Here is a 72,089-nt window from a genome sequence, read left to right as displayed (position 1 = left end):
ACTCGATGATTTGATTACTCGATGTGATTTGAAATGAAAATGAATGGCACGCGATTTGTAGTAAAGAAATACTCAAACTAATGAGAAAGATAAGGGAAGAAGAAAGAGACACAGTGTTTACGTGGTTCGGCAAGATTGCCTACGTCCGTAGGAACATCTGAATTCTTTTACTTGATGAAGATTGCGTAAAGATTTTGATGTTTATATAAAAATAAGAAAATGATGATAACTTTATAATTTGAATTTGAAATTAGTGGTATTTATAAGAATATACTAGCTGACCGTTATAATCGTTAGTTATAAACAAATAAAATCTAAGGTATTTGAGTCAAAGCTTCTTCAAATTCTCCACCTTGACTCCAATGCCTTTCAATCTTCATGATCTTCCTGATTCTGACCAGTTTGTCTTTCCTGTGTCTGAAAGCTCAAAACCAATCTTTTCTAAACATTTAAACAATTTAAGCTTTGAAACAGGTTTTGTTAACATATCAGCTGCATTGTTAGAAGTATGGACCTTTAAAATTTCTATCACCCCTTTTTCAATTTTATCTTTAATGAAATGATATTTGATATCAACGTGCTTTTTTCTAGTGTGGAATTTTGGATTTCGGGACAAATGGATAGCACTTTGGTTATCACAGTAGAGTTTCACTCCTGTTTTATCTATTCCAAAGTCTTTCAGCAGTCCCTTGAGCCATAAAGCCTCTTTGATTGCTTTAGTAAAGCCATATATTCAGCTTCAGTTGTAGATAAGGCTACTATAGGCTGTAGTGATGCTTCTCAGCTAATTAGATTTGGACCAAAAAGGAAAAGGTAGCCTGTTAAGGACCTCTTTTTGTCCAAGTCACCAGCATAGTCAGCATCAACATATCCATAAAGCTCTAGGTTTGGTTCAGCTAATCTTTGGTAGATTAACTTTGAGTTTTTAGACCAAAACAGATACCTCAGGATCCATTTAGTAGCCTCCCAGTATCTCTTACTAGGATTAAACATATATCTACTAACTAAGCTAGCTGAATATGAGAGATTAGGTCTAGTAGAAATCATTAAATACATTAGGCTTCTGACTGCTTGACTATAGGGTATGAAAACCATTTGTTTCTGGTGTTCTTGGTCAGAATCTTTAGGAGAGTTAGCTAAAGAAAGCTTAAAGTACTGCAATAGGTAAATTCACATGTTTGCCATCACTCATGTTGACCCTTTTAAGGATCTTCTCACAATAAGAGGGATTGATGTTTAGAATAGGCTCCTCTTTGTTTCTATGGATCTCTATTCCTAGGACCTTGCTTGCTTCTTCTAAGTCCTTCATATCAAACTCTGTTTCTAAGAGGTTTTTAACATGGGTTAGATCTTTTTTGGACCTACCTGCCAGCAACATGTCATCTACATATATGAGTAGTTAAACTTTATCCTTGTAAGAACTTGTGTTTACATAAGCACATAAGTCAAATGAACTTCTTTTGAATCCAATGCTAGAAATATAGTCATTGAATCTCTTAAACCAACATCTAGGTGATTGTTTTAATCCATATATAGACTTATTGAGTAAGCAAAAGAGATTTTGTTTTCCTTTAACTTTAAATCCTTTAGGTTGCGTCATATAAATTGTCTCCTCTAGATGTCCATAAAGAAAGGTAGTTTTGACATCTGGTTGATACAATTCTAGATTATTTTGAGCAACTAAGGATAGAAAAATTCTTATGGAAGTCTGTTTTATAACAGGAGAGAAAATCTCAGCATAGTCTATTCCTTCCCTTTGAGTGAACCCCTTAACAACCAATCTAGCTTTAAACTTTGGATTTTGATCACAGGATACTCCTTTTTTAAGTTTGAAAATCCATTTAGATGCAACAGATTTGTAACCTTTTGGTAGAGGAACCAAGGACCAAGTGTCCTTCACCTTTAGTGAATGCATCTCCTCATTCATTGCTTCAATCTAATCCCTTACATTAGCACATCTTGTTGCTTCCTCAAAGATAGTTGGTTCTTGGTTAGTAGGAGCTATCACAACATTTAAAACCAGATTCATATAATTCATTTCAGTATATCTAGCTGGAGGTGTGATAGTTCTCCTTTGTCTATCCCTAGCTAAGACATATTGACTTAAATCAGGTTGCTCACATGCTGTCTTCTTATGTTCCCCTACATCTTCCTTAGTTTCTCCTGTGTCACTAGGTTGGCTAGACTCATTTGGTTGTTCAGATGGTAACTCCACCTCAAATCCAGTGTTGGATGACTCTTCTTTATCCTCTACCTTTTTCTCCTTTTGCTAAAACATCTCCTCTTCCCTAAAGGTGATGTCTCTACTCACTATGAACTTTCTCTCAATTGGATGCCATATTTTAAACCTCTTGACACCCTCTGTACAACCTACAAACATACACTTGACTGCTCTAGCCTTTAACTTTTCCTTATTTTGGTGTACAAACCCTACACACCCAAAGACCTTGAGGTTATTTACGTTAGGAGGATGATTAGTCCATTTTTCCTCAGGGGTAAGCAAATTTAAAGATGTGTGAGGGCACCTATTTAAGACAGTATAGGATGCAACTTCTGCCCAATAAATTTTTCCTAGATAGCATCAGAAAGCAAACACCTAACTCTTTCCATTATGGTTCTATTTAGCCTCTCAACAACCCCATTTTATTGAGGTGTATACCTCACTGTCCTATGCCTAGTTATACCATTCTCACTACAAAATTTACCAAAGAGTTCATTGCAAAACTCAAGCCTATTATCGGTTCTAAAGTATTTTAACCTTTTAGATTTTTGATTTTCTATCATGGCTTTTCATTCTTTAAACTTCCTAAAAACTTAGTCCTTAGTTTTAAGAAAGTATATCCAGCTCTTCCTAGAAAAATCATCTATAAAGGTTAGAAAATACCTTAAGCCACTAACGCTTGGTGTAGGAGATGGTCCCCATAGGTCAGAATGGACATAGTCCAATGCTCCTTTGGCGGTGTGCTGAGATTTTGTTAAACTTTGCCTGGTTGCTTTACCTAAAATGCAGTGTTCACAAAAGGAAAGGTGCTCATTGATACCTTTGGGTAGGATTCCTTGCTTGGACAAAGTTTGCATCCCTTTCTTACTAATATGAGATAGTCTTTTGTGCCACAAGTCATCCTCTGTTAAGCTTGTTGTTGAAGCTGTGTACGCATTTGTCATTATCTCTACTCCTCTCATAATGTAAAAGTCATTGACCTTCTCACCAACCAACACAACTTTGGAATCCTTGATCACCTCAAGAACTCCACCTTTTCCTCTGCATTCACACCCAATGGAGTCCAACATGCCCATAGATATCAAGTTTCTCTTGAGAAAAGGTACATGTTTAACATTTCTTAGAAGCTTGATTGATCCGTCCTTTAGCTTCAAGGACACTAAACCAACCCCTTTTATCTTGCAGGCTTCATCGTTTCTCATGTACACTAATTCTCCATCTATTTCCTTGTAAGTATTAAAGCAAGGTTTGAAAGGTGTCATATGATAGGTACATCTGGAGTCAAGCACCATATCATGCTTCCCATGAGGACTGATTTGGTTGGTTTGATTTCTGGTGGAGGCTAAGGCATCAGAGTAAAAGTAGGAACCTTCAACCACTGATGCTTCTGGTTGTTTCCCCTTCTGATCCTTCTATTTTTCTTGATTTTTCCTTTTTAGATTGTAGCAATCTCTCATTGGGTGACCTTTCTTCTTGTAGTAATTGCATCTCAGCTTGGTCTTAGGTTTGTGCTCTTCACCTGACTGGTTTTTATTCCCCTTAGACTGGTTCTGCTTGTTCTTCCCTTTGGCAAACAACCCCTCTGCACTAGGCTACTCTTTCTTGACTGACTAAAGCTCTAATTCTCTAGTTCTTAATGCTGAGATGATGGCATCAACGGTGATTGATTCCCTGCCATATTTCAGAGAATTCTTCACCTTCTTATAGGCTTCAGGTAGAGAGTTTAATAGCACAAAAGCCTTATTCTCGTCGCCAATTTTCTCACCAAGGCTCTTAAACTCTGAGACTATCCTCTTGAATTCATTTAAATTATCTGAAAGAGGCTCGGCAAAATCCATCTTGAACGTGAAGAACTTCTCCTTCAGATACATCTTGTTGAGGAGATCCTTGGTAGTGAAAAGACCTTCCAGCTTGACCCACATCTTATACGCTGTGTCTTGATCAATTACTTGCCTCAAAATACTGTCACTGAGATTCAGAACCAGAGTCCCATATGTTGTAAGCTCCACGTCTTCTCTTTCTTGTGCTAATATGGTGGTTGGCAGTGTTGGTGGTCTAAAAGGGCCTTGGGTGCTCTTTACTGTCCAAGAATAGCTTTGATTTTGGCCTTCCATAGGCCAAAATCGTCCTTCCCATCAAACTTCTCAATCTCATACCTTGCAACAACCATTTCTAATCCGATCGAGTATCGAGTCTTGATTTCTTGAGAATCTTAAAGCTTCAAGAAAGTTGACCTTGATGATCTTCAAACGCTATGATACCACAAATTGTTGAGCTGATCACTCTTCACAAGTCCCAAATACACAAGACCAACGTTGGAGAGATGAAGAAATGGCTCAAAATTATTCTTCCAAATCCTCGATACTTCGAACTCGACGCTCGACTGCTTCCTACTCGATCATCAATGAGAATTCCCTTCTTCTTCTGACGAGTCTCTATTAAATCCTCGATGTAACTCGATGACAGCAGAACTAATACTCGACCGTACTTGATGTTTCTTGAACGATACTCAATGTGACTCGAAGTTGAAAATAATGTACTCGAAGCTACTCGATAGTGAAGAATCGATGCACGATTGACTCGATGCAATTTGAAATGTAAATGAATGGTGCGCGATTTGTAGTAAAGAAATACTCGAATGAACAAGAAAGATAAGGGAAGAAGCAAGAGACACAGTCTTTACGTGGTTCGACAAGATTGCCTACATCCACGGGAAGATCTGAATTCTTTTACTTGATGAAGATTGTGTACAGATTTTGATGTTTACAGAAAACTAAGAAAATGATAATAACTCTATAATTTGAATTTGAAATCAGTGGTATTTATAAGAATATATCAGCTGACCGTTACAATCGTTAGTTATAAATAAACAAAATCTGAGGTATTTGAGTCAAAGCATCTTCAGTAATAATGAGAATTATTATTTATTTATTTAATTTAATATTAAATAAATCAAATCAAATCAAATTAAGTTAAATCAATATTAATTAATCTAATCAATTAATTTTATTAATTAAATATCATATATTTAATCAATATTTTATTTGAATCATATTCAAATGAATTTTCTTCTTATAAACTATAGTTTAATATGAATCTCATTCATATTAATATTTTTTTTTTTTTGAAAGATGAATTAATTATTTGAGTCTCATGGGCATTTTTTTGGGCCACTAATTGAGCCCAAGAAGGAAAACAACTGCACCACAGATTTGAGATACACGAGGATTTTGCTCTAATTTCAAATTCATTTGCTATTTTGTTTAAATCTCTTTTAACATGAAAATAGGAAGCTTCTTGGAAGTTGCTGGTGATCTCCCAAATTTCTTCAAGAAGACATTAAGGGGCTGTTTGGATTGAGGTTTTCTCAATACCCAGGAATTAAGGATGTCTGGGAATAAAATTACTGGGAATCAAGGATAACTATGTTTGGTTGTGAATGGGAAAACAATGTCTGGGAATAGTATGTGGGAATTAAAAAAAAAACATTGAGATTGTCCCTATCAAGCATTTGTTGAAATGCCTTGAATCTGTTTGTTGGCACTTCGAACAACCAAGTACGGGAGTTTCGCTACACGATCGCTGAGCTTCACTACACAATCGTTTACAAAATACTATACGATCGCTTAAATTATCTACATGATCGTTGAGTTCCGCTACATGATCGCTGAGTAATAAAACGCTATACGATTGCCTACCAAATGCTATACAATCGCCTACCAAATGCTATACGATCGCTTACCAAATGCTACACGATCGCTAAGCTTGGCTACATGATCGAGCTCTGCTACACGATTGCTGAGCAACAAAATGCTATACGATCGCCTACCCAATGCTATACGATCGCTTACCAAATGCTACACGATCGCTGAGGTTGGCTACATGATCGCTTAGCTTTACTACACGATTGCTGAGCTTTGCTAGACAATCGTTGAGTAACAAAATGCTATATGATCGCCTACCCAATTCTATACGATTGCCTACCCAATGCTATACAATCGCTTATCAAATGCTACTTGATCGCTTACCAAATGCTACATGATCGCTTAGTAACAAAATGCTATACGATCGCCTACCCAATGCTATACGATCGCTTACCAAATGCTACACGATCGATGAGTAACAAAATACTATACGATCACCCACCAAATGCTATACGATCGCCTACCAAATGCTACACGATCACTTACCAAATGCTACACGATCACTGAGTAACAAAATGCTATACGATTTCACGGTTGGAAGGAAGGAAAATCGTGGTAGGAAGTGGAAGAAGAAATGAAAACCCACACTTCTCAATGGGTATGCAATTCCTTCATTTGTGTGGGTAAAAGATATCTAGGAATTGCCTTTTCCAAGGTAAATAAACAAATCCCACCAACCAAACATGGGTTTTGTAAACCCATTCCCATTCCCACCCTCTTTTCCCTCCAACCAAACGGCCCTAAGCTTCATTTGATGTAAAATTTTCCTGGTTCACGAGCTTGATAGCAGGTAAGCAATCAGATTCAACAATGATTTTCTGGAAACTTAACTTGTGTGCTAAGATAATTTCTTCTAAAATTTCTTTTAATTCAGATGAAGAAGGATTGAAGATGTAATCCAAACTAATTTCTTCGTTGTGATCTCTGTAAACTATACCAAGACCCATTACTGGTTGATTATGATTCCAAGCAGTGTCTACATTTATTTTGATGAAACCAGGATAGGGCTTCATCAATTCCAAGTCAGCTTTCTCAATATTTTGATTTGATATAGACTGCTTGATGTTGGATATTTGCTTCCTCTTGTTATTTCATCAAAACAATTTTGAATCCAATGAACACGTCTATTAACATTTGCTATGGCCTTTCCATGAATAGAATAGTTTCGATCTGACCAACTAGGCCAACATGCAATGGCTATTTGAGATAAAGTTTCGAGGGATGAAGAAGACTGTATTTGAATCCAACGATCAATGAAGCTGGAATTGAAATTTTCAAATAAGGAAGGACAATCTGACAAAACTCTCCATATGGCTTTGGCTCTAGGACATCTAAACAGTGTATGATCAACACATTATTCTTTTGCATTACAAATTGGTCATAGAGGTGAAATATCAAGACCTTTTTTTCCCTCCTGAGTTCCGTCCTTGTTGGTAATATGTTGTGTATAGCTCTCCATAAAAAGTGTTTTATTTTGTTAGGAACTTTTAATTTTCATAACTTGTTCCATACACCAACCATTCTGTTTTCACTTGAAGATTCTTCGTCTATAAAATTCTTCACAAAAAGTCTGTAACTACTTTTCACTGAGTATGTCCCTGATTTATTATAATGCCAAATGATTCTGTCTTGGATTTTGATGTTTATTGGAATATTTTTATGCTCTTGACATTGTCTTCACATAAGAATTCATCTAGTAAATCAATATTCCATGTTCCATTTGGATTAAAAAAGTCAGAAACTCTATAGTTTATAATTAGGGGATTAAAGCAAATAGGTTTGAAAGGGTTTGGACAAGGGATCCAAGGATCATTGAAAATATTAATAGACGATCTATGACCTACTCTGTATCTTTTAATAATAATTTTTTTCCCCAACAAAGACTTTTCTAGATTGGTGAAGATTCTTTACCAACAGTAGCCTCAATTATTGAAGAGTTTGGAAAATATAGGCTTTTCAAGGATAATGAAACAAGATTGTTTGGATTCATCACAATTTTTCATACTTGTTTAGCAGTTAAGACTTGATTGAAACCTTCTAGATATTTGAAGTTAAGACACCTAATGCTTTTGGAAGACACATTCTTTTCCAGCTCATCCAATGTATCTTCTTTTTGTTAGCTTGTGAATTGCACTAGAATCTTGAAAAAGATCTTGTGATGTTTTTGCAAAATTTCTTTGGGAGTCTAAATAAACTCATGACATAAATCAGGAGAGCTTGGCCAATACTTTTAATTAGGATTTCCTTACCAGCCCTTGAAAAAACGCACTTTTCCATCCTTGAACTGTCTTCCACACTCTTTTGAATATAATTGAAATCTTTATTTCTACTTCTTGAAAACGATGAGGGAATGCCAAGATAAAAGCCCAAATCATCAACATTAGAGATTCCAATGATATCAGATAGGAATTTAGCTCTATCCTTCTTAATGTTTGCTGAAAATAATATTGCTGATTTATCAAAGTTAATCTTTTCTCCGGAAGCTAACTCAAAAGCAATCAAGATTTCTTTAACTTTTAGTAACTTTTCCTCAACCGCTTTACAAAAAAATAATACTGTCGTCCACGAAAAGAAGATGTGAAATGATGGGACAAGATTGTGAGAGTTGAAAACCAAAGAGAATATTTCTTGAGATTGCATTATTGACGAGGTATGGGAGTCCTTCGGTGATAAATAAAAATAAGTAGGGAGACATTGGATCTCATTGCTCGAGTCCTCTAGTTGGGTTGGTGTTTCCTTTGGTTCTCCATTTATCAAAATAGAGAAGGTTGGTGTGGTAATGCAATTCATGATAAGAGATATCATCTTGGATCAAAACCAAATTTGAGCATTATCTTTTGCAGGAAATTCCATTCAACTCTGTCATATGCTTTGCTTAGATCCAATTTTATTATAATAAAACCATTTGCTCCTTTCTTCATTTTCTTTAAAAGATGTAGACATTCATGTTGTCAGTTATTGCTCTTTCCGATATAAAAGCAGCCTGTGTATAAGAGATTAGAGAATTTAAAAAAGGTTTTAGTCTATTAGAAATTGTTTTTGTGATTATTTCATAGATGACATTACATGAACTGATTGGTCTATAGTCTCCAACAGAACAAGGATTAAAAATTTTTGGAATTAAAACTATATGAGTAGAATTAATTAAGTGAACTCCCTTTCTATCATTCAAGATTTCAAGACATTTAGTTATAGTGTTTTTGCCCACTATGTCCCAATAGTTATGAAAGAAAATAGCTGAATAGCCATCGGGTCCTAGAGCTTCTATGAGGAATATCTGCTTTATTGATTCGTTGATTTCAGAATCTGTAAATGGATTAAGAAGAGAAGAATTCATTTCACTAGTAATTTTAGGAGAAATTAATCTAAAATAACATCTATATTTTCATTAGGACTTATTGAAGTGAAAATATCATGAAAATATGAAGTGAAAATTTCTTCAATTTTTTTATCATCTTTAATCCAAATTCCATTCTCGTCTTTGATACCCAAAATCTCATTCTTTTTTCTTTTTTTTCTCCCTTAAGGAAGCTTTTTTTGTGAAACCATTTGGTATTTTGGTCTCCCCATTTTAGCCAATCCTCTCTTGATCTTTGTTTCCACTATATTTCTTCCTCTTCTAGTAAATGATCTAATTCAAATTCAAGGCCATGAATTTTTGGAAATAAATAGATGGATCCATTTCATATTCAGTTCTCAGCTCATTTTTGCAAATATTATATCTATTTCTCCTTTGATTTAGTACCCCAGTGAGCGATTTAGAACAGATGTTTACATTTTTGGTAAGATGGCTATATCTAGGAGTATGATCATTCGAATTACAAGAAGATTCTATGAACTTCCTGCATTCTTCATGTGCGATCTAGTACTCTTCAAATCTGAAAGGTCTTTGTTTGAAACCCATTCTTCTGGATTGACTATCCAGTATATCACATAATATGAGTTTGTGGTTTGAGTCAGCCCGATCCAAGTTATAAATCTTTGAATTTGGGAATAATTTATCAAAAGATATCTATCTAATCTCTCTCAGATTCTGGATTTTCTTCTAACACCAGTCCAAGTAAATATATTACCAGAGAAATTCATGTCTCTAAGGCAACAATTATCAATACAAGTCTTGAAGTTTTCAATCAAAGAAAAAACTCTAAGATGACCACCCTTTTTTCATGATTCTATAAGATTTCATTTAGGTCGCCACCAATTAACCAGGGTGAATTTCTATTATTATGTAGTCTTTTAATTAATTCCCAAGTGAATTTTTTCTTTTTTGTTTCTGAGAATCCATATAATCCAGCGAATCTCCAAGTTTTTCCATTCCAGCATAGATTGGATGTTGGTTATTATCTTTTGTTTCCATAGCAAACATAGTCCTCCTTTAGCTCCTTAATTGTTCATTGTGAAACATTGAGTAAAGCCATTTTGAATACGGATTTTATTGATAATATCTTTATCACATTTAGTCTAAGATAAAAATAGAATGTCATGAGCATGAAAGCGAGTGAGCTCTCGCAACCTTCGGAATGCTCTAGTTGCCTAATCCTTGAGCATTCCAACAAAGAAGTTTCATATTGAGAGTGCTGCCTTTGAATTGGGAAGGTTATTTATAGTTTGTAGATCTTCATCTCTGAGTTTGTCTTTTTACTAAAGAGATGTCTTCATTTTCTTCAATTTTCCTTTTCAACTTATCGTTTGAGGTAGCTGGATGATATTTCAAGGTTGTTGATTTGGTTCTTCTTCTCCAACCTTTCAAATTTTTAACAGGGCAAGAACTTGAAGTATCTATTGAAGGAGAGTCAGGGAAGTTACCATCCCAATCCGAATTAGATGAGATATTGAGATTGATTTGCGAACCATCTTCCAAACTGGTATTAAAATTCTTATTTCCTGTGTTTGAGGGGATATTGTTACAGTCAATATGGTTATTTTTGGAATTGTCATCAATTGATTGATTCACTTTTTGTAAATTTGTAAGTAAATCACAATCTCTTGTATTTTTGGGAGGGTGAGTAGGTTTTTCCTTGTTTCTTTCTTTATTTGATCGACTGATTGCTTCATTTTCTTTATTCTGCATTCAAGGTTCTTGAATTTTGGATGGAGATTTCTTTCTTGATTGAAAAATTCCTTGGTATTTTAGCCAGTGCCCATACTGGAAATTTTCATCGATATCATTATTGGGTCGTTCTTGCTAAATCTTGCAGGTCTTTAATCTATGGCCAATACATCCATACGAATAAAAGTTAGCAAGTCTTTCATATCTGAAATTGAACCAGAGACCATTCGGGTGAGTAGATATTTTTAATTTGATTCCACGACGGAGAGGTTTTGAAATGTCTAACAAAACTCGGATTCTCATTTTTTCTCCCCAACAAAAATTGTCTTGGTCAGCTTCTACATCAAGAAAGTCACCAGTTAAACTCCCAATTTTTTCTTCCATGAATATGTTTTGATAGCCTAGAGGTAAATCCATAATTCTTATCCAAAAAGCAACTCGATTAAACTTATATTTGGATATGCACAAATTTTCTTTTGAAGTTTCTAAAACAAGAAGATTTTTATCTAAAGTCCAAGGGCCAGATTTAAGAACATCTTCTTTATCTTTGATTGAATGAAACTTGAAAAGAAATAGGTTAGGACCCAATATTTCAACAAGAAATCCCATTTTTGTCTTCCAAGCGCTTGTCATAATATTGCGTAGCACATTTTCCATAATCTTGAAGGAAATCGGAAACGAGATTTCCATGAGCAGCTGAACAAGACTATTCCAAATTACAATCATGAATGAACATATATTTACAGTCGACTTCAAAACAAACAGTTATACAATTCATATAGAAAAATTACAGCATGAATAAACTCAAATGCATAAAGAAATCAAACTCTATGCATAATGGCAGAAGCGTCTCCATACTCTGTTGCGCACTCTGATCGCTCGAACAATAGCAACCACGAACGCTCGATCTACACGACCGTAACACAGCAACGAACACCGCACAACACTTCGCGCTCGTCCTCAACGATCTCCTCAGTCAGAGACTCCTCCTTAACACGAATGGCCTCCAGAAAATCTCGACGGTGTCGAGTTGAGTATGACACCACCAACAAGGCTACCTTGGTATTCTCGGTGTGAGAATCTAGAGGGTGGGCTCTGTTCGGACTTAGTATGAGGCAGACGAACGGGGGAAACACCAATCGCATACAAGACTGGGCAAGTGGGAGATGGCAAAGACCTATCGTATAGGTCGATGCCCAATCGTTTAGATAAAGCTAAGCGATTGTCTAGCAAAAGCTATGTGATCGTTTAGCTCATCGTCTAGCTTGGTCTGTCGCCTACAGACTCTACACGATCGTTTACCTTGGGCCAATGATCGTCTAGCAAAACTATGCAATCGTTTAGTAAATACTGCACGATCGTTTAGTTCGCCACTGCACAATCATTTAGTTTGCCCAACCGTTGTTTAGTAAATCCAAATTTACTTGACGACTTCGTGAATTTCTTTTGCATGGAGAGAAAACTCAAAACCTTTTCAATCTATTGTAAAAACTCCTTTCTAAGAAATAGGAAACCACTTTCCTTTTAAACTCATGGTTGCCATGATTCAATAATCATCCACTAATTTGGTTGTTAAAAGAAAAAGTATTAATTATCTAATAATTAATATTATTATAAATATAAATGATAATCAAATTATCATACTATATTTATAACCTATAGTTTTAATATTTCATCTCATGAAACATATAAACCATAGTTTTTTTTCTATTCCATGGTACTTAGTGTAAATCTCATTTACATCAATCCTCCATTGATGTATCTTATACATCATACCGATTATATCAAATATAATCAAAATACCTCTTGACAATTTGAACATTTCAAATCAACACCAAGAACTGATCCTCAACTTAATTCATTGAGCTACCAAGGGGACCTCAAGGACCTGTAGCTCGAAGCTCCAACGGTACGTGAATAACTGACTAAACTCTTTAGTCATGGGATCCACCATTTGTTAACTGCCAGGCACTCTACTAAAGATCGACAGCTGAACTTTCCTTACCACAGATATATTATGTGTCTATCTTAACCAATGAGCAGTGCAACAACCTTTCACAGATCGCTCGTAAGTACAGCTGGGCCAAAAATCGTTATGCCCCTGTAGTTACATCTGTTCCTTAAGTACCACTGATCCCTCTAATGAATATAAGTCATAGTCCTACTATGACTGAGTCTTCTCTTCTAAAAAGAAGCTGTGGCCACTATGTTCAAGCCTCGGAATCAACCTTTAAGGGAGCAATCTCTCTACTTATCCCTGTTTCGGGAAAGGAGTGAATTCCATATTGTGGATTAAGTTTCCAGCTCCCAGATCAGATAAGTCCCCAAAAAGGTAGGCATGTTGAGTTGGCAATCTGGCCACTCTCACCCATACTAATCAAAGGACCGCCTTCAAAGATACTCAGAATTGAGGTCGTGTCACCTATTGTCGTTTAGGTGAGATGCAAGTCTCTAGTATCAACGACGTTATATATAGAGTCTAGTCATCTCGTGGTCCAAGTCTTATACAAACTCTTGGTATAGGACACCCCCGCTCCATGTCTCCACATGAATGGTCAGGATCAACCATCTGTAGTAGTTTCAACATTTGCAAACCTCTACAAAGTGGGCCGTATCCGTAGTGTCACCAGGATCAGGTATCCCACCTTAATCCTTATACTACAGACCTATTTAGGTTATCACTCAAGGCATGATCCACTTGTATATCACATATACATGCTTAAGTTCACATAAGATAACCAAGGAGCTTTGTTTATTGGATATAAGTAAATGCCAGAATTAAATAACACTTATTTTATTCATCGAACAATGTGTATCTCTACAAAACAACGAGACTTCGGGAGAATTAGGACACCAATCCCAACAAATCTGTCTTTCAGATAAAAATTTTCCAATTAGGCAAAATTCTAGCTTGTTGCTTATTTTCTGAGGTAGATGATATGAATAAACTTCATTCAATGTTTCCTCTATTTTTATGAGCTTTAACTTCTTCCATTCTTCTAATAAGTCATCTGGTTCCCCATTTTAGCAAGAAAAGATTATTCAAAGGGAGCAAGATAATATTCACTATTTGAAAGACAAGGAAATATATTAGAGGAATCTTGGAGGGATTTTAGTTTCTTAGAGCCTCATCCTCCTCATTCATGTTATCCTATAGTTTTTAATACGAATCCAATCCATAATATTTAGTATTTGAATCATATTCAAACATAAAATTCTCTCATATTATATAGTTTATATGTGGATCTCATTCAAAAATTAACTTTATAATATAATTATCTATATATATTATGTTGATTGTATCATATACAATTAAATCAATTTTCAAATAATTTGAACTATTCAAATTCTTCCAAAACTGCTTGATCCTTGTTTTATCCTTAGTGAGCTAGCGAGAGAACCTAATGGACCTACAAATTAGAAGTTTCAATGATACGAGATTAATTTAATTAAATTAAACTCTTTAATTAAATTAATCAATATTCTTTAACTGTGGGTCACTCCATTAAAGACCCACAGTTGTGTCCATGGATATAACTGTTACTAGTAATAAGGGTGATCAACTCAAACTGAAAAACAAAAATATTGATCGAAACTGCCCGGAAACGATAATGATGGCCGATTTTATTCACTGAATGGTCAGCGATCGATTTTTATTTTGAAAAAAAAATCAATCGACGGTTGGCAGAAATTCCCAAAAATGGCTTACCGATCGAACCCGACCGCCATAGCTATTATTTAAAAAATAATTACCTGTGCAAGGAGCAATGTACGTGTAGGGTTAAAAAGAAAATTGTAATAATACTCAATAAGTAATGATTACCTCGGTCGAGCTGCTTTGCTCCTCTCCCTATCGGTCGAACAGCTTCACTCCTTCCTATCTTGTCTCAACGAGTTCTTTCTTTTAGTGAAGGGAACCAATACTTAAGTAAGAGGGGTCTCACTGATGGTGGATTGGAACCTAGGGTGAAGTCGAACATCTAGTATGACGTTGGACGTATTACATACCCTATTTACCTATATATATTAATATATAGATATATTTATTTAATATTAAATAAATATAATGTTTATATAGGTAATTATTACCTATTAAAGTTAAATAAATTTTTTCTTTACTTTTCTAGTTTTCTTTTATCTCCAACGTCTTTTTCCTTCTTCTTCTCTTTCTCTTTGTTTCTCTGTTCTTTTATCATCTGGTTTTTTTTCTGTCAATTTTTTCCTTCAAGAAGGCTTCCACCAATGGTGTACACTATCATAGCCGTTGGTTGGTGTTTTTTGTCATTCATCTTTTCTTTTCCCTATTTTCTATTCTCTTCTCAACAACAACAAAGTTCTCTTCTATAAACCGATAAAAACCGGCCGACTGTTCGTGCTGTTAGTCATATGATGTCTCTACTTGTTTTTAAACTATCAGAGAACAATCAATGAAAACTGATGTGTCGGTTGCCGACGACAGTGTTTGCCCAAAACTGAGTTTGACCGATCAATGATCACCCTTAACTAGTAAGTCAATCTTTCATGAGCTCTTCATAATTATAACTAGGTCAAATTACTATTTTACCCCTGTAATTACCTCTTGTTCTTTATGTCCTACCGATTCTCTAATGAATAACCTATTTATGGTCCAACTATAAAAAAATCCCTCTCAATCCAATGAGAGGGAAGGACCTTATAGTTCAAGACCTAGAGTTAACACTTAAAGGAACAACTCCTTTACTTTCCCTAAAGGCGGGAAAAGGTGAATTTCATCATGTGTAGCTATGTTCCTAGCTCCCCACTTGGATTTGTCTCCAAAATGATATGCTTATTAAGTTGGCAACTCGAGACTCTCTCATCCATACAAATCAGCCCCTCTCATTCATACAAATCAGCCACTCTTATTCATACAAATCAAAGGACAGTTCCTTATAGGTATTAGTCCACAACTCACTCAGAATTAAGATTGAGTTACCTACAGTCATCCTATGAAAAATTAATCTTTTCAATTAATGGTGTTATAAAGAAAGATTAACTATTTTGCGGTCCGATCTTATACAAACTCTTTGTATAGAATACCTCCACTTGCATATCTCTACTTAAATGAAATGGATCGATTTGTTTGTAACACTTACAAAGTGGGTCATATCTATAGTGTTATCAAAATAAGGTACCCAACCTTATCTGTATCCTATAGACCATTTAGATTATATCTTGAAGATGATTCACCTAGTATGTCACACTGTTTAAGTTTATATTAATAATCATAATCATGGACCTCAGTTTATTGGATTGAATTATACAGAACTAAATGTCAAATAAAATTATATCTTATTTTATTAAATAAATAACTTTGTTTATAATTTACAATCTATGAGATTTAGGACACAAATCCCAACAATCTCTCACATGTCTTAAAACTAGTGAGGTGTAGAATACAATAACAGTTACAATAAAGTAAAGTACATAATATAATAAACTACCCAATAACATCTCCGACTTGCCCTAGATAATATGATGCATATCACATAGACCTAAACTCTCTAGATGACTCCCAAACACTTTAGCCGCGAGAGTCATAATAAATGGATCAGCAATGTTATGTTCCAAAGCTATCTTCATGGCAATCACATGCTCTCGTTGCATAATCTCCCTTATCAAGTGATATTTCCTCGATATGCTTGTCTATTTTGTGGCTTCTAGATTCTCTTGAATTTGCCATAGCACTACTATTATCCCAATATAGTGTGATGTGCGAAGTCATACTTGGAACAAGTTCTAAATCTATCAAGAATTTTTGAAGCCATACAACTTCCTAAGCAGCTTCACAAGTAGCTACATACTCAGCTTCCATGGTGGAGTCAGCAATACAACCTTGCTTGACACTCTGCCATACTATAGCTCTTTCATTAAAAGTGAACATTGATCATGATGTGGATTCCATAGAATCCTTATCAGTTTGAAAATCAAAGTCAGTGTATCCTGTAAGGATTAGATCCTTAGCTTCATACACAAGCATATAGTCCATCGTTCTCCGAAGATATTTGAGGATTGTCTTAACTGCAATCCAAAGATCAAATCCTGGATTAGATTGATATCTATTGACAATCCCAACTGCATAGCATATGTCCGACCTAGTAGACAACATGGCATATATTAGGCTACCCACTACTGATGCATAGAGAATCCATCTCATCTCCTCAACTTAACCTCAATCCTTCTACTACAATCCTACTACAGTCCTTCTTCAGTCAACTCAACTTAACCTTTGTCAAGGAGAGTTAGGGCTTAACACCTTAAATTAGTAGTGGATTGAAAAATATCGCAACAAGAACTCTTAAGCAAAAAACATAGAAAAATTTAAAAAAAAAGTTTCGACATGAATGGCGAAGACAATCGTGAGATTCCGTCTCTTGGAGTAAAAAATGTGTTGAACCCTCATGCTTCATGTCTTATTTATGGCCTCAAAGTGCTAACACTACAAGAAAAAAGTACTTTCCCGGCACCTAACATCATCGGAAAATATCTGAAAACATGTCGAGAGAGGCTCTGTCGACGCCATTGAAGTCGTTCGGAGTATAGTGAGAAATCTCCGTCTGGAGACTAACTCCCGACGCTGATCGCCACCCCATCAGGAGTTTAAACTAACTTCGATGATGTACATATGGCATCGGGAGTTAGTTTCTCCTAAAGGATTATAGACGGTGTGGGAAGTTAGTTTAAACTCCCAATGGGGTGGCAACCAACGTCTTGAGTTCCTTATGTCCAAATTGCTCATTAATCTCCTGATGAGTTGTTTAACCGTCGGGAGATTTTTATTTATTTATTTTTTTTGTAGAATATTCATTATTATGCTTACTATATAAAGGGTACAAAAGAATGAGTTTACATGTAGCTTGTAACTCCAAAAAACACCTTCAAAGCATCAGATTTTACCTACAATATAATTAAGTTGAGATATTAGAGTACATTATATTATTAAGATTAAAAAAAATCCCAAATCATTAACATTTCACCCCACCCCTCCACAAAAACAAAAACTTACACTTATTAATAATTCAACCCACTTCAATGAATCCTACAAAAAATTCTAAGACATCGAACAAGCCCAAATCATTAACATTTCCCACCCACCCCTTCACAAACACACAAAAACAACAAAATTTCACTTTTTAATAATTCAACCCACTTCAATGGATCCTTCGAACAATTCTAAGACATCGAACAAGTCCAAATCATTAACATTTCCTACCCACCACTCCACAAACACACAAAAACAACAAACTTTCACTTATTAACAACTCAACCCACTTCAATGGATCCTACGAACATTCTAAGACACCAAACAAACCCAAATCATTAACATTTCTCACCCACTCCTCCACAAACACACAAAAACAACAAACTTTCACTTATTAACAATTCAACCCACTTCAATGAATCCTACAAACAATTCTAAGATACCAGACAAGCCCAAATCATTAAAATTTCAACACCCCTCCACAAACTTAACAAACTTACACTTATTTACAATGCAACCCACTTCAATGTATCCTACAAACACTAAAATTCTTTAATCCCATAAAATCTCGTAAACTTACAGAAACAATTCTAAAAATTTAAAATTAATATTTAAAGCCTAATTCCAACTAAATTATCCAAATAATTCCTAATAACTCCAAATAAAATTTACCCAAAATGTGGTCCAAAAATCACCACAAGCCCTCAAAATATGTACGTCCCTAACCCAAGAACAACAATTTTAGGAGCTAAAACCCACGTGATAGTCTTAATAACAATCCGAAAAGGCTTAACAACTTTAAGGTCTTGCCTAAGTTTTCTAGTCAACCAAAGTAAATTCACACAAGGATCATCAAAGCTTAAAGCTTACCAATTTTTCACCAAAATCGAGCTCCAACACCTACTGGACAACAACTAAAATTCTTCCAAAAACTCCAATCCAACCTTCAAATGTCAAGAGCGAAAAGATTTTAGGTCAAAATTTGTTGGGTATTCAAGAAGCTCCATGAAATTTGTTCAAATTAACCAAATCCTTACCCAAACAGAAACTCCAGCGAAAATCGACAAGGACGACAACAACTCATCGCTGGTAATGAAAAACACTAAATGGACGTGGGAATGAAAAGAAACAAAAGGCTCAAGGTTTGTAGCTGGTGACAGACAAAGATCGTGTGAGAAAAAGATCGACGGAGAAGAGATAGATTTGACTTGCACCATATGGATGAGATTGATCTGACCCATGTCGAAACACGCAGATGAACGACCAACATCGATGCTTCACGAACTGGTTGTTGGTGCGAGTGGAGAGATGGAGAGATGGAGGGTCGCCAAAGAGAGGAGACAAAAAGGTGGAGAGGAAAAGCTATGGATTTTATATCTGAAAATCGATTTTAGATATGGGGTTCTAAACACCATCTCCCGACGGGCAACCGTACCTATTGGGAGTTTATACTAACTCCCGACAAGTAAATTAACATGTTAGAAGTTTTCAAGCATCTCCCGACACTTAACTACATGGCATCGGGAGATATAGACTAACTCTCGACGTTCATATATGATGTCAGAAGTTAGTTCACTCTCCCAACGATAACTTTACATCGTCGTAAGTTAGTCTAACTCTCGACTATTAAACTCCCAACGGTTGTTTCTAGCATCGAGAGAGTCTTTTTTTCTTGTAGTGTAAGGTTTCATTGAGATCTTTTGGGCAATCAAATCGTACTTTAATAAGATTGAAATGGCTTGAGAAATTCTTTCCATAACTATTAAAGTTAAAGATTCTTGCCATATTGAAAAATATGCACAACTGAGTAGAATTCTAGTTGCATCAAAATTGCAATTCTGAGATTTTATCCTCAGCCTACATAATAAAACAAAAAACATAAGGAAAAACGTATCCCAAAATCAAGGATCAAGATTATTTAGCATGCTCACATGATTTCTTTTCATTTTCACATGATTCACTAATTAATTAAGCCAAAGGTATGCCAAAACAATCCGATAACTTAGATTTTTAGAGCCAAATAAGTTTTAAAATTGAGACAAATCATCTCCTTGCCCATCACATTCTTTTAAGAGAGTTGAATGAGAGTAGGTCGGATGTAATGATCTTTAATCTATTATGGAAGAAAGTGTCATTGGGTCATCAAGAGTTGACTTGATTATTGGATTAAGGCATGAGGTAAGAGATGTGATCAATGACGACGTGTTGAATGAGTTAGACCCACTTAGGCTTAAACATTTGAATTTGAATGATAGAACTGATATGAAAAAAATTTGATCTTGATATATTGTTTCTAGGTATGGTGTTTGAGAACAATGAAGATGCAAGTAAAATTCCTTTATTTTATTTCATTGAGCTACCGATGATTAGAAGAGAGAGGAAACAACATATGAATTAGATAATGTTAGGCATAATAGACAATTAGGATTTGTTCTACAACTATAATGGGAGCATGATGATATTTACTGAGACGTTGATGTTGGGGTTGATGCCCTAAATCTCGTAGGATTTTGTAGTTTGTAATTGCATTGTACAAACATTTTATTTATTTAATAAAATATGAGATGTTTTATTTAAAATTTAGTAGCATTGAACCCACAAACAATAAACTAACATCCAAGGTTATCTTTTTGAACCTTAAACATGCATGTGGAGACATATAGGTGGATCAGGTTTAGAGTGATAATCTAAATGATATGTAGTAAATGGATAAAGTTGGATACCTTATCCTGGTGACACTACAAGTACGACCTGCTTTATAGATATTACAATTTTTGTAAAGTGCTACAAATGATCTGATCTTGATCATTCATGTGGAGACATATGAGCGGAGATATTCCATACAAAGAAGTTTGTATAAGATCGGACCACAAAATGACTAATCTCATTATATAACGTCGTTCATAATAGAGACTTACTTTTCACTAGGATGACCATAGATGGCATGGTCTGAATCCTAAGTGAGTTATGAACTCTTACCTATTAAGGCGGTCCTTTGATTTGTATGGATAAGAGTGGTCATCACTGACTCAATAAGCCTACCATTTTGGGGGTTCGTCTAATGGGGAGTTGGGAACACAACTACACAAGACGGAATTCACTCCTTTCTCGAGGTTGGGGTAAGTAGATAAATTGCTCTCTTCAGGGCTGATTTTGGGGCTTGAATAATATGGTGCCACACCCTCTCCTGATCCAAGAGGAGTTTAGTCATAGTTAGACTATGATTTATTGTTCATTAAAGAGAAGGGTCATCGCACTGTTGACTGGTTTTATCCAATGGACATAGAAATATATCTGTAGTGCAAAGAGTTCAGTTGTCGATCTTTAGTGAAGTGCCTGACAGTTAACAAATGATGAATAATTTAATTAAAGGAGTTTAATTTATTACTCGTGTACCGTTGGAGCTTTAAGCTTCAGGTCCATGAGGTCCCCTCTATAGATCAATAGGAATTTATGAGAATCAATTTTGGGATTAATTTGAATTGTTCAAATTAATTGAGGGAATTAATTATATGATATAATTAATTCAATTTAATTATATATGAAATAATTAATATAATATATTAGATACATTATAATATAAAGTTTACTTGAGAGGAAATAATTATTTGAATATGAGTCAAAATATTAATTATATGAATTGGATTCATATAATTAAATTTAATATAAATGAGACTTATATGAAATGTCATTGGTGAGAGAATTGAAACTATAAATTATATTGTATTTGATACAATATAGAAATTATAGGTTATATGTTATATGTGATATAACATATAGTTATGTATATATGTATAATAAACTAGTTATTATATAAATATATATATAATATGTTAATTAATTAAAATTACATTTATTTTATTTTTTAAAAGGAAGGGAAATAACTTCCCTCCCCTTAATTCTCTCCTAACTCCCACGTTCTAAAGGGATGTGTAAGGGTAGTTAATGGATTTTTGGTTATCTTCTTCGTTGAAGAGGTTTTGAGATGGATGAATCTTATAGAAGGTTGTTTTTCTAAGGAAAAATAATTCCCCACTAAAAATCTCTCTCTTTTCCATCTCAAATCTTTCCACTCTCCAAAATCAATAGAGCCCACACACTCCTGGATTCTCATCCCAGAGAATACAAAAGGCTTCAATTGGTAGTGCCCATTTGAGTTTCTTGTTCGTGATAGTACGTGAGTTATTGGAGAAGGAATTTGAAGAAGGGATTTGAAGAAGGGTTCTTCAAAGGTAAGGGTATTCCAATCCCTATTTCTCTCCTTTCATTATTATTAGAGCATGCTGTAAATTTTTAAGATAGATGTTTTTGTTCTGTAGAAATTGTATTATGTCAAATTAAAAAATTGAGACGATCCACATTCACTCAAGAATTTCATAGGTTCCTTCACTTGGTATCAGAGCCAAGTTATTGATCCTAATTTTTTCTTTTATTTTCTAGAATCTAAATTACAGAATTCTGGTGGTTTTTGCATTTTTTTCTATCATGTTAATGAATGTGTGGAATGTTTGGTTTACAATGTCGGATAATTTCGAATTAGCACTTAGTTTTAATAGCTTTCGTTTACAAAATTGGTTTGTAAGGGCTCATGTTTTGTGGAAATTAAATGCGATTGAGTTTGTATTTTTAAGTCCTCGAGTTGTTCGTGGGTTTTCAAGTGCCGATCTGGAGAAAATGAGGCCAAAATTGGAGGCGTTTCGAAGTAGTTCGAAACTGTACAGTGGGCGACTATATAGTAGTGTCGCAACTCTGTGCCCTAGTGTTGGATGGATTTCCTCTTCGTAGCATTGCGATGCTAGAGCATGACGTCATGACGCTTTGAGATGAAGAAAAGGCACGGTCCAACTCTGATTCATGTGTGATTTGTGGGTTTTGGTTTTGGTTCGGTTTGTGGGTTCTTCGATTTGTTCTATTTGGGTTCTTCTAGGCCAGTTCGTGGCTGATTCGAGTGGTTCAAGGTCCGATTCACGTGTTTTGAACTGATTGACTTTTTATTTGTAATAGTTACTTTTAATTAATTGTTTTAGGTGTCCAATTACAGTCCAATACTTGTCTTTAATTATGTATTTGATGTATGATTTATGTTTATTATTATATGTCATAAAGTATACCGTATAGTAAAAAACACACCATAGGTTATGCATTTTATTCATGTATTATTTTATATTATAAATATTATAATATATAGTTACATGATTTAATTTTATAGCATGCTTATGAATCATATAGTATAAATGTTATAATATATGCATGCATGCATGAATAACATAAACATGCATCAATTATATTATAAAAGTTATAATATAGAGTATGGATATATGTTATTTTTTATTTCATTACTTTAGTATATAAATGTTATGTATGTTAGTAATGAAATAGAATTGCATGAAGCATGTCACTACTTTAGGGTAATTTATAATTGTTATAATATTACTTAAGCATGCTTTCACATGTAATGTATGATTTTAATTAATTTCATTTATTTTTATATGAGTTATAATTTAATGAAATCAGAAATTAAAATCAATAATTCAGAATTGCATGCAAACCTTAGATTAAAATCATTTTTTAAAATAATTTTAAAGTATGATTCATATAGACCTAAGATCACTTTTCTAATAAGATTAGAAATTTAAGTTTAATCTTTTAATCGGTTTAATAAGATTAAATTGATTCTTAATTAAAAGAATAAATTTATAACAAATGTATCAGATCTTTTGTCTAAGGTTTGTTCTGTCTAGGCTGGAGTATTTAAGTTGACGGAAATGCAACATCCCTACTTGGGAACTTATCTGGAAGAGTGAATTAGATATATTTGTTACAAGAATGAAATGTTTGATTAAAGTTTATTAAAATGTTAATAAACATTAATCAAAGTTATTTAATTATCCAAAGTACGTGTTATTTTATGGACAAATTAAACAAAACATTTAGTTAAAAATCAGTAACCAGATCTTTCTAAGTTAAATAACCCTAGGTGTAATACTTAATAGGAGGAAAATGAGGTATATGATACTTCATTTTACCTTTTCATGTTTCTCCCTAAAAAGTTCACACTGTGAGATCTATACTCGTCCTCGAGACACTTTTTCTTGTGTCCCTCTATGGATGATGTTTGTATAGATCAATAACAAGGTGAATGGAGAGAGTGTTTATGGTAAGTGGTAGCGAGACGTGTGTCAACATATCCTATAGTCTCTCTCATTAGTTGGTAGTAAAGTTTCATGCTTGGCCTCGGGAAACTTTGCTTTTCCCCCCCCTACAGATGACATTTGTATGATTCTTTACCTCTAACTCCAGTAATAGATAGGATTACTTTAGTTTTTGCCCCAATCAATTTTTCTCTACGTTGGCTTATTGGGGTAGAACTCTAAAATCTAAAATGAGGGGTTACACTTACAAAAAATGTTAAGCGAGTTTAACTATTTATGGGCTGAACAATGGTGACTGATAGTTAAGTAACAAGGAATTGTTCTGTCTATTAGTTGAGATAGTCTCATTTCAGTGAAGGGGCACTTAATCACCCTACGATGGCTTTTTTCCTAACTCATTAAAACATCATTGAAAAAAGATGTCACTTAGGGTGCATTAGATTATTTTACTAAATTTGAGGGTTTCTCCGAATGGGTTAATGTATAGTATACTAATATAAATAATTTGTATGGTTTTAGCAATTTATTAACTATGACTTCTATAACACTTAATGTGCTTGCCACCGACAAACTAACTGGCAAAAATTATACAACCTAAAAAAACACAATCAACACGATTTTAATCGTCGATGTCCTCCGTTTTATCCTTATGGAGGATTTTCCTCCTATTCCTGCTCCAAATTCCACTCGAAATGTTTGAGAGGCATACGAGCGATGGACATAGGCAAACGAGAAGGCCCGAGCGTATATCTTGGCAAGTCTTTTTGAAATCTTGGCCAAGAAGCATGAACACGTGATCACTGTCCATGAGATCATGGAATCCCTGTGGGGGATGTTAGGACAACCATTTGCACAACTCAGGCACAATGCTCTTAAACACATCTTCAATGCTCGTATATAAGAAGGGACATTTGTTAGAGAACATGTTCTCAACATGATGGTCCACTTCTACGTGGTGGAGATGAATGGGTTTGTCATTGATAAAAGTCAATCAGGTTAGCTTCATTTTAGAATCTTTACCTGAAAGTTTCCTATAGTTCTGTAGTAACGCTGTTATGAACAGGATTGACTACAACCTAACCACCTTGCTTAATGAGCTTCAGAATTTTCAGTCCTTGATGAAAAGAAAGGAACAAAAGGGAGAGGCAAATGTTGCCTCATGTTCAAAGAAGATTTTTAGAGGATCTTCCTTTGGAACTAAGTCTACGCCTTTTTCTTCTGGCACAAAAAAGTGGAAGAAGAAGAAAGGTGGAAAGGGGAAAGCTAACCCACTAGCTGCTGTCCAGAAGGGAAAAAAGGCCAAGGCTGAAAAGGGAATCTGTTTCCATTGCAACCACGTGGGACATGGAATAGGAATTGTCCCAAATACTTGACAGAAAAGAAGAAGGCCAAGCAAGGTAAATATGATTTACTTGTATTGGAGACATGTTTAGTAGAGAATGATGAGTTTGCCTGGATAATATATTCATGTGCCACTAACCATGTTTTTTCTTCATTTCAGGGAATTAGTTTCTGGCGATAACTTGAAGATAGGGAGATGACGATGTGGCTTGGAACTGGGCACGTCATCTCAGCTGTGGTGGTGGGAGGATTTTAGTTGACTTTACAAAATAAATATGTTTTACTTGAAAATGTATATGTTGTTCCTGGTCTGAAAAGGAACTTAATTTCTGTAAATGTTTGTTAGAACAAAATTATTGTATTCAATTCTCTATAAATAAAGTGTTTATTTCAAAGAATGGTATTAATATTTGTTATGCTAAGCTGGAAAACGATCTTTATGTGCTAAGACCATTAGCGACTAAAACCCTCCTTAATACTAAAATTTTTAAAACTGAAGTAACTCAAAATAAAAGACTTAAAATTTCTCCTAAAGAAAATGTCCAACTTTGGTACATAAGATTAAGGCACATCAATCTTAACAGGATTGAGAGGATTGGTAAAGAATTGACTTTTAAGTGAGTTAGAAGAAAAATCTTTACCTGTGTTTAAATCATACCTTGAAGGAAAAATGACCAAAAGACCTTATACTAGAAAAGGTCATAGGGCCAAAGAACCCTTAGAGCTTGTACATTCAGACCTCAGTGGTTCAATAGTATAAAAGCAAAGGGAGGGTTTGAATATTTCATTACCTTTATTGATGATTACCTTTATTGATGATTATTCAAGGTATGTGTATGTTTATTTAATGCAATATAAGTTTGAATCCTTTGAAAAGTTCAAAGAGTTTAAGACTGAAGTTAAAAATGTATTAAATTAAACAATTAAAACATTTCGATCTGATCGAGGTAGAGAGTTTTTAGATCTTTCATTTCAGAACTATTTGATAGAATATGGAATTGTATCCCAACTCTTAGCATATGGTACACCTTAGTAGAATGGTGTATCGGAAAGGAGAAATCGAATCCGGTTGGACATGGTTCGATCTATGATGAGTTATGGATCCCTATCGGACTCGTTTTGGGGTTATGCAGTACATACTCTAACATATATTTTGAACTGTGTCCCATCCAAGAGGGTTATCAGAACACATTTGGAATATGGAATGGTTGTAAAGGTTGTTTACGCCATTTCAAGATCTGGGGTTGTCCAGCACGTGTGCTTGAGACAAATCCTAAGAAATTGGAACCTCGTCCAAAATTGTGCCTATTTGTAATATACCCTATAGGAACGAGAGATGGTTACTTTTATGATCCTAAATAAAATAAAGTGTTTTTCTCAATAAATGCTACATTTCTAGAGGAGAACCATATTAGGGAGCATAAACCCCATAGTAAGATTGTGTTGAATGAAATTTCCAAAGAAACTACTAAACCTTCAATAAGAGTTGTTGAAAAACCCAACACCTCAATAAGAGTTGTTGAAGTTGGATTATCTAGTAGGTCAAATCCACCTCAAGTGTTAAGAGAGCCTTGACATAGTGGGAGGGTTGCGAACCCGCCTATCTATGACATGAGTTTAATAGAAATCCTAGTTATGGTAGCCGATGAAGATGTTGAAGATCCATTGTCTAACAAGAAGGCAATAGAGGATCTCGAAATGGAGTCTATGTACTTCAATTCAGTCTGGGATCTTGTATATCAACCTGATGGAGTAAAACCTATAGGATGCAAATGGATCTACAAGAGAAAACGGGGTACTGATGGGAAGGTGCAAACCTTCAAGACTAAACTTATGGCAAAGGGTTATACCTAGGTTGAGAGAGTTGACTATGAAGAGACTTTCTCACCTTTTTCCAGGTTAAAGTCTATCTAAATATTGCCTCATATTATAACTATGAGGCCTGGCATGGATGTCAAGACTGCCTTTCTGAATGGCAATCTTGAGGAGACCATTTATATGCAACAACCCGAGGGATTCATAACCCAAGGTCAAAAACAAAAGGTTTGCAGGCTTAATCGGTCCATCTATGGATTGAAACAAGCTTCTCGATCTTGGAATATAAGATTTTATACTGCGATCAAATCTTACGGCTCTGATCAGAATGTTGATGAGCCTTGTATATATAAGAGAATCATCAACAGTTCAGTATCTTTTCGAGTACTGGATGTAGACGATATCCTACTCATTGAGAATGATGTAGGTCTACTGACTGAAATTAAGAATTGGCTAGCGGCCCAATTTCAAATGAAAGATTTGAGAAAGGCACAATTTGTTCTGGGCATTCAGATCTTTAGAGATCGAAGAACAAAACGCTAGTCCTGTCTCAGGCATCGTATATTGATAAAATGCTTGTCAATTTTTTGATGCAGAACTCCAAGAGGGGTTTACTACATTTCAAGCATGGAACTATATTGTCTAAGGAACAATGTCTTATTACACCTCAAGAAATTGAGAAAATGAGAAGGATCACCTATGCATCGGCTGTTGGCAGCCTGATGTATGAGATGTTATGTACTAGATCTGATATCTACTATGTGGTGAGGATTGTCAGCAGATATTAGTCTAATCCAGGATTTTATCACTGGAGTGCTGTTAAGAAAATCCTCAAATATCTACAGAGAATGAGGGACTACATGCTCGTGTATGGTTCTAAGGATTTGATCATTACCCAGACTCTGATTTTCGGACTGATAAGAATTCTAGGAAATCCACATTTGGATCAATGTTTACTTTTAACGGAGGAGCAGTAGTCTAGAGGAGCACCAAACAGGGGTGCATTGCTGACTCCACTATGGAGGCTGAGTACGTAGTGGATTGTGAAGTTGCTAAGGAAGCTATGTGGCTCAGGAAATTCTTGACTGATCTGGAAGTGGTTCCAGACATGTCAAACCCCATCACTCTTTATTGTGATAATAGTGGTGTTGTGGCCAATTTTTGAGAGCCTTAGAGTCACAAATGTTGGAAGCACATCAAACGGAAGTATCATCTCATCCAAGAGATTGTGCATCGAGGAGATGTGATCGTCATACAATAGCTTCGAAGCACAACGTCGTTAATCCATTTACAAAGGCCCTCACTGTATGGTGTTTGAGGGTCACCTATAGAGTATGGGTCTATAGGACAGGCCACGTTTAGACTAGGGTAAATGGAAGATTTATTCTGGGCGTATATTATACCCTAGTTTATTGTTTCGTTTACTTGTATATTAGTTTTACTTTTACATTGTACATCCCACTAGCTTTGGTCAAGTGGGAGATTGTTGGGGTTGATGCCTAAATCTCATAGGGTCCTGTAGTTTGTATTTGCATTGTACAAACATTTAATTGATAGGGCCATGCTAGATTTGGGTGCATCAATAAATGTTATACCTTATTCAATTTATCGAGAATTAAAATTAAAGGACCTAACTGAGACTAGAGTTGTCATTCAATTAGCTTATAGGTATTTTATACACCCATTAGGATGTCTTAGTTCAGGTCAATGAATTGCTTTTTCTTGTTGATTTCTATGTTTTTAAGATGGAAGAGCCCACATCTATCTCATCTGCATCCATCTTGCTTGGGGGCCTTTTATGAAGACAACCAAAACTAAGATTGATGTGGATGAGGGCACTTTATCTATGGAGTTCGATGGTGAGTTGGTTAAATTTAATATTTTTGATGCTATGAGAACTTCCAACATAGGGCAAGTACATTCTTTGAGCCAGATTGATGTGTTTGACTCTCTTGAGCAGGAGTTTATATAGGACGTCTATAACGACAATGGGGATGACTTAGGAGATTTGATCCCTCTTGGAGAGCTTGGCACCTTGTCTAAGACAGAGCCGATAGTTTTTCCCTTATATTATGATGATGAATCTTTTGACAAGGTGTTTCCTTCTATTTTACAAGCACCTAAATTGGAGTTAAAAGAGCTTCCAGACCACCTGAAGTACGCCTATCTGGGGGAAGCTGAGACCTTGTCTATCATAATTTCCAGGAACCTAACTGAGGAACAAGAGAAGTAGTTGGTAGAGGTATTGGAAAAATACAAGCTGGCCATTGGATGGACGTTGGCTGACATAAAAGTTAGTAGCCCTGCTATATGCATGCATCAAATTTCTTTGGAAGATGGAGCTAAGCCTTGTCGACAACCTCAACGTTGTCTGAATCTTGTCTTAAAGAAGGGAGTAATGAAAGAGGTCTTCAAAATCTTGGATGCAAGTATTATCTATCCTATTCTTGATAGTGAGTGGGTTAGTTCTATTCATGTCGTTCCTAAGAAAACAGGTATTACTATGGTAAAAAATGATGAGGGTAGTTTAATTCTTGTTAGGGTTTAGAATAGGTGGAGGATGTGTATAGATTTCAGGAAATTAAATGTTGTAACTAGAAAGGACCACTTCCCCATCCCCATCATTGATCAGATGCTTGAAAGGCTAGCTGGTAAGCCCTTCTTCTATTTCCTTGTGGTTTTTTAGGTTTCTATCAGATCTCGATTAACCAGGAGAACCAACAGAAAATGACATTTACATGTCCCTATGGCACCTTCGCCTTTAGAAGAATGCCATTTGGATTATGTAATTCTCCTGGAACCTTTTAGTGTTTTATGATGTCCATATTTTTTGAGTTTATTGAAAAATGCATGGAGGTTTTTTTGAATGACTTTACTGTGTATGGAGACTCATTTGCTGATTGTCTATCTAATTTGTCTAGGGTGCTAGAAAGATGCATTGAGTCTAACCTGGTTCTTAATTTTAAATGTCATTTCATGGCTTCATGTGGTATTGTATTGGGACACATAGTATCTGAGCATGGCATAGAGGTAGACCCTGCTAAGATTGATCTTATTGCTAAGCTCCCTTACCCCATAAATTTAAGGGAGGTTCGTCCGTTTCTTCGTCATGCAAGTTTCTATCGCAGGTTCATAAAAGGTTTTAGTAAGATTACTCAACCGATGACCTCTCTTCTTCAAAAGGATGTGAACTTTGATTTCAATGATGATTGCAGGAGAAGTTTTGATGTGCTAAAGAATGCCTTGTCGTGCTCTTCGATTATTCAGGCTCCTCGTTGTGATCTTCCCTTTGAGATCATATGTGATGCGAGTGACAATGTTGTAGGAGCAGTGTTGGGGTAGAAGATTGATAAGAAACTGTAGGGATTAAAGCTCCGCTCAGCGGAAAAAAATCAAATCTAACTCTAATTTAATATCAAACAAAATAGATTGGAAAATAAACCTAGGCTAAACATACATTTTCAACAAAATAAAGAAAGAGGAAGTTATACCTTGTTGAAAAATCTCTATTGGATATCAACGACACTCCTAAAAAAGCCTTCACCGGTATCCTCTATTGGGTTTTCTGAGGTGGGATAGTGGGATCTCCTCTTCTTCGTTTGGGAGGAAAAGAAACCAGATTCAAAGAGAACTCTTTTTACTGAAGAGAGGTTTTTTTTTTCATTAAATCCGTACTGTGAGCGTGAGAGTCAGAGGGAGAAAATCAGGGAGAAGAATCCCTCTCTCCATAAAAAACGTAACTCCTGGGAGTCACCTAATTAATTAAATAATAATAAATATATTTAATTTAACTAAATATATTAAATCGAATTTAATTTATTAACAAGCTAAATTAAATAATTATTAATTAATCAAATTAATTAATAAGAATTAAATATCTCATATATTTAATTAAATTTGTATTAGAATCATATTCTAATAATCCCTCTCACATAACCTATAGTTTCAATTCAATTAATTTAATCAAATCATATTTAATTAAATATAATTAAATTAAAATAATTAATTATCCAATTAATTAATCATTATTTAATTTGACCTTATAATTGAATCATATTCAATTATCTTTCTCTCATATAATCTATAGTTTTAATGTGCATCTTATGGGCATTATTATTAATCTATAGTTTTAATATGAAATTAATTCATATTACATTTAATATTTGAAATCTTTTAAATATATAATTCTCCCATAAATTAATTTTTAATTGCAATTCAAAAATAAATTTATGTCATAAAGTTTAATTAAATTATAAACTTTATATTATAATGTATCAACATACATTATATTATTTTCTCTTAGTTAATTTGAACAATTCAAATTACTTTAATTTTCTCAGTACCTTTTTTTGAGCTACCAGTGGGACCTAATGGACCTACAGATCAGAAGCTCCAACGAGGCTAAATTCATTAACCGAGTTAATCAATATTCATTAACTATGGGTACACTCCACTATAGACTTGCAGTTGCACTATTTTCACTGTAGATATATTTTTGTGTCCACGGATATGGACCAATAACAGCAAGTTAGTCTTTCACGAGTGTTCGTAATACCAGTTGGGTCAGATTATCGTTTTACCCCTAGGTTACTTCTACATCTTTAAGTACCAATATTTCTCTAATGAACAACCCGTTTGTGGTCCAACTAAGAAATAGAGATTCCTCTTAGGCTAATGAGGGGGCAGGGCTCTATGTTCAAGACCCGAAAATACCACTTAACGGAACACTCATCTACTTTCCTAAAGCAGGAAAGGAGTGAATTCCATCTTATGAAATTATGTTCCTAACTATCCACTCGATTTTGTCCCCAAAATGGTAAGTCTATTGAGTCGGCGAGCCAACCACCACCCATACAAATCAAAGGACAATCCCTTGTGAACAGGAGTTCATAACTAACTCAGGATTGAGACTAAGTTGCCTAGGTCATCATCATGAAATAGAAACCTAACTAGTCAACAATGTTACAGCTAGGGGTTACTATTTCGCGGTCCGATCTCATACAAACTCATTGCATGGGATACCTCCACTCACGTCTCCTACACGAAAACGTTGAATCATTATGTTTGTATCAAATACAAAGTAGGTCATATCCATAGTGTTACAAGATAAGATACCCAACCTTATCCCTATACTATAGACCTTTTAGGTTGTATCTTGAACAATGATCCCTGTCTGTCTCCACATACAGCTCAAGACTCATACAACTACCCAGGATGTTAGTTTATTGGATCAGAGTTATTTAGGCATGATTAACATAATATAAACAATAATGCTTTATTGAAAAACATCAATAATAATTTATTAATGAACAGTCAAAAGTTACATTTACTATGTACGAGTTTTAGGTCATAAAACCCAACAAACTCCCACTTGAACTAAAACTCTAGTTAGTGGGATATATATAAAAATAACCCAAAGCTGGAAATGTCAAATGTATAATGTACATTACATGGAAAGTAAATATACAAATACAATAAACTAGGGAATCTTTATACCCATTACACATCTCCCACTTACCCTAGATTATACTATATACATGTTGAAGGATCTCATGCCGAGAGTTCCATGAGCGGGCTTAGATCGCTCCAATTTTATAGTGATCAAAACAAAAATGACATACATTTCAAACATACAATTATACATATAAAACTCATTATCGACATGCTCAAAATACAATAAAACACAAGGAAAAAGGGTTCATACCAAATGAAGACTATCTTCGTATGTCTGAACCCTCAACAGCGGAAAACCTCCCAATGATCTACCGGCATCCGGTGAGTATGTCGACTGCAACAACACGAACCGAGCATACACGAACAATGCAGTGGGACGACACCACCACAAGAGAAACCTGGGTATCCTCGGCATCAAAAACCCAAAGAGTGGGCTTTGGTGAGTTTGGTAGAGGACAGAGGAGAAGATGTCGTGTAGACGATAAGCAAGTAGGAGATGAATGTATAGCGGAAATGCTTATCATATAGAAGAGCTACACGATCGTGTAGGAAAAACTGAACGATTGTTTAGGAAAGATGTATACGATCGTTTAGAGAACGCATAAGGTAGACGATCATTTAGACGAACGGGCTTCTATCGTATAGGCTCTTGCGATCGCTTTCACGGATTCTTTTTGGGCTCGCGCATACGAATGCATGATTGAATTATAAAATGAAAACGATTTTCATTGCTTTAACCTGCTGGTCACCATAACCTTCGCAGCCCCACTTCCCAAGTCCAAACATGGATCAATCAGTTAATTATCAAATAATTAATCAATTAATTTAATTGATAAATATAATCATATCATATTTATATCTTATAGTTTGATATCATATATCTACTATAGTATTTTCTCCTCTACTTGATATAAATCATATTTATATCTAATTTCCTCCAAAATAATGTATCTCATATATTTAGCCAATTATATCATATATAAGTAACCAGTCCAATTATATTATAATTGAACTTCCTCTTTTTAATTTGAACATTTCAAATTAACCCAAACACTGGTTCTCGACTTTATCCAAGTTACCCAGGTGACCTAATGGACCTGTGGCTCGAAGCTCCAACGATACATGAATAACTGACTAAACCCTTTAACCACGAGATTTACCATCCATTAACTGTCAGTGATTCCACTAAAGACCAACAGCTGAACTCTTCTTACCACAGATATATTTCTGTGTCCATCGGATATAACCAATCATGAGTACAATGACCCTTCACAGATGCTCGTAAGTATAGTTAGGCCAATTTACTGTTTTTCCCCTGTTGTTACATCTCACTCCTTAAGTACCACTGATTTCTTTAATGAAGAATACAACATAGTCCAACTATGTGTGAACACCTCTCGGGCCAAGAGAAGTGTGTGGCCCATCATTCAAGCCCCGGAATCAGCTCTTAAGGGAGCCATCTATCTATTTACCCGTTCCTCGGGGAAGGAGTGAATTTCATCTTGTGTAGTTGAGTTCCCAGCTCAGATATCGAGGACAGCTCCTCTTCTAATGTCAATCTTGGTTGCAATGGAAACACTTTCCCTTAGCAACTGGTGGATGCCTCCTCGGGGCGACAGGCGGTGGGTTAGCGGGTGCCTTCCCTCTTCCCTTACCACCCTTCTTTTTCTTCCCCTTTGCATTGTTAGAAGTAGAAGGTGCAGACTTCGTTTTTGAGGTCGAACCTCTATGGAACATCCATGAGGATGAAGCAACATTTGCCTCACCCTTCTGCCTCTCCTTACTTTTCAGTAAAGATTGGTATGTCTGCAACTCGTTGAGTAGAGTTGTAAGGTTATATTTCACTTTGTTAAGAATACTTTACTAACAAAGTGCAAGAAGCTCTCCGGCAAAGAATGTAGGATTATGCTAACCTGCCTGCCCTCATCGATGGTAGACCTATTCAACTCTGCCACATTGAAGTGAACCATCATGTTTAGCACATGTTCACGAATAACGGTGCCTTCTTGCATTTTGGAGTTGAATATGTATTTAAGAGCCTTATTCATAAGTTGTTCAGACGGTTGTCCAAACATCCCTCGTAGGGACTCCATGATCTCATGGGTTGAGATCATAGGCTTATGCTTCTTAGCCAAGACGTCAGAAAGACTTGCCAAGATATAGGCTCGGGCCTTTTCATTCGCCTTTGTTCATCGCTCGTATGTCTTCCGAACATTTCGAGCGGCATTTGGAGCTGGAATAGGAGAACAAGCCTCCGTGAGAGTGAACATGAGATCCTCGATTATTAGGATCGTCGTGACCATGTGTTTCCATGTCAAAAAATTATTGCCAGTTAATTTTTCGGCGCTTAACAACAATAAGGTGGCTGTAGCCATTTGGAAAAATTGCTGAAAATACGAACAAATCTTGATTAGATTTTGCTAAACCACTTTTAAACCAATTTGTTTTGCAAAAAAGTTTCAAGTACCCTAAGTTATACACTTCTATTTTGCAATGATGCCCTAGTGAGTCAGGAAAAATGCCACTGGTGGGGTGATCAGTTGCCCCTTCACTGGGATGAGACATTCTCAACCATTAGACAGAACCAACTCTTGGAACTGAACCTAACAGCCACAATTTTTTGGTCCAGAATCGTTAACCTTTAACTATTCCATGTAAGTGTAACCCCTCGTTTTCGATGCCAGAGTCCCGCCCTGATGCGCTTACCATAGGGAAAAGACAGATTAGGACAAGAGACTAAGTTACCTTATCCTCTTATAGGAGATCAAATAAAGAAACGCGCAAAAATGTCATCCTTTAGGGGGACACTCCCAGGGTGCCTCAAGGCGATGCGCAGAAACTTTATTCAACCTAACAAAGAAGACCGAGAGATATGCTGTCGCACTTCCTGCTCCCACTTACTATGAACATTCTCTCCATCCACCTTGATATTGACCTACCCAAACACCATCCGTTGGGGGGACACGCCAAAGGTGCCACGAGGACGAGGATAGATCTCACAGTGTGGACTTTAGGAGAAAAGTGAAGGTTTAAGTGAAGCATCTTATGCCTCAAGTACCTCCCATTGAATGTTCTACCTAGGGATTCATTAAACTAGACAATCCGGCTATTGATTTTATCTAAGTAATCTTCTTAAAGCCTGCTCATAAACAACATTTGTTTATGAAATATAAACAAGTTCAAGTAGTCACATTTAAACAAGTTAAACACATTCAAATCTATTTAATTCACCTTTCCAGGTAAGTTCCCAGGTAGGGGTGTTACGTTTCCATCAACTTAAATACCTCAGCCTAGATAGAACCCGACTTAGACAAAAGGTCCCTTATAGATAGATTTGTTACACTTTAACCTTTTATTAGCCAATTTAATCCTATTAAACTGATTAAAAGATTAAAGCCTTAGGGTTGCTAATCATATTAGAACGTAATCTTAGGTCTATGTCATCTAAGTTTTAAACATTTTAAAACCATGAATTAAACCTAAGTGAGCATGTATGTCTTTCTTATTTCTTTTAGTTCTAATTTCTCTTTAACTCTTAAAAAGAAACAACTAAAAAAAATTGCACATAACAAGACATTTATAACATTTATAAAGTAACCTATGTGTCATGCTTCTTGCAATGTCCGATCATTACTATATAACTTTTATATAACGCATAATAACCAAGCAAACATGCTATCATTCACCCTTATACTATAACAATTATAATATAAAGATGATGCATGTCAATGCTTTTTATGCATGAATAAATATAACTCTTATATTATATGATGCATGGGCTTGCTCTTACATAATCAAAATCATGCTTCTCTAAATTATAAAAATTACAATAAAGAGATGATGCATGATCATTGCATAACCTAGGTGGGATTTACTATATGTGCATACCATATGACATATAAAACATATATCGCATGTATTAAACAAATAGATTAATGGATCAGGATGAGCCTTTAAACCAAAAAACCGGAATGAAGAACCCTATCTATTACATTTTTCATCGAGCAAACCGGTTCACAAGTGACCTGGGTCTTGAACCGCCAGGAGGTCTTCATCGTCTAACAAACTTCAGCAGGTAGACGATCGTTCAGCACGCACTAGATAATGGGAACTTTAGTAAACGATCGAGTAGACGACGAAGAGGCTGCGAAGCCTGATCGTCCATGCGATGGTGTAGTGCGATGACAGATAAACGATTTACCTTGAGTTACTAAGCGATCGTTTAGTTAGTTACTAAGCGATGAAGCTTGATGACTTAAACGATTGTCTAGTGCACTTTAGATGATACGCGAGCATCTAATCGTCTAACTGATGCATGCAACTTGGTAAACGATTTACCTTACGATTCTAAGCGATCGTTTAGTCAGTTACTAAGCGACGAGGCTTGCTGACCTAAACGATCGTCTAGCGTGCTTTAAATGATACGTGAGCGTCTGATCGTCTAATCGATGCATGCAACTTGGTAAACGATTTACCTTGCGATGCTAAGCAATCGTTTAGTCAGTTACTAAGTGATAAAGCTTGCTGACCTAAATGATCGTCTAACGCGCTTTAAACGATACACAGTGATTGCGTGCCCGATTGTCAACCCGATACGACCAACTCTTGATCGCATACCCCATCGTTCAATCGATGCATTCAACCGTGATCGCATAGTCCTTCATCTTCATGATGCGATGGACAGCGATAGCATAGAACTTCTTCTGCATGATACGATCAACCCTAGATCATCTCCTTCCCTGAAGAATTGCAATCTTTGCCCAGAACTTCGATGAATGACTCAAGACTTCAAACACTTTGAATACAGAATCGACTACGATTATTTATGCCCAAAAAATGCAGGGGCCTCTACAAACAACCGCAAATGTAAAAGGAATTAAACAAACCAAGGCAATTCATCCCGAAAAACATCCATTAATCTGGCACATCCACAGCAGAATTAACACTTAAAACAGCGTAGAAATGCACCCACCATGAATGTATACATTATTTCGTTGCAACAAATAAAATCGGAGTATTAGAAACCTGGCTCTGATACCAATTGAAGGATCTCATACTGAGAGTTCCATGAGCGGGCTTAGATCGCTCCGATTTCACAGTGACCGAAACACAAACGACATACATTTCAGACATACAATTATGCATATAAAACTCACTATTGGCATGCTTAGAATACAATAAAACACAAGGAAAACGGGTTCATACCAAATAAAGACTGTCTTCGTATGTCTGAACCCTCAGCAGCGGAAAACCTCCCACCGATCTACCGGCACCCGGTGAGTATGCCAGCTGCAACATCACGATCCAAACATACACGAACATTGCTGCGGGGACGACACCACCACAAGAGAATCCTATGTATTCGTGGCATCAAAAACCCAAAAAGTGGACTCTGATGAGTTTGGTAGAGGATGGAGGAGAAGACGTCGTGTAGACGATAACTTTGCTATCGTATAGCGAAAATGCTTATCGTATAGTAGAGCTACATGATCGTTTAGGAAAAACAGAATGATCGTTTAGGAAAGATGTATACGATCGTTTAGAGAACGTGTGAGGTAGACGATTATTTAGACGAACGAGATTCTATCGTATAGGCTCTAATGATCGCTTTCACAGATTCTTTTGGGCGCGGGTGAATACAAATGCACGATTGATTATGAAATGAAAACGATTTTCATTATTTTAATCCATTGGTTACCATGACCTTCGCAGCCCCACTTCCCATGTCCGAATACGGATCAATCGGTTAATTATCAAATAATTAATCAATTAATTTAATTAATAAATATAATAATATTATATTTATATCCTATAGTTTGATATCATATATCTACTATAGTATTTTCTCCCCTACTTGATATAAATCATATTTATATCTAATTTCCTTCAAAATAATGTATCTGATACATTTAGAAAATTATATCATATATAATTAACCAGCCATTTATATTATATATAATTGAACATCCTCTTGTCAATTTGAACATTTCAAATTAACCCAAACACTGGTTCTCGATTTTATTCAAGCTACCCAAGGGACCTAATGGACCTATAGCTCGAAGCTCCAATGGTGCATGAATAGCTGACTAAACTCTTTAGCCACGAGATCCACCATCCGTTAACTGTCAATGATTCTACTAAAGACTAACAGCTGAACTCTTCTTACCGCAGATATATTTCTGTGTCCATTGGATATAACCAATCATGAGTACGACGACCCTTCACAGATTCTCGTAAGTACAACTGGGCCAATTTACTATTTTGCCACTGTAGTTACATCTCACTCCTTAAGTACCACTGATTCCTTTAATGAACAATACAACATAGTTCAACTATGTGTAAATACCTCTTGGGCAAAGAGAAGGTGTGTGGTGCCATGTTGTTCAAGCACCGGAATCAGCCATTAAGGGAGCCATCTATCTACTGACCCCTGCCTCGGGGAAGAAGNCATTCAAGATTAAGGTCATGTTACCTATGGTCATCCTAGTGAAGTGAAGTCTCTGTCATGAACGATATTATATAACGAGACATTAACACTTCGTAGTCAGGTCTTATACAAACTCTTTATATAAGACACCCTCGCTCGCATGTCCCCAACACGAATGATTAGGATAAGACTATCCGTGGCAAGTCACAACACTTGTGACCATTCCACAAAGCAGGTTTCATCCGTAGCGTTACCAGGATAAGGTTTCCCTCCTTTATCCATTTACTACAGACCATTTTGGTTATCACTTAAGACATGATCCACTTGTATGTCACCACATACATGCTTGAGTCACATTCAGATAACTAGGGATTTTTTGTTTATTGGTTTATGGTAAAGCAAATAAAACAAATAACCGAGCAAAACAATAAGATATGAAGTAAATATCATATATTAATAATCAAAGGTGTCCATATATACTGTTTACAAACTACAGGACATGAGGGAATCGACCCCAACACATGTCTCGTAGACCTAGACCTTCTAGGTGACTCTCAAACACTTTAGTCGAAAGAGTCTTCGTTAATGGATCAGCGATGTTGTGCTCTGAAGAAATCTTGGTGACAATAACATCTTCTCGTTGCACAATCTCCCGTATAAGGTGATATTTCCTTTCTATATGCTTTCCTCGTTTATAGTTGTGAGGTTCTTTCGAATTGGCTACAGCCCTACTGTTATCACAATATAGCGTAATGGCCAAGTTCATATTTGGAACAACTTCCAAATCTGAGAGGAACTTCCTGAGCCATATTGCTTCTTTAGCTACTTCATAAGTAGCTACATACTCAGCCTCCATATTGGAGTCTGCTATGCATCCCTATTTGATGCTTCTCCAAACTACAGCTCCCCCGTTAAGGGTGAACACTGATTCTGACGTAGATTTTCTAGAATCCTTGTCAATCTGAAAGTTAGATTCGGTGTATCCTGTAAGGATCAAATCTTTAGCCCCATACAAGAACATATAGTCCCTCGTTCTCCAAAGATACTTGAGGATATTCTTAACCACTGTCCAGTGGTTTAACCCTGGATTGGACTGGTACCTATTGATTATCCCTACAACAAAACATATGTCAAGCCTAGTGCATAGAATAACATACATTAAGTTGCTCACAACTGAGGCATAGGGAATGCGTCTCATGTTCTCAACTTCTTGAGGTGTCTTAGGACATTGCTCCTTAGAAAGATGAATCCCATGTCTAAAAGGCAACAAACCTTTCGTAGAGTTCTGCATCAAATATCTAGACAATATCTTGTCGATATATGTTGCTTGAGACAACGCTAGCGTTTTTCTCTTACAATCTCTAATGATCTGGATCCCAAGAACATGTTGCGCCTCTCCCAAATCTTTTATTTGAAATTGGGCTGCTAGCCAGTTTTTTATGTCCGTCAGGTAACTTACGTCATTCCCAATAAGTAAGATGTCGTCAATATAAAGTATTAGAAAAGCTACTTTATTCTTGATGATCTTCTTGTAAATACAAGGCTTATCAATGTTTTAGGTCAAAATAAAAAATTTTGATTGCAGTATCAAATCTAATATTCCAAGATCTGGACACCTGTTTCAATCCATAAATTGATCAATTTAGCTTGCAAACCTTTTTCTCTTGACCTTGGATTATGAACCACTCGAGCTGAGACATAAAGATATTCTCTTCAAGATTATCATTTAGAAATGCAGTCTTAACATCCATTTACCATATTTCATAGTTATAATATGTAGCTATGGACAAGATAATTCTTATGGACTTGAGCATAGCAATAGGAGAAAAGGTTTCCTCATAGTCAACCCATTCTTTCTGGGTATAACCATTTGTTACAAGTCTAGATTTGAAGGTCTGTACCTTCTAAGTTGCATCTCTCTTTCTTTTATAGATCAATTTACACCCAATGGGTTTTACCCTTTTAGATAGATCTGCTAGTTCCCATACTAAATTGAAGTACATAGACTCCATTTCGAGGTCCATGGCTTTGACCCATTGGTTTTTATCTATGTCATTCATTACCTATCTATAGGACAATGGATCCTCGACACCATCATCAGGTATGACAACTTGAGTTTCAATTAAACCCAAGTAGAGGTCGGGTCGTGTCATGACCCTCCCACTGCGTCGAGGCACTCTCAAAGATTTAGAAGGATGAGATGGACTTGAAGTACTGGCTCCTTCATCAACCCTTGTTGAAAGACCAACTTCATCTTCAACAACATTTGGTGGCTCTTCAGTAGCTTCTCCTAACACTAATTTACTACGTGGTTTATGATTCCTTATGTGGTCTTCCTCCAAGAAATTAACGTTTGTCGATACAAACACCTTATTTTTTTGTGGGTCGTAGAAAAGACCATCTCTCGTTTCTTTTGGGTAACCAACAAATTGGCATAGCCTTGAATGAGGTTCCAATTTCCTAGGATTTGTCACAAGCACATGTGCTGGACAACCCTAGATATGGAAGTAACGCAAAGTGGGTTTACGCCCCCTCCATAACTCAGAAGGTGTTTCAAAAATATATTCGAGGGAACATTGTTCAGGATGTGTACTACAATATTTACTACATACCCCCAAAACGAGTTAGGCAATTGAGCATAGCTCATCATTGAGCGAACCATGTCTAACAAGATTCTATTCCTCCTTTCTGATACATCGTTCTGCTGAGGTGTACCAGGTGCGAAAAGTTGGGATTGGATTCCATGTTCTATCATATAGTCCTGGAATCTTTTATCCATGTATTCTCCACCTCGATCAGATTGAAGTATTTTAATTGTTTTACCTAATAGATTCTCAACTTCAGCCTTATACTCCTTAAACTTTTCAAGGGCTTCAAACTTATGACCCATTAGGTATAAGTAACCATATCTGAATAGTCATCTATAAAATATATGAAGTATTCGTACCCTCCTCGAGCTTTTACATTCATTGGACCACTGAGATCCGAATGTATCAATTTTAAGGGTTATTTGGCCTTATAGTCCTTTCCAATAAAAGGTCTTTTATATATTTTTCCCTCAAGACAAGATTCACAAGGTGATAATGAATCATCTTCTAACTCATTTAAAAGTCCATTCTTTACCAAACGACTGATCCTATCAATGTTTATGTGACCTAGTCTTAAGTGCCAAAGATAGATATTATTATTTTTAGGAGAAATACGTTGCCTTTTTTTTTTATTGAGTTTTAGAAGTTTTAAACATCTCATGATTTAAAAGTGCTTTGATTTTAGTTGGTCTTAACACATATAAGTTGTTTTCTAATTTAGCAGAATAAATATGTACACCATTTTTCGAAATGAACGCTTCATTAATTGAAAAATTAATTGAGTACGATTGTTCTAATAAACAGGAAATAGATACTAAGTTCCTTCTTATCTTGGGAACTACATATAGATTTTCTAATAAAAGAAATTTATTTCCATAAAACAACTTTATGTCTCCTACTGCACGAGCTGAAACGACGTCTCCCATTCCGACCTCGAGCTTCATCTCACCCTCTTCCAACTATTGAAAGGAGTTATTTCCCTGTAAATAAGAGAAAATATGATTAGTTGCTCTTGAATCAAGTATCCAGGCAAACTCATCATGCTCAATAAGGCATGTTTCTAAAACAAGTAAATCAAATTTACCTTCCTTTTTCTTCTTCTTTTTAGTGAGGTACTTAGGGCAGTTGCTTTTCCATTGTCTATCCACATTGCAGTAGAAACATTTGTCCTTGTCAGCCACTTTGGCCTTTCCCTTGCCCTTGCCAGCAGCGGCAGGAGCCTTCCCCTTGTTTCTTTTCTTCTTTCGAATCTTCTTAGAAGCAGAAGATTGAGATACAACTTTAGTCCCAGAGGATGAATCCTTGTGGAACTTTATTTTGGAATGGGCAACGTTTGCCTCTCCTTCTATTTGTCCCTTGTTTTTCAGAACTTCTGAACTCTCACAAACCTCAATCAAGGCTTCAAAGAGGGAAAAATAATAAACAGGGATGTTGCTCAACACAAAATAAGTCTTCTTGCTTTAGACAAAAAACCTTTCGTCCATGAAGCCAACCTTTTCCTGACTTTATCCACTATCGGGTTCCAAAAGGAAATGGCTTTGGGATAGACCTCCAAGAGGGAGGCCCAGGTAAGATGAGGGAAATAAACTAACTTCACAGTCCACCAATTTTCCCACCTTCAACACTTCTTAACATAATTGATCACTAGGACTTGACATTTGCTTCTGTTAATCTTCAAATGGGGCATCTCCTTAAAGAAAGCCAAGATATGATGGTCTGAAAGATGTCAAGGGACTTCTTGCATGTTAGGTTTTATACACATGTATTGAACTTGATTGTTTGTGATGGTCTGAAAGATGTGAATGATACATTGATCCGAATTCGAAATGTCATGAGGTTTGTTAGATCTTTTCCTGCTAGACTTGCTAAATTTAAGAAGTGTATTGAAGAAGAGAACATATCTAATAAGAGTATGTTGTGTCTTAATGTTTAAACTAGATGGAATTCTACATACTTGTTGCTTGATGTAGCTAAAAAGTTTGAAATTTTTTTTGAGAGGTTAGAAGACTACGACACAGTCTACATGAATGAAGAGAGTAAATCAAAAAATGACCTCCAGAACCTCGAACTCAATCGAGTTGAGTGAGGACACCACCACAAGGGTTACCTTGGTATTCTTGGTGTGAGAATCCAGAAGTTGTGGGCTCTGTATGATCTTGGTTAGATGAAGAGACTAGAGGACAACAATTGTGTAGACAATTGAGCAAGTGGAAGATGACACAGTCTACCGTATAAACGATGTGCTCAATCGTGTAGAAAATGACAACCTATCGTATAGACAATGCCACACAATCATTTAGCTACGATCAACTGAATGAACTAGACAATAAATCCAAAATTTCAAAACATTCGCATCAGTAAGACATAGACTAAGTGGAAGTGACTTTGATGTCCCCTTATGGCTCTGTCACGAGTCTCGTCTTTCATTCGTTGGTCTAATCCTATTATTGCCTGAAAAACATAAAGGAAGAAAAGATGAGTATAACAAATACTCAGTAAGTGACCCATTATTGGGCCCTCTAAGTAACACACATCAGCCCTAGGGTGTATACCCGAAGGTACACATGTCAGTCGTAGATGTGTCCCGAGGGAGCACACGTCAGTCATAGGTATATACCCGAAGATACAAAAACAATCATAAATGTGCTCACGTATTGCTCATAAAACAGGTTAACAATGCTCAATTATTCAGCCATAATCCTTAGGTAGGAGGTATTCCATAGAACGTTAACTTAAGTACCTTCAGCCTTAGACAGGATTATATACCGGTTGAGTTTGTAACTACACTTTACAAGATGTCGACTTATTTTAACTATTAAAACATATGGTTTACCTATGTGAGTATGCAGCTTATCTTTGCTATGGATTTTAAATGTCTAACCTAATTTTATAACGACTTACAAAATTTTAGGTATGCCAACCATCCACAATATACATCAAAGGCATTCAATAGGTTTGTAAGATTTTTTTGAATTCTTTGAGGTTTTTTATGAATTTTTCTTGAACTTTTTCTGTTTCTTTATGATTTCCTTTCTTTTATTCAATTTCGAACAAGCATAGAGGATTGATGAATTGATGACTCAAATTTCTTGTATGTTTGTCTTTGTTATGTGTGTTTTTTATGTCTATAATTGCATTGAGCATGTTCAATTCATTAGCAATAAGTTTTAATTTGAATTATGGCTTGATTTATGGCTGTCTAGGATTACCTAATTGATTATAATCAAATGATCTTTGTTAGGATTATATGTATATCTACTCAATCTTCTCACAACACATATGCGATAATAGGCCTAGTATAGTTCATAATAATTTTTAAAAAAAATAATATTTCTTATAATCTTTGCATATTCAGACCGAGAAACACTATCTTCCTTATTTTTCTTAAGGCTCATACTAGTATCATAAGGTGTTCTTACAGGAGCGTCATCAAACTATCAAATCTCTTTAACAGTTTTTAATGTATGATCGACATAAAGATAACTCATTTTCAATAACACTAAACATCACACTAGCCTCACATAAATCTTTCATTTCAAATTGTGAGTAGTTGTAGCTCATTTAGGAGACTAGTCAGGTTGAATTTAATTTTGTTCATCATCGCATTACTGTGAAATTGAAGAAAACTCTTCGGAAGAGATTCCAGGATGAACATAACCTGACTACGCTCGTCTATAACCGCTCTACCTCTGCAATGTTAAATTGGACCATCATGTCCAGGACATGTTCCCGAACGGATATGCCCTGTTTCATGCGACAAATGTAATGTAAATGTACTTGAGGGCATCATGGTGGAGTTGGTAGAACGGCTGTCCAAACATCTTCTATAGAGATTCCATAATCTCTCTCACCGTGACCATAACCTCATGTTTCTTGGCCAAGACGTCAGATATACTGGCCAAGATATAGACTCGGGATTTTTCATTTGCCTTTGTCCAATGGTCATAAACATCCTTTATCGTTTGGGATGCATTACAAGTAGGGGTCGGAGGACATTCCTCCGTTAAGACAAACCGCAGATCGTCTACAACAAGAATCGTATTCAAGTTGGACTTCCACGTAGAATAATTTTCATCAGTTAGTTTTTCATTTTTAAGCAGTGCTATTATAGAGGAAGAAATTGTTAAAAATAAATAATGACCATATTAGTTATCTTTACCTTAACCCATCACACAAGCAAATAAATGCATAAAATCCAATCAGATTCAGAAAAACAAGTAATTAAGGAACCCTAAGAAACTATTGATTTAGTTTTGCAATGATGCTTCAGAGGTTTAGTGTAACCACCACCGAAGGGTGATCAGCTACTTATCCTCTAAAATGAGAGGATTCTCAGCTAAATCTAATACCAGAATAACTCATATTCCTATAGATTTAGCCACCGCTGTTCGATCAAGGATTTATTAACACATTTAACTCATCCCCGTAAGTGTAACCCTCTCACTTTCAGATCTCAAAGGTACGTTCCAATAGGCTACCGTTAGGAAAGACAACTGTTGGTAATTAACCTAAGAAACCCTATCCTTTCCAGGAGTTCACTGTGTTTCAAATCCTGTGATCAGATCCTCCGAAGGGATGGTTGCTCCAGGACAACATACAGGCAAATTATAGGAATCTCACGATGTGACCTAGGGGCGGAGATGAGGGATACGTTGACACGTGTCCTGCTCCCACTTACTATAGAGACTTTCCCCATTCACCTTGTTATTGACCCATACAAACATTTTCCGAAGGGAGGCCGCACCTAAGGTGACATGAAGCTGAGTATGGATCTCACTTTGTGAATATAGGGACATAGGAGCAAAACGTGATTTTAAATATCTCATTTTCTAATTTTTCTCCCATTAAAGGGTCCTATCATAATTTTTAATGTTTATTTAACTTAGATAAATTCGGCTAAGTAATCTTTCTAAGTCTATTCTTATTATAACACTTATAAAAAAATCTATGTTCTAGGTGAATTAAACTCCTTTAATTAACCTAGTGACAGTGCATGTTAACATCAAACTATGATTAATTCAACTCAGGTTCCGAATCAGTTCCCAAGTAGGAGGTGTTCTATTAACCATCAACTTAAAATCCCCCAGCCTTAGACAGAACTTCACCAGTAAAGTTCCCTTATAATCATAGTAATATTTTTCCTACTTAGTTCATTAAAACTATTTAAAAAAAAAAACTAAGATAAAAAATTCTAATCCTATTAGAAGTTGATCTTAAGTCTAATTAATTTAAAACATTTTAAAATTAATTTATTAACCTTATGATCCTATATTTGCATGCAATTCTTTTATTATAGATTGACGGTTTCTAATCATTAATTAAAAAAATCAATTTTAATGATTAGCCCTATAATCATGTTGTTTTATGGTTTTAATTAATAAACAAACCATATAACATGCATTGCATAATTTAATACAACAATTACATTAATACTATGGATGTTACATGTAACGACCTAACCCCCTAGGACTTAAGTTAGGCCGTTACTAAACACATGCATGCATAGAACTTAAAACGACACTGTGTTATGGTGAAATGCTAATTAAATAAGGTAAATTTAAAAGACTTTGCATTTAATTTCAAATATTAAAAACAACGATAGGGTACCCATAAATCATAAATGATAATAAATAAATCTGGAAGTGACTCTAAATAGTAAGTTTTAAACATCAACACTGAAAGCTAAGAAAAACATGAAAAGAAGTTTAAATCTCATGAGCGGAAGCATAAAATTGGTCCCAGTGGCTCGTTTACGATTTCCGCTTGTCATTCGCCGGCACGTCCCTACTCTTACCTGAAACATAAACATGAGAAAGGATGAGTATAAAATACTCAGTAAGTAACCCCACTACTAGGGTCAGGCTAGGCATCTATGTCCTCTAGATGTCTACCTCTAGTGGAACATATAAATTGCTCTAGTCCTCATAGGACATATACATACATGAAAAAACTTATTTCTATCCTATTGTAGTTAAGTATGCCTACTATCTCTAATAAATCCCATAGGACTCACAACCTCTGGTGAATCCTGAAGGAAACACAATCTCTTACATACGCATGTTTATGCATATACCTCTTTCGTGTACACATAACCTACTTAATGTGTACCTCTTTCGTACACATGGTTACATATACACCTCTTTCGTATACACATAACCCACTGAATGTGTACCTTTTTCGTACACATGGTTATGTGTACACCTCTTTCGTATACACATAACCCACTGAGTATGTACCTCTTTTGTACATCCCAGATTCTCTCTACAAATGTAGGGATGCGTAACCCACTGAGTATGTACCTCTTTCGTACACCCCAGATCCTCTCTTTAAATGTAGGGATGCGTACCTCTTTTGTACACATGATTATGTATACACCTCTTTCATATACACATAACCCACTGCGTATGTACCTCTTTCGTACACCCCAGATCCTCTTTATAAATGTAGGGATGTGTACCTCTTTTGTACACATGGTTATGTATACACCTCTTTTGTATACACATAACCCACTGAGTATGTACCTCTTTCATACACCCCAGTACTCTCTAGGTATGTATCCCTTTCATACACACCAGCTCTAGTACATCTCTTTCATGTATTAGCGCCCTTGGACGTGCATCACTTTCATGCAGTCACATAGTCTAGAAAGGAAAAGATATTGCATCTAACTTCATATTACATATAACATTCACATAATCACGAATTCTCTAAAATCTCCTGATCAAAGTCTTGATCATGTTAATTAACCTCAACATACGTAATTAATCTAGTATTAATGGATCCACTTTAGTACATCACTTTCATGCACTAACTCATGTAAACAATCAAATATTTGAATTTCATAATGCATCATATAGCTTATACACCTTCATAATAAATCACATCAATAAAATGCTCCAACTTTTACCTAACTTTAAGACATTCCCGTAGTAGTATCGCTTAACTCATAATTTAGGATCATGCTCAATCGTCCTTTTAATATATCTCATAAAATTCTAAATCATGCTCATACATTAACATGCTTCAGACATATTATCACATGCTCATATATCTTTTCTAAACAGTCCATTAAATCTCAGAACAGTCAACATTATCCTATCTTACAATCCCCAACATAAATCATAAATTTATCGGCACAAAGACAGTTCCAGTAGTAAGATTACTTACCTCAACTTGGTAAAAAAAACGCAAAACAAAATCTCCTTAGAACTTCTTTAACACACTTGAATCAACCTAAAGTTGTGGCTTGATCCAAAAAAAAATTCAATACTCGATTTAATTAGCCAATCTGATCATGAATTAAATCCAAAATCAATAACTTAATTTTTCCACTATTACTCTCAATCCAAAAGTATAAAACTTAACGATCTTCACCAAATTTCTACTAAACAAAATGGTATCTAGCTTGATGGTAAATGCCTCAAAACTTTCAAACCTTGAATCTAACTTTCAAACCAAGGTTACTAATTTAACCCAAAATCAAAGGGGTGAACTTCATCTCCCAAATTATAAGGAAAAATAAGTCTTACCCAAGGTTTTCCTCAAAATTCTGGCAAAGATCGGGGCAATGGCGGCCGACGGCGTGTTGACTTGTGGCTGCCATAAATAGGCAGCGTGTGTTGCTGTCAGACGACATAAATTGTTAAGGCTAGCGGCTGGTAGTGAGGGTCTTGCATGAGGAGGGTTTGCGAGAGTGGGAGAGAAGGAGAATTTCTAATTTATAGATTTTATTCAACAGCGATTACGAACAAACTAGAGCTTTAAACAACAATCCAACCGTTCAAAATGAAACCCTATATGTCTCAAACTGGCTGACCAAATTTGAGCACGATCCAACGGTTCAAATTTTGGCAATCGATAATTTTGTGGAAGTTGTCGTTGAAAAATCGAATTGCTTTCTCCCCAATTTTTTACCTCTTTTCACTCTCATTTAATTTCAAAAAAAAAATCTCAATTCTTTCATTTTTTTTCCAAATTTTGAAAAGATAAATAAAATATTTTATCACAATATCTCCAAAATCTCAATTTAGGCTTCAAAAACCAAAATTAAAAGGTATAAGATCCATCAATTTGATACAAATTAAATCCTTCCAAATATTTAAATCAATTCAAAACCACATGAAATTAATTATCTCTTTTATTTTTTTATTTTTTTTAAGTAGACCCTAAAATCCAAAATCAAAGGGAACAAAATTCAATATTTTCAAGATAATCAGTTCGAATATCTAATCACTTAAATTCAATTTAACCAATAAAAGTTTTTCAATTTTTTCAATTTAACCCCAATTTTCCAAATGAAAGGGAAATTTAAACTCAATAATTTTAGATAATTAACTTAATTTTTCTTGAAATTTGGGATGTTACATTACATGCTCAATGCATATTGATTTTCACGTAATAATATAACATTTTATATTAATGCAAATATGAAAATCAATTAAGCATGCTCAAAACTTTATAATAAATCTAACTCTTTATATTTATCTAAGTAATTACATGCTTCATGCTTTGTTAATTAAAAAAATATAAGAATTATATTAATAAAGAAATTAACCTATCATGCATAAATTATATATTAAAAAATTTATAATATAAAAATGCATGAATATGTTTAACCTAAGGTGAGATTATATCTAAATGACATCCATAAAGTACTTAAATAGCTAATGAACCGGTTAATTGGCCCCTAGGATAAAATTGAAGCAAAAAATTACATTAATTTTACTAATTTTATCCTAAGTAGTCTTCAACCGTGCCCAAACTAGACTAGAAGAGCTCGAACCGTAAACAAAAGTGTCAAAAAGGGGCCAAAACCGCTTGAACTGGGCTAATAAAACACTGAACCAGGCCAAAATTGCTTAAAACCGATCAAAACCAGACCAGAAAACCACTTGAACCGGCGGAGAACCAGTTAAACAAGGTGCAAAAGTCAAAGAACTAGCTGAATCAGTGTGAATCGCGTCCCAGACCGAGTCGAACCAGACGAACCAGGCCAAATCGTGCACGCGAGACTGAACCACACCTCCTGACACACAATGACGTCAGCCTAAACTAAAGCTGACGTCAGCGACTGAACTGGACAAACCTTGAACCGGACAAGCCTCGAACTGTTGGGCTGACATCAGTATGTCGTCAGTCGACGTTAGATGTTGTCGTCAATCCTTCCATTTTACAGCTGTCGTTTTCCGATTTTTTCTTTTCTTTTCTTTTTTTTTTTTTCGAATTGCAGCCACTGTATCCCTCCATTTTTGGCCAAAATTGATTTCAATTTCCATCGTTCTTCAACCTAATTCTAGACATAGACTTACAGACTTGATTTACATTAAAATGCCCAAAACGCAGGACCCTTACATGATCAAATCACATAAAAAAATGTAAATGGAGGGATATTAAAACATTCACAATGAATTTAATCCCACCTATAACCAATGTAAAATTAAAATTGATATTAAAACAGAACTTGATTCTGATACTAAATTGCAGGGATTAAAGCCCGCACAGTGGAAAAAAATTAGATCTAACTCCAATTTAATATCAAACAAAATAGCATTGGAAAATAAACTAAGCTAAACATACACAATCTAAAGTGAGAATCTACTGTGATAATCAGAACACTATCTATTTGTCTAAAAATCAACAGTTTCACAGTAGAACTAAACACATAGATATTAAATACCACTTCATCAGATAAGAAATCGAGAAAGGAGAAATAGAAATAGTTAAAATACATACCTCAGACAACGTGGCTGATATGTTGACCAAGATCGTTCCTCAAAGCAAACTTGGTCGTTGCTTGGACCTCCTTGAGTTCAAGTTACCTGAAAAGGATTAGCTCAAAATCAGCTCTACAAGCAAAAGGGAAAGGTTCACTGGATGATTACAAAGGTGGAGATTGTACAGAAAGAATTGAGATAAAAAGAGTAATAGTTAGCTTATCTTTGATTCTTCTTTCTGTTTTGTCTGTTGTAATCACCAGCTTACTATGAGCTTCTTTCTTTGAAAATAAGAATATTTATAAAAGGGGAAAGAATGAAAGAGTATGAGTGAGTGCATTCATTTTGTAGAAAATTCAAAGAAGAAGTAATAAAATACCCTCCCTTTTGCATAATGGACGTAGGCCCTTAGTCGAATCACTTAAACTTCTTGTGTTCTTTCTTCTTCAACTATCTTCTTGTTCCTCTTAGCATCGTTTACATGATTTCGGTCGTATGCAGGTAAACGATTGAAGATTTGAAGCTCAAGGATATCATCTTTCCTTCTGAAACCCTCAAGAATAAAGTTGAACACAGAGAGAAATGATTTTCTCTCTCGTAGCCTTCAGACTTCTCTCAGATAGTGCATTAAAAGTGATTGTCAATCTGAACTGAATGCTCTGACCCAGCTAGTACGTGGTAGAGAAGGATCATCATCAGGCCGAAGGAAATCTTTCCTAATCCTACTAACTCATCAGATTTGGATCGAGCTGAAGATTTCAGTGGGTTAGGCTGAGTCTTAAAGTGAAGTAGCTCATTTATGCTGAATAGTTCGGACCTACAAAACAAAAGAATTATAGTTTTGGGCCAATCATCTGGCTGAGAAAGTGATATGTACAATATTGATCTTATACAAAAATCCATTTAAATCTAATACAAATCAAACATAAATCTAATACAAATATAATGGAATCTAAAAAGAAATGTTTAAACTAAAATTATGAAAGATAAAACCTAATGAAACTTTAACAAGCAAACTACGACATTGAAGAAGATGAAACCCTAAAAATATAGAGATAGAAAAAAAAAAAAAAAGGAATGAAGGAGAAGAAAGGAACGAGGAGGTTGACTGCTAGACGGTGGGCTGTCTCTTATACACATCTAGATGTGTATAAGAGACAGCCTTTGAACACCCTTAACCTAAACTTGACATGTGACTCAGATGTCCGCATTTTTGCTCTTAGGAGTCTAGAATTATTAAGTCGTATGCAATCAAATTGCACCTACAATCTATCCTAAACGATACTTAGCAACAAGAATTGAATTCAACACCTATTCACTTCTTTTTCGGACACCTTTAAGAGACTAAGTAACTAAATACATATTTGTATAGCTAATTTAAAACTTAGATAAATGAGCATGTACTTCTAGTGATTCTACATGCATTATCCTATTTATAGGAGTCAAACGAAATCTTATGTCTAGACTTTTCTCCTATACTGCTTTAATAACAACGGTATGTTATCTACCTTTTGATTAAACTTGATATGTTAACCTAAATGGCCAATTTAAATTAACAATAAACAATAAAATCAATAAAAGCAAATGAGTACTAAGTGTTGAGTAAAGAAGATAAGGAACGAGTGGGCTTGATTGGTTTTGTGCATTTAATTGCACTCGCACTCTCATTTTGAATCACTTTGTGAATGCATTCTAGAAATCCTGTTTCTATTGATTAGCCTGCATAAGCTAAAGAAGAATTTGAATCTCCAATCTGATAAGAGATTTTGATCAAAATAATTTGTCATTGTCAACTTTTTTTAGGGATGAGGGAATAACAAATTCTCTAAGGGTTATGTCAATCAATGTCAAGAGTGATATTCTAAGCTAATGACTACAGGAGAAAATGATGTGAAAGGGGAATTTCAATCTTATGCAACACATTTTATGAAGTACACAACCACAAAACTCATATTTTTGTCTTTAAATATTTAACCAAAAAAGCAGCAGATAGTGACTATAAACACTTCTGTTTTGTGCACATCTCTCTCAGATAGGAATGGCTAAAGAATTGGAGGAAACTCCATAATCATCCAATTTTAACATAACCTCATCCACTAGTAGATGAACGACCTATTTAGAATGACTTTTTAAGTATTTAAAAACTACTTAAAAATCATTCCAAAGAGCCGAAGTTACATGCTCAAAGCTTCAAATGAGAGAGATATGACCCAGAGGAGCATTTTTCCTATACATATTTCACCATCCTTGAGAAGATGCTTCCTGTCTTGAGAGGTTTTGTATCAACTTTTGACAATTTTAACAACTATTCCTTGTGGTATGCTATATAAATTCTTTAGCTATTTCCCCCCATTCAATTTTACTGTCTCTACAGTTGGCACTTTTGGTTCCTTTTACCACTGAAATTCTTGCACTCTCCATTAGTGTTTGCACAGAGAATTCTAAGGTTAGTGATAAAGAGCCCAAAGGCTCTAAATGGAGCTATATTCTTATTCAAACCTATGTATGGTATGTGCATGGAATATTACTTCAAATGACCGTGAAATGAAATCTGGCCATTTTTTATGAAAATTTCTCTAAACCTTGTGATGCCTCTGTCTTCAAGCCTCAGATTCTTAAGCTCAAAATCTGGTCTATATGCATTGTTTCCCTCTATGCTTCTAACTTCTTGCCCTTCTATATAAACCTCTGAATTCTGACCATTATGTAAAACTCATCATTACTCCATAATCTTCCTACCCTCTTCCGTTTCTCCCTTTGACAGTTTCTTTAAGATGGAAAGGAATCAATTGTTGAGGCAGATGAACAGCATGAGACGATCACTTTTTGATCAGGTCTACTTGTCTTACTTAACCATACATTTTCCTTAAAAACCTGTCCTGTTTTTGTTTCTTGCTTCGAAAGGCTTCATCTCTGATAACAACTTTTCCAAAACTAGCTTTAAGTGGTTTTTTCATACAATAACAAATGAGGTTGGGACATTCGAACCTCTGACTTCTTAGTCAAAAGTATATACCTTAATGAGTGTAGTATTGCTCAAGTTGGCACCAGTTTTAACTGAATTTAATACTTTATTGAACCTTTTGTCATCTTTTATGAAATCTTTGATGTAAAGCACTAAAATTTTCTTTGGACCAGCATGGTACTCTCCAACTTATTTACAATCATACAAAATGTTTGTATTCCTATTCCATGCACTTCAGTCAAACTTCATCAGAAGAGTTCTTGAAAGTAAAAAAGTTACAAGATTTTCATCTTCCTGAGCTAATGTCTACCCTAATTATAAAATAACATGCATTCAAATGCCCTCCATCTCCCCCTTCTTTGCGTTCCTCAACTGAAAAATCAGACATTATTGGTCTCTACAGGGCTTCCTTGATGAACAATTTGTCCAGTTGGAGGAGCTGCAAGATGAAGCTAACCCAAATTTTGTTGAGGAAGTTGTAACTCTATGCTACCGTGACTCCTATAGATTAATCCTCAACTTAGAACAAGCATTGTAAGTAAATTCAAACCACAACAAATTCATTCATTACCTTCTTATATGTAATGTTCTAATCTAACAAATTAATTTCAGAGCAGACAGAAGAGCCCTCTTGACTTTAATCAGTTGGATAGCTATATGCAACAGTTCAAGGGAAGTAGCTCAAGGTAAAAGAATTCGAACAATAATAAAATAGTTTCACAAAGGGTAGCTAGATTCTCTGTCAGGCTTTACTAAAACATGTTTTGTTTTAAATAATCTGTTTATGAATGGATGGCAGCATTGGAGCAAAAAAGGTGAAAGCTCAATGCGCACTTTTTAGGGAATACTGTAAGGCTGGAAGTGGAGAAGGGTATAATTAATTAATCTTTTTCCTAAATGAATTCATTAGATTATTATTAAGATTAATTAACCTACAAGCATATATGCTCTAGTTTTTTTATACTGATTAATTCTGATGCCTTTTGTAAACATGTAAAGATGCTCTAGGACTTTCCAACAACTGAAGAAAGAACATACAGCTCTGAAAAAGAAGTTTGAAGCTTATTTTCAGGTTTATATCTCATTACAATTCCCATTTTTCTCTTGTGAGTTGAAGAAAAGTTTGGATCTGTAGTATGATGTTTGTGTTATTTTCTGAGCAGATGAAAAGGCAAGCTGGTCCTAGTCAAATTGCAAGTCGTCCCAAGTAAGAAATGATGGGCAATCAAAGGCTAAGACTTGAGACTTTAGTTGTTAAGTTTGGTAGCATGTTTATGGAAATCAAGCAGTTTCAGGTGGGTACAGAGGCCTTGTTATGTAAAGATTTCAGTTTCAAGATTTGTCTCTTAACTTTCTTGGTAAATGGGAAGTAAGCAAGTCTTTGTTTTCTTGTAAATGGCTGGCTAATAGACTAAAAAATAATTGTCCTTTGATGTGGTCAATTGCATAGCATCAAAGTGCTTTTGTGTCTAGTAAGCTTGTTATGAATAATTTATGGCTAATAGGCTAGAAGAACATGACAATCTATGAAATTATATCTAACTAAAAAGTGAACTTCTCAAACTTATGACTTGTTCCAGATTGATTCTAGTTAAAATCACTTGAAAAGTACTTTTAACCATTCAAAATATACTTTAGTAGTATGAAAATTCTTGAAAAAAACGTGAAATAAAATATTGCATTGATTTTAAGTAATGAAGGGTTTTAGAATGATAAAAGTGATTTTAACCATTTCACAATCACTCATACTTGTGAGAGTTCTTTTAGCAAACTCTTTTCTCATTTTGTTTTCATTATCTATTCTTTTGCTATATTTAAAGAGGTTAAGTCAATGCATACAAATATGTTGGAATGTCTTGAATTTATTTGTTGGCACTTCGAACAACCAAGTACTTAGTTATTTATTTGTAGTTATTTACGATTATGACCCTAGGGTTTAGAGTAGTGCGCTATATAAACTCTCTAACCTGAGAGGCGTCGTTTGATGTAATTTTCTGAAAACATTCTCTCTAATAATACTGTTCTCCCTCTATCCGTGGACGTAGCTAACACACCATTAGTGAACCACGTATATCTGTGTGTCGATCTTCTCTATCTCTACGTTCCTTTTTGTGTTCTTTAATTGTTGATTTCGTAACAAAATAAAAGACCAGGTTCATCATTTGATGTGAAGATACAACTTTGTCTACGATTAAACATTTAGGTAACATTGAAGCTAACTCAGTGATGGGGTCGGAAAGAGAAAGCACAAAAATGTTGAGGGTTTAAATGAGAAATATTGCCTCAAGTTAACCTTTGATGAATATATTTTGGCCCTCCTCCTATATTATCTACCAACAAAGTTAAGAGCATGGTAGAATTTTTCTCTAGAAGGAGAAAAGAAATAAAGGTCCTTCTAAAAGTTGTTTGCTTATTGAAGCCAAAGGCAGCCATACATCATCTCCTTTAATAACTATTTTCAAAGCTATAATTCTCCTCCCATATTGATGCTAGTTGTATTGAGATTGATGTCTTAAATCTAGTGTATCTCGTGGTTTGTAGTTTTGTTAATATAAATTATTTATCTAATAAAAGCAAAGGTATTTTATTTGATATTTAAATAGCATTAATTCAATCCATAATAAACTAAGATCCAAGGTTATATGATGTCACTTGAACAGTATGTGGTTGACATACAAGTGGTTTATGTTCAAGTAATAACCTAAAACGTCTACAGCAAATGGATGAATGTTGGATGTCTTATCCTGATAACACTACGGATACGACTCACTTTATAATTGTTACATGAGATGTAAGTGTAATAAACAATATGAACCATATTGTTCATTTAGAGACACGTTAGTGGGGGTATCTTGTATAAAGGAGTTTATACATAGACGGGACCACGAACTAATTAGTTTATCTTTATAACACCGTTACTTGAAAAAAAAAAACTAACATTTCACTTGAATGACCATATGAAACTTGATCTTAATCCTTAGTGAATTGTGAACTTCTGTTTATGACGATAATCTTTTGATTTGTATGGGTGAGAGTGGCTATGATAGTCGTCTCAATAAGGCTACCATTTTTAGGATTTGTCTGATCAGGGAGCTAGGAACACAGCTACACAAGATGAAATTCACTCATTCTCATTCCTTGGGAAAGTAGATAAATTACTCCCTTAATAGTTGGTTCCAAGTCTTGAACAATGAGACCTCAACCTCGCACTGGCCTAAGAGGTGTTAGTTTATAGTTGGACTATAAACGGTTTGTTCATTAGAGGAATTAGTGGTACTTAAGGAGTTAGATGTAACTACAAGGGTACAACAATATTTTGACCCAACTATAGTTATGAGCATTTGTGAAGGGTCTTCGCTCTATTGATTGGTTGTATTCATGGACACATAAATATATCTACAGTGTGAATAGTGCAGCTATCGGTTTTTAGTGGAGTGATCGGTAGTTAATGAATATTTAATTGGATTAAAGGAGTTTAATCAATTAATCTCATATCATTGGAGTTTTTAATCTGTAGATCTATAAGGTCCCCTTGTTAGCTTAATAAAGAATAGTAATAAGAAAAGATTTAAACTATTCAAATCAAATGAGAGAATTTTATATTAATGAGATTAATATATAATGATTAATTATAGATATGATCTATAATCCAAATTATGTAAGAGAGATATATTTGAATAAAATTCAAATATTAGATTTATATGAATTGGATTCATAAATAAATGCATACATATAAATATGTGATATTTATATGTTAATTAACTCTATATTTAATATGATTTAATTGATTAATTAATGGTTAATTAATTGATTAAGAAACAATGAAAAATGGAGGTTAGTATAAATATACAATATCATGATAATTAATTAAATGTATATTAAATAGGATTTAATATATAATCATTTAATTAATGTATCAATTAATTAAATAATAGTTATTTAATTAATTAGCACTAAGGGTATAAAGGGAAAACTTGGAGAATGGGTTAATCCTTCTCTATATAAATATATCCTTATAGCTCATTTAAATAAAAGAGTTTTTTTTTTATTACACAAAAACCTAGCCACCAGGCCTCCACGTTCTCTCTAACTTTTCTCTAAAAATTCTTTACCATTTTTTTCCTCAAAAGTTCTTGGAGACCACTCTTCCAAGTTTTTTGGATTCCTAGAGAATAGCAAGGTAACTTTGTTGGTGGTGTCATTCTTCATTGGAGAAGTTCAAGATCATTGATAACGGTGGAAGAAGAAAGCTAGAAGAATCAACAAAGATGATTTTTTATTTCTTCTCTTCTTCCTCTTTTCTAGCATGCTTATAGATTTGTTTGAATGTTTATCCTATAAATACATATTTTATTTGATTGTTCTTGTTTCCACAAAAATCAAATATCTAAATGCAAGACATTCACACGCTTTTGTGGGAATTCAATTCCTTCAAGTTGAAACTTGAACCTACTCGAGCAGAACCAGAAGTGCAAGATGGGGAATTCAAGTCCTTGTTGGAGTGACTTTGCGATGGTTAAAAACACTTTTGAAACATGCTTTTAAAAGTGTAAAGTTAAATATTAAATATATATCGAATGATTAAAGACCTGTTTCAGAATGATTCTGAAAATGACAAAAGTGGTTTTTTTTTTTTTTTTTTTGGTTAAGATCAAAATTACTCCCAAATATCCACTAAAATCAATGGGAGCAAGTGGTTTACAACAAAGAAAGGGAGGATCTTTTGATACCAAAGTGCTATGATTGCTAAAGCTCTTGTGGTTTATAAGGAGCTCATTTTGCCACAAGAGTAAAGTTAAAGGAGAAAGTTAGTGTAGATGAATTGCCTAAAAGTTAAGATTTGATTCTTCTATGATATTTGTCATTTCATTGCTAAGCTTTGTAGAACATTTTGTGGGTTATTTTTAGGTTTTGTTGCTAGTTTCGACGATTAATTCGTCGTTTTCATGCATGCTTCCTTGCAAAGTATAGTGAAAATATGCAAATATACACAATCAAACAACAAATCAAGTGATAAGTATTTATATATTCTCCATGCACATGGATTAAAATTAGATTTCTACCTACTCAGAGACATTTTATCATGAAATATTTGTTGTGATTTTCTAAACTAAATGTTGACTCAAAGTAAATGACGAAACAAAATAAATTATTTCCCAGATTTCTTAGATTGATTTCTATTAATTATGTATGAGTTAATATTGTTGCATTTTGTACGTTAGGTGAGTGATTATATCTAATCTCTTCACAATTGCTAACTTAAAAAAGAAGCTAACGTGTTTTAGAAGCAACCAGCATTTTCTTATCTTTTCTAAACTCAGAAAAGGTTTCAATACATATTGGCATGATAGACATCAAAATTAAACAATAAAGCTACTTTAAAATAAATCGATTAAACAAGCATACGTCTAAACTTGTATTCTCTAAAAGGTGTTTAGTCCATGTTACCATATCAAAAAAATCAGAATATTAATAGATGACATCATCGATTTCATGCTGACAAATGGAAGCAATTTAAAGAAACACCTTAGATTTATTGACTTAAGAAATAATGGCATGTTTCTTCCTACATTGAATTTAGGCCATATTTATCAAACTATAATAAAAAGTGATGTGTAGTTGTAATGAAATTTCATTAATGGATCAACTGTGATGAGTCTGACTCGTAAATATAATTGAATTGTTTTTTATCATGTTGACTTAAAATTATAAATCTCTTACATTACTGTTATCATTATTGTTATTGTTTAACCCTAACGATTAAGGTAAAAGTAACAGTAAATGTGACATATTCATAATTCTTATATTGGTATATTAACAATATCTATGACGATAATGGTAACGGTAGTGGGTCCCACACAATTTTCAAGCACAATTAGATTGAGCATCCTTCGTTCCTCAATTAGATGGCATATTTTATTACAGATTTGGAGGCGGATCCCGCACAATCATGGAATACAAGTAAACAACAACAAACGTAATCAACTAAGATCCACTTTTTACTTTACCATTGATGGATTATGTTTCAGTTGGGATAAATGTAGCCTTAGTTAAACATACATCCAAATGATGAAAGGAAATCAATTTCCTAGGACATACTTTCCATTGATTCTCACCACATCAACTTCATTAGTTTTAATTAAGTTACTCATCACATATCCATCTCTAAATAAAATTAAACCTTATTATTTGTGATTCCAACTAAAATACTAATTATAAATACTTATAAATAAAAGGGTAGGAAAAGGATTAGGGAGGAAAAGAAGGATTAATATGTGAGAACTCTAATGTTAGTTAGGCGTGGGGACCAATAGAGTGAGAGGGGGTTTAAGAAGGGTTTTTCGGTATTGTGTAGGTGGAATATTTTAATGATCAAGCTAGGTTTGCGGGAAAGGATTTCCAGCCCTCTTGAAAGTGCTAGTAGCTAGGGTTTCTAATTTCCTATTTCTTTGTCTTCTTATTGCTTGTTACTATTTTTCATCAACTTGTAATTTTCCTTTGAAGTTCATTAATAATATTTACCAAAACATTTTTCTATTCTTGGGAGTCTTGTTGGAAAATTCTATATGCAGATAAAAATGTGAGGCAAAAGAAACAAAAGATGGAGGAGAAGATCGACAGTAATATGAAGTGTATTGCAGAACTGCAGAAGAGTATGAATGAAATGAGAAAGAACTTGAAGTGAATTGCCATAACGGTGCAATACCTAGCTAAGGTGCAAGAAAAGGAGGTTTCGAACATCACGATGGGGTCTCAGAAATCCAAGGGAGATAAGGCGGGAGAAGAAGGTGAGCGTTCTCGAGGGTGAACGAATGAAGGTACGACGGATCACAACAAGTATAAAAGACAGGAGATGTCAACATTTATTGGAGAACATCCTGATTCCCGGGTTTATCGAACAGAACACTTCTTTGAGATTCACGAATTATTAGATAAAGAGAGAATCAAGGTGTTAGTCATTGTATTTTCACCAGATGCAGTCGATTAGTTTTGATGGGCTCATAATCGAAGACCAATTTAGACATAGAAAGACCTAAAACAATGGATGTTCGATCGATTTCGTCTCATGCAAGAAGGTACTCTCCTCTCTCATCTGTTATGAATTAAACAAGAAGGATCATATGAGGATTGTTGGAAGAAATTTAAGACCTATACTGCCTTAATTCCGACTATGGCAGATGGAGTGCTGAAGGAGACATTCTTGAATGGGTTAGCATTGGAGCTTAAAGTCAAGGTGGTTAGCCGACACCTAGTGGGCCTAGACGTTTGAATGAAAGAGGCCTAAGCCATGAGTGATGAAATTTGGCTCTATAGCTAGCAAAGGAGAAAGTGGACTCAACCCAATTAGCGACCCAAAAAGACTTACTTAAATAGACTACAAATAATGGGCCCAAAACACAAGGAAAAGCCACAAATGAAACAACCCTAAAAAGTATGCTATTGCCTGATAAAGGAAGTATACAAAAGAAGGAGAGGACATATCAAAGGCTGACGGATTCAAGTGAAGAAAAAAAGAGATAAATGTTTGTATTTCCACTATGACGAGAAGTATTCTCGTAGTCGTTGCTGTCAATTGAAGGAAAAGCGAAAGCTCAATCTACTGATTTATCAAGAATAAGAGTTAGAAGAAGATCCAATGGAGATTGAAGCATTTGAACCGAAAATAAAAATGTTGGAAGTCGCAGACAACGTGGAAATTTCGTTATGATCCATTCCGGGGTTGTCCACTAAAGGAACTATGAAGTTAAAAGGAATGCTCATCGGAAGAAAGGTAATTGTAATGATCAATTGCAAAGCTATCCACAATTTTATACATCAAAAGTTGGTGGAAGATTTGAGTTTACTGTTGACAATTACCTCGAACTACGAGGTCGTTGTGGGGATCGGGGATGCAATCAGAGAAAAAGGAATTTACAAGTCAGTAGTAGTGTTGCTCCCAGAATTGACCATCACTGAATACTTCTAGCCCTTAGAACTAGGTCGAGTAGATGTGATCCTGGGAATGACTTGGCTATGCAATATGTGCTATATGGAGGTTGATTGGTCGAGCCTGACAATGACATTCACATCTGGGCAATAGAAGATTGAATTGAAGGGAGATTCGACTTTAAGCGCCTCAAAGATATCGTTTAAATCACTTATGAATTCTTGGGAAGAAAATGATTTGGAATTCTTGGTGGAGTTCCAACACTTGGAATTGGAGCCGTTGTGGGAACCACACAGAGAGATAGTTAGGGAAGGGGAGACGGAGATATCCCTTGGTGTTCGGGATTTGTTGGAAGAGTTCCAAGATTTGTTCGAGACCCCTTCTTCTTTGGGCAGTGGATCATAGAATTTTGACCAAGGAAGGGAAACCACCGGTGAATGTTTGGCCTTATAGGTATAGTCATGCCCAAAAGGAAAAAAAATAGAGAATCTAGTCACATAGATGTTGAGTGATGGGATCATACGGCCAAGTCAAAGCCAAGATAGAGGTTGACATTTTTGCGTTAACTATCAAAGGCTTAATTAGGCGACAGTGGTGGATAAGTTCCCTATCCTAGTAATTGAGGAATCAATCGATGAGTTACACGAATTAGTGATTTTTTCTAAATTGGATGTCAAGTAGGGGTACCACCAAACCAGGATGCACATACCAAATATGGAAAAAATAGCCCTTTTGGATCCATGAAGGGTACTATGAATTCTTGGTTATGCCTTTTAGCCTGACCAATGCCCCTACCACGTTTCAATCCTTGATGAACCAAATTGTCGAACTATTTTTGCGAAGGAGGGGTGTTGGTATTTTTTTTATGATATTTTAGTTTATAGCCCTGATGAGGATACTCATGCTAAGCATTTAGGAATGGTTATGAATGTTTTGCAAGATTATCAACTGTTTGCCAACCAGAAGAAATGTATATTCAACCAGCAAAGAATTCAATATTTGAGGCACTGAATGTTAGCAGAAGAAGTGGAAACAGATGGAAATAAAATCCAAGCTATGGTGCAATGGCCAATACTAAAAAATTTGACAAAACTGAGACGATTCTTAGGACTCACGGGTTACTACCGGCCTTTTATGAAGGATTTTGGTAGTATGGTGACCCCGTTGACTAAACTACTGCAAAAAGATACTTTCTAATGGTCTGAGGAAGCCACAGCAGCCTTCAATGCTTTTAAGCAGGCCATGGTAACTCTCCCTGTTCTAACTCTTCCTAATTTTGAATTACCTTTTATCATAGAGACAGATGCATTAGGGGCCAGATTGGGAGCTATCCTTATGCAAGAGCGACATCCAATAGCCTATTTTAGCCAAGCTCTTTCAGCATGAGCTCAGGGTAAGTCCATACACAAGCAGAAGCTTATAGTAGTGATTAAATCCATCCAAAAAGGAAGACCATTTTTGTTGGGGCATAAATTTGCAGTAACTTCTTATTAAAAGATACTTAAGTTCTTGTTGGAACAAAGAGAGATCCAACCTTACTTTCAGAGATGGCTGACAAGTTGCTCAGATATGACTTTGAGATTCTATACAAACCAAGACTCAATAACAAGGCCGTGGATACTCTCTCTCTTAGAGACCACAGATGGAAGAATTGACGACTATAGTAGCTCTCTCTCTGATAGATGTCCAAGTGGTACAATAAGAAGTCTTGGATGATGAGGTGCTATAGTGGATTAAGACAAAGTTGGAGGAGGATCCTCTGAGTGTTGCAAAATTCTCTATAGAACGAGAGACTTTGTTGTATAAAGTGAAGGAAACCAGACTCGAGATTTCCATGAGCAATGGGAATAAGATCATTCCAAATTACAATCATGAATGAACAATACAAATTCCAATCGTATAGAAACATGCAGTTATACAATTAATATAGAAATTACAGCATGAAAACTCAAATGAACAAAGAGAAAACTCTACGAACATTTGAAGATGCGTCTCCACACTCCTTTGCGGACGACCGCTTGAACAACAGCAACCTCGAACGCTCGATCTACACGCTGTCTCTTATACACATCTAGATGTGTATAAGAGACAGGGTCACGACCTCCTCAGCAATACGAACGACCTCCACAAAACCTCGATGGTGTCGAGTTGAGTATGACACCACCAAGAAGGCTACCTTGGTATTCTCAGTGTGAGAATCCAAAGGGTGGGCTCTATTCGAACTTGGTATGAGGCAAAAGAAGAAGGAAACACTGATCGTGTACACAATGGGCAAGTGGAAAATGGCGGAGATCTATCGTATAGGTCAATGCCCAATCGTTTAACTAAAGCAATGTGATCGTATAGCAAAAGCTATGTGATCGTTTAGCTCAGTGTCTGTCGCCTACAAACACTACACGATCGTTTACTTTGGGCAAGCGATCGTCTAGCAAAAGCTATGCGATCGTTTAGTAAATACTGTACGATCGTTTAGCTCACTACTGCACGATCATTTAGCTCGTCCAAGATATTGCTTAGTAAATCTATATTTACTTGACGACTACTGTGAGATCCTTTTTGCGAGAGAGAAATCTCAAAAAAAAATTATGAAAACTTACTAAAATTAGGAAAACCCTTTTCCTTTTATCTCACAGTTACCATGAATCACCAATAACCACCCACTCAATTGGTTATTAAAGAAAAAGAATTAATTATCCAATAATTAATATTATTATAAATATAAATGATAACCAACTTATCATACTATATTTATAACCTATAGTTTTCATATTTCATCTCATGAAACATATAAACCATAGTTCCTTTTCTATTCGATGGTATTTAATGTAAATCTCATTTACACCAATCCTCTACTAGATACTCACATATTATACCGATTATATCATATATAATCAAAATACCTTTTATCAATTTGAACATTTCAAATCAACACTAAGAACTGTTCCTCAATTGAATCCATTGAGCTACCAAAGGGACTTCATGGACCTATAACTCGAAGCTCTAATGGTACGTGAATAACTGACTAAACTCTTTTGTCACAGGATCCACAATTCGTTAACTACCAGGCACTCCACTAAAGACCGACAGTTGAACTCTCCTTACCACAGATATATTATGTGTCCATCTTAACCAATCAGAAGTGTGACAACCCTTCACAGATCGCTCGTAAGTACAGTTGGGCCAATAACCGTTATGCCCCTGTAGTTACATCTGTCTCCTTAAGTACCACTGATCCCTCTAATGAACATAAGTCATAGTCCTACTATGATTGAGTCTTCTCTTCCAAAGAGAAGCTGTGGCCACTATGTTTAAGCCCCGGAATCAGCTCTTAAGGGAGCAATCTCTCTACTTATCCCTGCTTCAGGAAAAGAGTGAATTCCATCTTGTGGATTGAGTTCCCAGCTTTCAAATCAAACAAGTCCCCAAAAAGGTAGGTATGTTGAGTTGGCATTCTGGCCACTATCACCCATACTGATCAAAGAACCGCCCTCAAAGGCAGGAGTTCGAAAAAAAATCAGGATTGAGATCGTGTCACCTATGGTCGTTTAGGTGAGAAAAAAGTCTCTAGTATCAACAGCATTATATATAGAGTCTGGTCATCTCATGGTTCAGGTCTTATACAAACTCTTTGTATAGGACACCCCTGCTCATACGTCTCCACATGAATGGTTAGGATCTACCATCTGTAGTAGTTTACAACACTTGCAAACCTCTACAAAGCGGGTCGTATCGTAGTGTCACCAGGATCAGGTATCCCACCTTAATCCTTATACTACAAACCTATTTAGGTTATCACTTAAGGCATGATCCACTTATATATCACATATACATGCTTAAGTTCACATAAGATAACCAAGGAGCTTTGTATATTGGATATGAGTAAATGCCAGAATTAAATAACACTTATTTTATTCATTAAACAATGTGTATCTTTAAAAAACAACGAGACTCTGGGAGAATTAGGACATCAATCCCAACATAAAGGGAGACTAATATTGTCCAAGAAGTCAACTTACATTCCCACCCTCCTAACCACATTCTATGACTCCATTCTAGGCAGACATTTAGGGTATTTGCACACCTATAAACGGAAGGTGAGGAAGATCTGGAAATGAATGGAAGAAGACATTAAAAAGCATGTGGCAGAATGTGTGATTTGTCAGAGAAATAAGAGTGAATCGGTAGCCCCTGTTGGATTAACCACTACCGATACCAGACCGTGTATGGGAGGATATCTCCATGGACTTCATAGAGGGACTACCAAAATCCCATTGGAAGGACTCGCTGATGGTGGTAGTGGAAAGACTAAGTAAGTACACCCATTTTATCCCACATATTCATCCTTATACAACAAAAAAAAAAAAAAAAAAAAGTGAGGTTTTCAACTAGGAAATAGTACGCCATCATGGATTCCCTCGCTCCATTGTATCGGATCCTGATAAGATTTTTGTGAGTAACTTCTAGATAGAACTTTGTGCAATTCATGGAGTGGCTCTTAAGTAAAGCACTGCCTTCCATCCCCAAACGGATAGACAAACTGAAAGAGTCAACCATTATATGGAAACGTACTTTCGTTGTTTTTGTAACAAGTAGTCGAAACAATGGTACAACTCTAATCCATGGGTTGAATACTAGTACAATACTACTTCCATGCCACCATTAATACTACTCCTTACACAGTGGTTTTTGGGCGACTTGTCCCACCCTGATCTCTTATGGTGATCAGAAAACATCAAACGACACCCTTAAACAACAACTGTTGGAACATGACAGAGCCTTGGTTCTTTTGAAAGAACATTTTACAGTAGCACAAGAACGAATGAAGAGATATGTTGATCAGCACTGAGGAGAAATTCATTTTAAGATCGGAGACTTAGTATTCCTTAAGCTTCATCCTTACAGGCAGCGTACATTGGCACAACGAAGATGTGAGAAACTAACTCCTCGATTTTATGGACTCTATGAAGTGTTGGACAAGATTGAAGCAGTAGCCTATAAACTAAAGCTTCCAACTAATACCTCGCAAAGCCAGCACAAGTGTAGAACTAGTCACCAGATCTGTCAGACGACTCCGAACTACAGATGACTCCAGAGGCGATCTTAGGAGTTCGCTGGAACACTAAATTACTGAGGGAAGAATGGTTGGTGAAATGGAAGAATTATCTCTACTATATTAAAAGGGGCTATATCAGGAGAATCTCTCTCCCTATTTTGCCCTTCATTTTTTGTTAAATGCTCATAATACCCTTCCTATTAAGTATGTGTGTCTTTTTATTTATTTTTTTTTTTTTTGGATTTTTGTTTTCAACAAATTAGTCTCCTACGAATAGGCATCACATGATTGGATGAGAGAAGAAAATAATATGAAGAGTGGATAGAGGAGAGAGTGAAAAAGTAACTTAAATATAAATGATATTCACACCCCTTTATGAAAAAAAACAATTTTATTTGTACTTTTTAGAGTTCTTGTTGATATTTTTAACTTTTCTTTTCCAATTTTATACTTTTTGAACAAATACAATAACTTTAAAAAATATTACTCTATGTTGTGAATAAGTAATTTAATTTGAACTTCACATACTAACTATATATTTTTTTTTAAATAAATAATAATCATACATTTTCATCTGCTATGGAATCCTCTCGATACCCATTCACATAAAAACTAATATTCAAATAGACAAATCCCTTATAAATACTATACAAACCTTCACATAATAACTAAATATTCTTTAAAAGAATAAATACAAGTTTTCCTATTTTCTTTGGGTGTATCTCCATTCTAAAAATGTCATGATAGAAAGAATTGTAGAATGATAATTGAAGTTTTCGTCATTCATAAAGAATACTAGATCATGCCAAAGTGAAACCTAGATAATTTATAAACTTATTTTCTTCAATGAAAAGGTATGATTGTTATCTTTATATTAAAATTTGATTTATTATTATCCATTAACTGTTATATTTGTGGGGAAAAAATCATATATGCATAATATTTGGAGTTTAAATTTTGATATAATATTGATTATTAGTTTTATTTCCAACACTAATAAATATGCACGTTATTCTCAAATTTAAATTCTTATTAGGTAGGAAATTTAGTTTCATTTCCTTTATTTTTTTAAAAAATTCATTTTTCAAGGAGAAGAGTGAGATAGATTACAAGAAGCAAAAATAAAATAAAAATAGGGTCTATAGATAAGAAATGGAAGTAGATTTAAACGAGGAAAAGAGGAGAATAACGGATGTGAAAGTAAAGGATAAAGTTCAAGAGGGAGTATTATTAACAATGACAATTATTTTGAATTCAGAAATATAACAGTTGAATTCAATCAAAGAGTGGCAATACTTCTTATTTGTAGAAAATTATATAAAGTGTACTCCTTTTCAACGATAACAAAAATTTACATATTTGTGTTATTTTAGAATTTAAATGTTGAGCATGTAGTTTTTGTTAGTACTTGAAAATTTATATTATTATTATTTTATTAGTTTCAATTAGAACTTTGATTAGATTCCTATAGTTTCAATTTTATCAAAAACTCAGATATTTTATTTATTTGTTTGAATCAAAATTTTTATCAATTTTTCGTGTGTTGAATTTAACATGTTTATTTATTGTGTTAGGAGAACTACCCATGAAAATTATCACAATGAGCAACAAGATCAAATTTGATAGATTTAAAAGATCTAAAATAAATGTTTTAGTATTCATATATATCTCTAACCTTGAATTACACAAACATGTCAATAAAACCAGTATTCATCAAAGATATTATTCTTGAGTTAGTTGATGATTTATATTGTTAGTACATCACCTTTTAATTTCATGTAAAAAAAATTACAATTTGTACTACTCTCACTAAAAATATATTGATTCAAAATTTATGTTTCAAATGTTTCAAAGATCCTCAAACACGTGTAACTCATTTTTATATTTGTTGTGAATTAACATAAAATACAATATATATATACTGTCTCTTATACACATCTAGATGTGTATAAGAGACAGATTTAAACTTAATATAATTTCTATTAATTTGTTATTAAAATTTCACCGACAAAATTTTACACGTGTTTTATAGCTAGTCTAGAAAGTGAAGCCACATGGAAAGGAGTGGTTGGCATGAAACAGCAATACCCTCATTTCCACTTGAGGATAAGGTAACCGAAAATCCAGGGATATTGTGAAAACCCCAATTATAAATACGTATAAATGGAGGGTTAGGAAAGGAATTAGGGAAGAAAAGAAGGATTAATATATGAGTGGGGACCAGTGGAGTGGGAGGGGGTTTAAGAAGGGTTTTTCAGTATTGAGCATGGGAATGTCTTGGGAGTCTTGTTAGGAAATCCTGTGTGCAAGTGTGGTTTCGAACAAAACAACACTCTCACATTCAATGATATTTGGTCGAAAGAGTTGCTTGTTTGGTCCAAACACTTTGTGGATTCCACAACTAAAAAAATATCATTTTATGTTTTATTAACACCTTGTATCATAAGTTCTACAACTTCATAGCGAAAACTCTCTTAACCACTATATTAAAACTTGACTTGTACACTTGGTGCACATCATTGGCTTGCTGAAGTTGACTGCTGAATGTCCTTCAAAGAAAATTTAGTTAAATTGGACAACCAATTTATCATTAAAGGCACACAATATCTGTGGAAAGTCGTATACATGAGAATATACAACTTTTGCTTATGCTTACAGGACAAAATGTAGCCTACTAGTACTAGACAGAGCCATTCTCTAGAACATATTTGCTTCCAGCATCGGCACAAGTTTTAGCTTCCTACGCACTGAGGAGTACGGCTTTTTATAGATTCTTTCTCCTGGCCGAGTTAGGCACACCACAACATCTGCTGTAATCCCCTTCACGGTATGCATTTCAAAGGTGTATCAGCTCCAACTCTAATCACATGAAACCTCATCCAACAAGTCCAGGAAGCCTTTCTTTGATGTCTTTTGAACAGCTTGTTCACAGCGAAATAGATTGGCTGAGGCTGCTTCGAATTTCAGCCACAATTCTTTCTTAAGAGTCTCCTCCCCAGCACGTTTGCCAACCCGGAACACACTTTCACATTCCTTCAACATGGGAGTGTTATCTATGTGCGGCAAGCTGACCCCAACTGGATCTTTATGTAAAATTTTCATAGTCAGAAGCGCCTCAGAAATCATAAGGCCAAACACTATAATCATATCAAAATTATCCATAGAAAACAGAATCTAAACTAATTCATGAACAGGGTCAGGGACGTGGGAATTTGAAAACAATAAATACCTTGATGGCTGCAAGATTTATTGGCTTCGTGACATCCATCACAAGTAGCAATTTCCACTGAATGAGAATCAGACGGCTCAAGTAAAACACATGTTTTTGGAGGTGACATATACCAGTCTGGTGAGGCTTCAACCTTCTTTCTAATTCCTGATTTGTGAGCCTGTTGAATTCCTAAGAGTTCTGGATACTTTAAAGCCAACCCATCAGAAGCATCACTGCCAGAAGAGTAATCATGAACTCCAACAGGAAAAGGCGTGGCCTTGTAAAACCTTTTTTTATCTTTATGTGATGACTCTGAAATGGGTTCAAGCAGCACACAAGATTTTGGAGGTGACATTTTAAAGCATGGTGTCATAACTAACATAGAGCAATTCTTCTTTGATAACAATGTTGGGGAAGCAAATCCACGCTGATGAGTTATCCCTGCCTGAGTTAAATCAGACCCACCAGAAGCCTCAGCACCACTAGGCTCAAGTCCGTTACCTTCTACCAAATTGTCCCCCAGTTTAGTTAAATCAGACCCAGATGGCTTACCAACACCAACCTCAATCCCATTGCATTCAAGCAGATTCTGCTCCAGTGTTGTTAAATCAGACCCAGAAGGCTTACCAACACTAGGCTCAATTCCATCGCCTTCAAGTGTATCCTCGTTTAAATCTCCACAAGCAATAAAACATGGTTGTGCATCCTTGAGTATACCCGAAGTCATTCCATTAAGAACAGATTTAGAATGTGCCACATATTTAGATGAGAGTGATTTAGAAATAGGGAGAGGTGTGAGTAAAAACAATTGTCTTCCTCTCTCAATATTGCATCCAGCACGCCATGATACAAGGGGTGAAGGAGAGATCAGATCTTGAGCTTCAGCATGGTCTGGGCTATCAATAACGTTGTTTTCCATATCATTAACCAACGTATTGCTTTCACTAGCCAATGATTGTCTTATACCATCATCAGACTCTTTTGATGGTTGAGAGAACACCTTCTGCAACCTGGGAACCCAGGGCTGCATTTATGAAAATTATCCCACACGGGTTATCAGAGTGAATGGAGTTGCAATTTACAATCAATTACTGAAAATTTACCTTCAAAGAAGACAGCATATCAGATAAGACATGAGTGAAAGATTCGATCTCTTGCTTCCCTTGTTTGTCCATTTCCTTCAATTCAAATGCTTTCACAACGAGTTCATCGATCTGCCAATTCAGTACGGTAAAGTGAAGCTATGCAACATAACAAAACAAAAACCAACCAGCCAACTACTATACAAATTACAGAGAATCTTAAAATTGGTGCAGATGTGTATCATCTGGTTTAAGAACACATAATTAGAATCCATATCTACATAATCTACCCTTCTTAATGGAAATTTGTATGTTAATATCTTGGAGTGAACAAATGTATTAAAGAAACAACTTCTTTGTTTACCAGATTAGGTGTTTTTCTGTTT

General features: G+C 35.2%; 2 protein-coding genes across 5 annotated transcripts in view; one reads left to right on the top strand and one right to left on the bottom strand.

Annotated features, from left to right (window-relative positions):
• The first annotated feature begins 53,459 nt into the window (after positions 1-53,459).
• Positions 53,460-55,902, top strand: LOC120090966 (histidine-containing phosphotransfer protein 4-like). 3 transcript variants are annotated; one of them, XM_039048706.1, is made up of 7 exons: positions 53,460-53,782; positions 54,230-54,299; positions 54,834-54,964; positions 55,048-55,116; positions 55,230-55,301; positions 55,430-55,502; positions 55,594-55,902. In XM_039048706.1, exons 1-7 carry the CDS (start codon positions 53,721-53,723, stop codon positions 55,639-55,641), a joined length of 525 nt encoding a protein of 174 aa, XP_038904634.1. In that variant the 5' UTR covers positions 53,460-53,720; the 3' UTR covers positions 55,642-55,902. The 3 variants fall into 3 exon arrangements, with proteins under 3 accessions (XP_038904634.1, XP_038904649.1, XP_038904642.1); XM_039048721.1 differs by having other exon boundaries at positions 53,462-53,739; XM_039048714.1 differs by lacking the exon at positions 53,460-53,782 and adding an exon at positions 53,861-53,911.
• A 13,964-nt stretch (positions 55,903-69,866) lies between these two features.
• The window catches only part of LOC120073701, a 2,792-nt gene continuing 569 nt past the window's right edge, over positions 69,867-72,089 (bottom strand). Inside the window, exons 2-4 of one of the 2 annotated variants that reach the window (XM_039026507.1) lie at positions 71,725-71,835; positions 70,640-71,645; positions 69,867-70,487 (exon numbers count right to left, since the gene is read on the bottom strand). In XM_039026507.1, coding sequence (XP_038882435.1) covers positions 70,270-70,487; positions 70,640-71,645; positions 71,725-71,835 — 1,335 coding nt within the window. In that variant the 3' untranslated portion in view covers positions 69,867-70,269. Of the gene's footprint in view, positions 70,494-70,639; positions 71,646-71,724; positions 71,836-72,089 lie in introns of both variants that reach the window. The other variant, XM_039026503.1, reaches the window with a different exon arrangement.

Source organism: Benincasa hispida, chromosome 1 (genome assembly GCF_009727055.1).
Source record: "Benincasa hispida cultivar B227 chromosome 1, ASM972705v1, whole genome shotgun sequence".
Taxonomy (NCBI): Eukaryota; Viridiplantae; Streptophyta; class Magnoliopsida; order Cucurbitales; family Cucurbitaceae; genus Benincasa; species Benincasa hispida.
The sequence above is the reverse complement of the archived record's forward strand: the minus strand, read 5'-3'. Positions and strand labels throughout refer to the sequence as shown.

Coding starts and splice junctions, on each gene's coding strand:
- LOC120090966 (XM_039048706.1), top strand. CDS start 53,721: ATGCTTCCTGTCTTGAGAGGTTTTGTATCAACTTTTGACAATTTTAAC. Junction 55,302..55,429: donor AAGGCTGGAAGTGGAGAAGG/GTATAATTAATT, acceptor AAACATGTAAAG/ATGCTCTAGGACTTTCCAAC. Junction 55,503..55,593: donor AGTTTGAAGCTTATTTTCAG/GTTTATATCTCA, acceptor TTTTCTGAGCAG/ATGAAAAGGCAAGCTGGTCC.